We start from the raw sequence: 66579 nt of genomic DNA, 5'->3' as shown, positions 1-66579 counted from the left end.
TGGGATGCAAGGTGTGTTGTCAGAACCTGCTGCGGACTGAGTGTGCAGTTGGAAGTGTGCCCAGCAGGTGCAGGACAACAGCCGTGGGCCTGCTGAAATGCTGTGGTGAGACGAGGAGGAAGACAGTGAAGGAAAGGAAAGTCCCGTGCTTCAGAGAGCAGTGGCTCACTCGGCTGGGTTTGACCTTGCTTCATGAACCCCTAGCAGGGACAGAAGCTGCACGCAGACCCCATGGGGCTGGGTGGGCCTGGAACACAGGGCTGGTCCCTGACGCACCTGCTGCTTGTCTCCACAGCCTACTGGCGGTTTTGGCTCTGTGTCAGTGTGGTCTACGAGCTGTTCCTCATCTTCATCCTCTTCCAGGTAAGTGTCTGTTCTTGTCGGCTAGACTATGGGGACAGAGGACAGAGGAGGCTTTGCACCCTTTGCCACCCCAGAGAACTTGCAGGCAGGTAGGTGACCCAACAGAAGTGGGTGCAGGCTGCAGGGGACCTCCAGAGGGACCCAGGTGTGGGCACAGGCCTCAGATTCGGGGGAAGACAGCACATCTGGTTCTGAGTTTGGGGACAGTGGCCGTGCCTGTGCTCCAGGCTCCTCCGCCACCTTCTGCTATTGGTGCCGTCTTCCCTCCATGGAGCACTCTCCTGCTGGCAAGGCCAGGACTCCATCCATGTGTGGCCAGGGTGTCCGTCTGGAGCAGGCCTGTGGCGCGTGTCACAGGTGGTACACCTCAGGACAGGAGACAGTCCCATGTCCCCCAAGCCTAGGCCCCTTGCCAGTCTCTCCACCCTGCCCTGTCTATACCTGTGAGGTCCACCTGGTGCTGGCAGCACCACCCCATTCATGGCCGAGGCATGCCACTGTGTGGGTGAGCACAGCCTGTCCACCAGTGCAGGCAAAGGGGCTCAGGATCGAGCTGCTTCAAGACACGCGTCCCGGCTTTGTGGAGATACAGGTTCCCATATCTCTGGCAGACATGCAGGGGTGCTCACTGGTTGCAGGCTGGCCGTGGTGTGCATTCGGCATTTCGAGACGTGCCAGCTGCCCTCCAGTGTCATCTTGCATGCTGTGCAGATGGATCTGTGGGAATGTATGGCCACCTAGCTGGCATGCAGTGGTATCTCAGTGACGTGAATCTGAGCCAGACCCCATCCAGCTGCCCCAGGCCTTGCTCGGACCCCACAGCACACAATTGGCAACCCCGTAGGCACCCAGACTTTCCCTGCCTTTCAGGATCTGGGGGCTCTGAGAGGGCAGGCGAGTGTCAGCAGCACAGGGCGTGGGGATGGGCTGCGTCCCTCCCTTCTAGGGTCATCTGAGTAGCGGCCTCTTGCTTCCAAGTGAATGCGAGGACCGCCTTTCCAGTTCTGTAGCGAGCAGACAAGGAGATGAACCCGGAGCCTCACACATGCCAGGCAGGTGCTGAGTCACTCCCTGCCGGGCAGGTGAGGCATTGCTAGGGACTGCATCAAAGCCATACGGCAGTTTTAGAATATTATCATCTTAAGGTTATTAATCTTTTGATCCACCAACATGGGTTGTCTTTCCAGTTATTTGGGTCATTTTTAATGTCTTCAACCATGTTTGTAATTTTCAGAATACAAGTTTTGTACTCTTTGTTAAATGTATTCTTAGGCCAAGTGCAGTGGCTGTAATCCCAGCAACTTGGGAGGCCGAGGCAGGAGGATCACAAATTCAAAGCAAGGCTCAGCATATTAGTGATACCCTAAGCAACTCAGCAAAATGCTGTTTCAAAATAAAATATCTAAAAGCTTTGGGGATGTGACTCAGTGGCTAAGTGCCCCTGGGTTCAATCCCTGATGCCAGTGGGGGAAAAAATTGTAGGATTTGAGTTGTAACTTAGTGGTAGAGTGCTTGCATAGTATGTGTGAGTTCCTGGTTCAATCCCCAGGACCACAAACAATAATAATTCATTTTTTTAAAAATAGAAATTTAAAAAAATGAATTCCCGGGTATTTTGTTAACTTCGATGACATTGAGTGGAAGCATTTCCTCGGCTCCACGTCGGGCTGCTCACGACTGGTGTCCAAGCTCACCTTGCCTTTGCACTGTGCCCACTGAGCACGTTTGTTAGCTCTGCATCCTGGGGTCCTGTCTTCTGGCTCCTGTCGCCTGCACACAGATGGGCGCACTCTTCCTTCAGTTGGGTGCCTTAGACGCCCGCTTCTTGCTAACTGCCCTGGATGGAGCTCCTGCGGCAGGTGCCAGCAGGAGCCAAGAGCATGGACCTTTGCCTGTTCCTGACCCGAGAGCCCTGTCCTCCTAGCCACGTGTGGCCTGCACTCCAACTCCCCTGCCCAGGCACTCATCCATGAATGCTGTAGCTGCATTGGGTGTGTTTTTGGTGAAGTGAGCTGTTGGTCTGGGGCTTTCCCTTTACCGATAGGAGCATTATATCAAGTGGTCTTCTTTCAAACCAGCCTTGTGTTCTGGGCACAGACCCCACCTGCCCGTGGTGTGTGGCCTTGTCTCTGTGTCCTGGACTCGGTCTCCCAGTGTTCTGTCAAGGTTTTGCACCCATATTTGCAGGAGGTGCTGGGCTGCACATCCCTGGAGCATCTTCTGAGCTCACATCTGGGCTCCTCAGGTGTCTGATGGTTCCCTCAGGGTGGTTGCCCCTGGCCACCAGGAGGCAGTATCACAGTGTCCGGCTGGGCAGCCGCTTTCCTCCCCTCCCCTCTCTCTTCCGCTCCGTCTGAAGTGAAGTGGGGATCCGGCTCCTCTCAGGTAGAGGAGTCCTGTGTGGGGAGACTTGTCCCTCCTCCACGCTGTGCCGACTGTGCAGTCTCTTATTCATGTCGGCATGAGCTAAAGGGTGCTCACTTGGATTCTGGGCACATCTAATGCTACTGCGTTTTGTTGTGCAAACTCTAGGCCACTAGCAGCTCCCTTGTTCCTCCATTGCTCCACACACCCATCTAAGGATTCCTTGTTTCTGGCTTTGCTTTCTGGAGCACTTCCCAGGGCTGTTACCGCGGGAACTTCAGGTGCATCCTGGGCACCCCAGAGTTGCCACTTCCTCAGGGGAGGATGGTCCTGGAGACGGGTCAGGGCTCCGAGTTGGCCCCTCACAGGGCCAGGCCTGCTGCAGAGCACAGGGGTGTGTGCGGCTGTGTCTACACATAGACCTGTGACTACAGCTGAGCTTCTGGCCCGCCAGCCTCCCCGCCTGCCTCACCCTGCCTCTGAGGGAGGGCCATGGAGTCAGGGGGTCTCTGGCTTCCACGGGAGCACAGTGGCCTTGACCTTGCCCATGGCCTGGCACCCCATCAGTCTAGACTGAGCTGGGCTTGGAACTGTCTTCCTCAAGACACACCTGAGGCCCTGGCCCAGCTGGACAGTCACTGGAGCTGGTCTTCGGAGCCCTGCCTTGGCATGTCTGGCCTCCTGGTCCCACTGGTTCCCAAGGCATGTGACTGAACAGCATGGCTGCTGCACAGTGTCTCCTGGGACAGCACAGGGACACGTGGCCCTGACTAGGGGTCAGGGGTCCACACTGCTGGACAAAGCCAACAGCAGCTGCGCCCAGCACCATTGCCCTCTGTCACAGAAGGCTGCCACAGTGCTGGACAGCCTCCTCCTGTGTGCCTCCTGTCCTAGGCACAGCCAGGTCCTGTGGCCAGGCACCTGTGTGTTCCTGCTTCGCCACCCTTCTTGGGTTTCTGTTTTATCATTTGGTCTTAGGCCTTCAGCCACCTCTTTGTCCTTGGCCAGTGGCCTGCTCCAGGGCCTGCTCTGTTGGGGCTTGGTCCCCAAAGAGCACTTTGTTTCAAGGCTAACAGTTTCTGGCTAACGTTGGCATCTGTGTCTGGGAATGCTGTTGTCCTGATGCTGTGTGAAGAAAAAATGTCCCCAGCCAGGGTGGCTTCTGCGGTCACTGGCCCTGGACAGGGTAGGGAGGAGCAGCAGAGTGCACCTTGTCAGAGCAGACCCGGGAGCTCAGGTGCCGAGGTGGGGCCACCTGTGCTCTGCCAGCCCACTGGAGCTGAGGCTCCCCTGATCTCGAGCCACCGCTGGGGCAGGAGGGCCACTGGCACAGGCCACGCTTCTCCTAGCATGCTGTCGGAGTCGTGGGTCACATGTCAGACAGTCCCCTTTGGCCTTACAGACAGTCCAGGACGGCAGGCAGTTTCTGAAGTATGTTGACCCCAGGTTGGGAGTCCCGCTGCCAGAGAGGGACTACGGGGGGAACTGCCTCATCTACGACACAGACAACAAGACCGACCCCTTCCACAACATCTGGGTAAGGCGTCCCCGTCCAGGGCTGGGCTCCGCCAGCAGGGGCTGTGTGGTCCACAGGCAGCCACAATAGCATGTGTGGCAGACCTGGTCTCGTGCTCTGGAGCTGGCAGGCGCTGCTTAGTAGAGTCAGCTACTGGGGCTGGGTGGGGGCTGGCCCCAGGCCATGACCTGCTGCTGGTGAGGTCTGTGCTGATGACTGCCCATGTTGCCCACAGGACAAGCTGGATGGCTTCGTTCCTGCCCACTTTATTGGCTGGTACCTGAAGGTAAGTGATCTCCTGTGGCACCCACACCCTGGCTCTCAGACCTGAGCTGTGTTCTGGCAGCTCAGGGTGGAACATCCGAGTGTGCGGGTGGGCAAGTCCTGGCTACAGAGTATTTCAGAGAGGTCTGCAAACCCCTGGGACCCCTAGCCTTGCCACCTGGGTCTGCGCTGTGGCCAGCATTGTTGGGGGAGGCGGGGGCAGCTAGGGAAGGCCAGAGGCCCCAGCCCAGGCTGGCTGCAGTGCACTGCTTGCAGCTAAAGTGTCCCAGCTGCACCTGCCTTGGGAGCGCAGTGCTGGAGTGTGCACCTCCATGTTGGCTGGAAATCCGAGACTGAGGCTGCGGAGGGACCCGCCCATCAGGCCCACCTGGGGCTGAGGGCATCCCTCCAGCGGGCAAGCTCCTGTGCCGAGGGACATGGAATGACCGGTGCAGGCTGCCTCCCACAGACTCTCATGATCCGCGACTGGTGGATGTGCATGATCATCAGCGTGATGTTTGAGTTCCTGGAGTACAGCCTGGAGCACCAGCTGCCCAACTTCAGCGAGTGCTGGTGGGACCACGTAGGTGCGGGGATGGCGGGGTGGACAGTGTGGGTAGGGCGGGCAGGCGGGGTGGACTGGTGGACCACGTGGGAGGGGCAGGGAAGGGGGGCACTGATGGACCATGAGGGTGCAAGGGTCCCGGTGTGGGCTGGGGGACCTCACGGGTGTGGGGCCTGGGTGCTGGGCCTGGGCTGGGGTGGGGCCAGGTTGCCCTGGCCTCCTCTGGATGAGCCCAGGCACACAGCATCACCTCTCCTGGTTCCTGCCCAGTGGATCATGGATGTGCTTGTCTGTAATGGGCTGGGCATCTACTGCGGCATGAAGACCCTTGAGTGGCTGTCCCTGAAGACCTACAAGTGGCAGGGCCTCTGGAACATTCCAACCTATAAGTACATCTCAGGAGCCAGGGAGGGGGCGGGGGATTGTGGGCCTGAGGCCCAGGCCTGACTGCATGCAGCTCAGGAGAGGTGGGGGGTGGTGTCTGCCTCCTGGACCTACTGCCATCCTCAGGAAGCAGTTGCTGTGTTCTGTCATTTTTTACTTTTGAGATTTTCAAAAGAATCAAAGCAGGCATGGTGGTGCACCTGAAGTCCCCCGCCTCGGGAGGCCAGGGCAGGAGGACCACCTGAGCCAGTTCACGCCAGCCTGGGCAACACAGCGAGACCCTGACTCCAAAAAAGAAAAAGGAAACCAAAGACTTGGGGAACAGCGGGAGTAGAGGCTCCCCTGCAGCCTGAGTGCCTGGAGCAGGGGACAGCCCCTCTGAGCAGTGGGGCTGGGCAGAGGGTGTGGAGCAGTTCTGGGTGCAGAGGCAGCGCCTGGGCCGGCAGCGGCCTGGGCCGTATCCTTAGGCTGGCCACTCTGGTCCCCAGGGGCAAGATGAAGAGGATTGCCTTCCAGTTCACGCCCTACAGCTGGGTCCGCTTCGAGTGGAAGCCTGCCTCCAGTCTGCGCCGCTGGCTGGCCGTGTGTGGCATCATCCTGGTGGTAAGGCTGGGCTGCCTGAGGGTGTGCATGGCCAGTGTCCTGCGCAGGCTGAGCCTCCCTGTCCCCCAGTTCCTGCTGGCAGAGCTGAACACCTTCTACTTGAAGTTCGTGCTGTGGATGCCCCCCGAGCACTACCTGGTTCTGCTACGACTGGTCTTCTTCGTGAACGTGGGTGGCGTGGCCATGCGTGAGATCTACGATTTCATGGATGACCTGTGAGGGCCGCCTGCCAGGCCGAGGCCGGGAGGCATCCCTGGGGTGGGGGAGGCCTGATGCCTGGGCAGGCCTGGCCAGCTGCCACCTTCTCCACAGGAAGCCCCATAAGAAGCTGGGCCAGCAGGCTTGGCTGGCAGCAGCCATCACAGCCACAGAGCTGCTTATTGTGGTGAAGTACGACCCACACACGCTGACCCTGTCACTGCCCTTCTACATCTCCCAGTGCTGGACGCTCGGCTCCGTCCTGGTGCTCACCTGGACCGTCTGGCGCTTCTTCCTGCGGTGAGCAGCGGCATGGGCTGTCTGCCTGGCTGCAGGGCCGCGGGGTTGGCTATGGGTGGTGTCTGTCACCTCTTGCTTTGCTGAGGTGGCCAGGGTCTGTGCCTGCCCATTCCTCAAGTCATCTGGGGAAGATGGCTCTGGGGCAAACCCCATGGCCCCCCATCACTGTAGATCCAGCCGCATGTGGTAGGTCTGGCTCCTGAGGATCCAGGTGGCCTGGCCTGCCGTGCCATGGCCCCCACCCAGCCCCTCCAAGAGTTGTGTCCCATGTGGCTTCCTCCTAGTGAAGGCTGCCTAGGGGTCTGTGAGGCCTGCACTGGGTGTTGGTGTGTGAGCAGTGGTGACCTGGCCTCTGCTGTCCCCCAGGGACATCACCTTAAGGTACAAGGAGACCCGGCGGCAGAAGCAGCAGAGTGACCAGGGCAGGGCTGTTGGCAACGGGGACGGGCACCCAGGGACAGACGATGACCTGCCTGGATCAGGAGCTGCCCAGGAAGGGGCCTCTGAGCAGAGGGTGCTGGCTGGGAAGGACGGGCCCTCCACCACCTCCTGAGTGCCTGCCTGCCTGCCCGCCCAGGGCCTCGCCCTCCAGGGGAGAAGGACTGAGGCCCACTCATTCCACTCTGCACTGGGATCCTGGGCTCCTCCAGGGCTTGCTCCGGGCAGGGGGTCCCGCCCTTCCCCTGCTGCCTGGTCTTCCAGGGCTCTGGCTTGACACACTTGTGCCTGGCAGCACAGCCCAGCACAGGCCACTTGGGGACCTGTGTCCACTCACTGAGTATGGGCAGGGCTGCCCATCCTCCTGGTGACCCAGGGGAGAGAGGGCTCCACCAACGCAGGATGACCAAGTAGTGGACGGACAGCAGCATCGAGTGTTTCCTCCGAGGCTTCGCCCAATCCCAACTCTCAGCAGGACATGACAGGGTCAGAGGTCGTGGGACTGGCCCCTCCGACATGCCAGTCGGAGGCCCTGGGGCCCCAGGACTTTTTTTGGGGGGGTGTTGTCTCTGCGAGCAAACAGAACAAATAAAGTGACCGTGGAGGTGGCAGCCCGTGCCTCCTCCCTGCTAACCCAGAGGGTACAGGGCCTGCGCACAGCCCTCCTGGGGATCTGGAGAGTCCGGCAGCTGTGTGTGTGTCATAGGGGCAGGGCTGGTGACTACTGGGGAGTGTCTGCAGAAGACAGAGCCAGCTATCCTCTCAGGCTGGTATCTAAAAAATTTGAAGCCATTTCTTGCTGTGCTGGGGACGGAACCCAGAACCTCATACCCCCTACACCAAATGCGCTGCCACTGAGCTGTGCCCGGCCTGCCCCGTCTCCACAGGACACCGAGACCCCCACCCAGCCTCTTCTGAGGTGGGCACTGGAAGGTGCCTGGCAGGCTGCACAGCAGGACCTGCCTCCAGGAGGCAGGGACTGTGGTCAAGGATCAGCTAAGTGTGCACCATCCAGTGCCCTGGCTTCCAAGGCCTTTTGAGTCTTTTTGCTCACCATTTTTTGGAAAATTTCAATCCTCCAGAAGCTGTGCAGGCAGAATAGCGTGCACACAGGCCTCACCCTAGACACTAGAGGACAGGCCTTCTAGAGTGGCCCAGCGGGTGCCACTGGACCTCATGTTGTCTCAGGCCTGCACAGCGACCTCCCAGGGACACTGCCACCTTCTGCTCAAGCATGTCGCTTGAGGTTCCTGAGAGCTGTGTTTCCACTGCAAGGACCCCCCACACACACTGGGTCCCTGGTGATCCCTGTGCACTGATGCTCCTTCCCACCCGGACCTGTGATAAACCTCCGTCCCCCAATGCTCCCTGCACCAGTGTTGACCGCTGCCCTGGACAGCCCCCCCAGCTCTGCACCTCTTCACTGTTGGGGCTGCAGGAGGCTCCGGCCACATCTCTCCAGGAGCCCTGATGTCTGGGGGAAGTCACAGATCCCGGGCACCTTAAAGGGTTTTATAGTAGCAATCCCAAAATGCTTCCCAGTCAGGTGTCCCACAGACCACATGAGCAGTCTCCCTGTCTCAACATGGTCAGGGTGGGTCACCTCTGGCCAGCTGGAATTGAGGGCCCACTGTCCTACCCAGGAGGCAGCAGTGAGAGCTGACAATCTGGGCACCGGGTCAAGTGGGGTCAGGCTCAGTGGGAATATCAGGGCCAGCAGTTCCAAGGCCTAAAGCTGCAGGAGTGGCCTAGCCCGGGGGGGGGGGGGCGCAGGGGGTGCAGCTTCTTTACAGAAACCCTGCAAGGGTTCCCAGCCCACACATGGCTTGTCAGACAGCAGAGCCAAGCAGACCACCGGCATCTGAGAGCAGGCTCCTGAGGTATTAAATCCCAGAAGATTAAACTAAGTGCAGTGGCACACACTGGAATCCCAGAAGCCTGGGGCGGGAAGATCACAAGTTCAAAGCCATCCTCAGGAAAAGTGAGGTGCTAAGCAACTCAATGAAGCCCTGTTTCTAAAGAAAATACAAAATGGGGGGTGTAGTTTGGTGAGAGTATGCAACTGTGCACCACCCTCTCCCCCCCAAGAAAAAATCTTAAGCCTTTTTTCCTTCTTCAGTACCAGGGACTTAACCCAGGTATACTCCACCACTGAGCTACATCTCCATCACGTTTTATTTTCATTTTAAGACAGGACTAAGTTGCTGAGGCTGGCCTCCAATTTGAGAGTCTCCTGTCTCCCAAGTCGCTGGGATTACAGGCATGCATCACTGCACCTGGCCTATGTTTACATTTTAAAGGGGATTTTTTTTTTTTTGGTACTGGAACTTGAACCTAGGGTCTTGCACATGTGAGGTGAATGCTCCTACCACTGAAGTATGTTGCAGCCCTTTTTAAAAAGTCATGTAAGAGGCAGGTTCTTGGTAAGTTGCTGAGGCTGGCCTCAAATTTGCCATCTTCCTGCCTCAGCCTCCTCTTAGCCAAATCATTCACAAACCATAGTGGAAATCCGCTGTACATGCAGTTGCCCGAAGAGCCTAGATATCTTCCAGAAATGCAGATGTTCAGAAAGAACTCTTTGCTTTTATTTTGGCAACACACAATGCTTACACAGTATTGTGGAAGTGTGTCTGCATGGAGTCAAAATTAGGGAAATACAGTCTGTACCTACATATTGAAGTGATGTGAAGACAAGCCACCACACCAAGTTGTGGACAATGCTGACCTTTGAAAACTAAAAATGGAGTACATGAAAAGGTGCATTGCAGGAATGGCTGAGGGTGCCAGGAGCTGGTCTGTGCAGCCAGCAGCCACACTTGAAGCCTTGTGAGGCAAGAGGCTTTGTCCTGTTTGGCTCCTTGGAGACACATCCACTCCTGTTTTCTGTATGGTGTTGCTCTTGGGAGTTGCACCATCTGATGGACACCAGCATGGGCGCTGCCTCAAGCTGCCCAAGCTGGAGATTCCCCCCACACTCACATGGCCACAGACCAGGCAGAAGTGATGCTGGAGGCAGAGCTGCTCTGCTCTGCCACCTCTGGCCTGCACACGCCTGTTTCCAGCCAGCCGGCTGTTTCTCGGCTTCCCCAGGTAATGCGACTTTAATTCACTGAGAAAGCTCCTAGGATTTCTTCAGCTGGGAGGGTGAATTTCTTTTGGTACAGGAATGTGCTACCACTGAGCTGCATCCCCAGGCCTTTTTGGGGAGAGGGTCTTGGTAAGTTGCCAAGGCTGGCCTCAAGGGCTGTGCCACTGTGCTTGGCATCTTGAGGGACTTCTTTCTCTTGGGACTTACTTCCTTCTTTCTTCTGTAACATTAGAGATCAAACCCAAGGTCTGACCCCTGCCAGGCTTTGCTCTTCCACTGAGCACACCTAGCCCCCCTGGGATCTCAACAGTGCCCGTGCCAGATCCCCTCGATGTGGGCAGGACTCGGGCTTCTTGGTGACAACAAACATGGTGAAGCAAGGGCGACATTCCTGGGCCGGGCCTGGCTACCTAGTCTGTGGGGCCTTTGGCAGCCTGTGCCCTGCTCAGGGCACTGTGTGTGAACAGGGCATTCTCAGCAGCTGCGAGCCACACAGGACCCACAAGGAAGGACAAGGATCCTCCTGCCAACAAGTGCTTTAATAACTATGCAGGGTCTCAAGCTCTCTTGCTGAAGTAGTGGGTTAGGGCATTTCTTCCCAGTCAAAGCCAGGACACCAGGAGTAAGAGCCCCAGGATGGACTGAGGATGCGGTGTCCAGGTAGATTTCATAAACTGCAAGCAGGAACTCAGGAGATGACCCTCAGGGAGGGCTTGTGTTCCTCCAGGGTCCGCAGCTGCTCTTCCATCTCCTCAGTCCAGTAGATGTCATACAGGCTGCACGTGGGCAGAAAGGAGGGAGTGAACCAGAGCACCCACCGCCCGGCCTTCCCCCGCTGCTCCTGAGCCCCAGTCCCCCTAGCACTTGGCCACTTACACCAGCTGTTCCAAGACACAGCCAGGCTGCCGGAGACTCTCCACCAGCCGCTGTATGCCAGGATCCCCCACGCAGTTGTTGCTCAGGTCCAGCTCCCGCAGGCTGCGGTTGACCAGCAGAGCCGTAGCCAGGGTGTCACAGCCACTGTCGGTCACGTTGCACTCGCCTAGCCTGAGCAGGGGCACAGGCAGCGTTCAGGACAGGCATGCCCAGTGTGCCCTGGCCCACAGACCAGGACTCTGGGTGGAGCTGTTCCCAAGTCCCAGCCTTGAGCAGGTCCTGGGCAGATGCCCCAAAAAAGGATGGAGAGATGCACATTGGCACCTTGGCACCAGAGCCCACTAGGTCAGAGGAGTCAGTACCAAGGCCAGGGGGCTGCACAGGAGAACTGGGACAAGGTGATGGGTGGACAGAGGCTTGTAGGTTCAAAGAAATGGGATGCAGTGGGACAGACCTAGCACCCACCCCAGAAACACGGATGCCCCAAGGGAGGCTGGTGAAGGCACAGCCCTGACAAACCTCATCAAATCAAGGAACCAGCCAGGCTTGCCTCCCCAGGCAGCAGATGGGACCCCACTTGCCAACAGCCAAGGCAGGCCCACGTCTCCCAGCACAAGACCAAGCTCCTCTCCACCTGGCTCCAGGATGGCATCCCCTGGGCGGGAGACTGAAGGACTGCTGTTCAGGCTGCCCATCCCACCCTCCAGCCAGTGCCTGGTCCAGGATGACCAGCACCCAAGGAGAGCTGCCCACGGGAAGCACAAACAGAAAATCAGCAACAAACAGAAACCTAAAAGCAGAAACCCAAGTCTTTGTAGAGCCACATGCAGTGGCACATGCCCACAATCCCAGCCACTCTGGAGGCTGAGGCAGGACGATGGCATGTCCGAGGCCAGACTCCACAACTTAGCAGCTAATACAGAGGGCTGGGGTGTAGCTTAGTTTGTAGAGCACCAGGTCCAATCCCTCAGCTAGAAAAGGAGAAAACTCCCAAAATAAGAAAACTAGAAAGAAGATATTACAGGGAATGGGAACATGAGCCCAAGAGACCTAAGGGATGACTGCCAGGCGCTCCAAAGAGAAGGAATTAGAGGAGAGAGCACCAACATACAGCGCCCTTCCAGGACCAAGGACACCCAACTCCAGAACAGACACTGATCTCTCAAAGCTTGCCGTGAAGACAAGGCAGATCTGCAGGGAAAGCAGGACAGCAGTGCCTGTCCTGAAAGCCAGAGTGACAGAGAAACATGTTGCCTAGAACCTAAGCAGAGTGACCAGAGCAGGACACATGGCCTCCTCAGGCTGCTTCCACAGGACCCTTTCTTGGGAAGCTGCTGAAATGTGCTCAACCAAATGGAGGGAGCCTGGGAAGATGACCCCCAGGGGGTCCTGCAGAGGGTGGACAATGCTTCCACCATTACCAGATGGCTGGGCCAGAGCCTAGGCAGCCATGGGACTCAGAGCTCTGACGGTCAGGATTAGGGGGAGAACCAAGCCAGCCAGAGATGCACCCACAGCCCGGTACACGCACTGGCACTCACCAGAGTACCCGCAGCACGGCGCCCGGCTGGCTCAGGCCCTGGCAGAGCTCCTGCACACCTGCATCGCCCAGCTGGTTGCTGCTGATCTGCAGCTCCAGGAGGAACTTGCTCTGGGCCAGGACCGAGCGGAAGTAGGGGCAGCAGGCAGCTGTGAGGCCGCAGGTCTTGACCCTGTGGAAATGGAAGGGACAAGGCCTGGCTGGCTGGGGCTGGCCCAAGGCCACTCTCCAGAGCCCCTTCCTGTAATCCCTCCCATGTGCACTCCAGCAGAGATGTCCCCCAAAACACCACCCATTTTCTGGGCAGCTCACCCCCACTCTCCTGCCTGGTCCTCCCAGATGTGTATCCACACCTCGGTCCCAGCACTGTCCCATTCATGTCACCCCACTCCCTGGAGCCACAGGCCTCTCCCCACGCCTTGCTCAGCTCAGGCCCCTGCTGTCCCGGCCCAGGGTGCGTTCCTGCTCACCACAGCGACTCCAGTTGGCAGCCAGGCTCCAGCAGGCTCTCGCACAGCAGCCGGGCACCCTCGTCCCCCAGCTGGTTTTCAGCCAGGCTGAGCTCCTTGAGGCTCTGCTTGGCCTTGAGGACACGGCAGAGGTCCTTGCAGCCCTCTGCGGTGATGTCACACTCCCAGAGCCTAGAGGGGCATCCATGCCATGAAGGACGGATCTCGCCCACCACACAGCTTATGGCCCCAGTGAGCGCCCCAACTGCCCCTCAGGGGGAGACGGGGCAGCCTGCTCACCAGAGGGTCCTAAGCCTGCTGCTGGCACGCAGCAGCGCTGGGCACAGTTCTGCGATGCCCTCGTCACCCAGCTTGTTGCAGCCCAGGTCCAGCTCCTGCAGCGAAGCCTTGGAAGCCACAACGGCACTCAGAGCCTTACAGTTGGCCGCTGTGACACCGCAGTTCTCCAACCTGGGGACAGGGTACATGCCTGAGGGGAGCCCTGGAGTCCGGCCCCACCCAGCCCAACCAGGCAGAGCCCAGCGCCTTGCATACTTGAGCATCTCCAGCTGGCAGGCAGAATCCTTCAGGCCTTGGCAGAGCATCTGGATGCCAGCCTCCTGCAGGTCATTGTTGCTCACTGTGAGCTCCTTGAAGTCAGGCTTGGCCCTGAGCACCCTGGCCAGAGGTTCACAGCTGGCGGCCGTGAGGTTGCAGTACTCCAGCCTGTACACACGCAGGGTCTCAGTCCACCCTCCACAGAGCCACAGCCGGCCCAGGGGCAGTGTGTTAGCGAGGCACAAGGGTGCAGGTGTCTTGTCCCCCCATCCCCCCCTCAGCCTTCCCCCTTGGCATCGGGCTGGGGTGCTGAGAACTTGTCTCTAGCTGCTGTTCGGGAACAGTGGGTTCCCAGTGCCTCTAGCCTGTGTGCATACCACACTCCTTTGGGAAAAATCCTCATGACCAAGTGCCCCACTTCAAACTCAGGGATCTCCCAGGCTCCAGGAAGAAACCATCCCCAATAGGCAGGGCTACCTGCTTGGCCATGGTCACACTTAAGAGCACCTCATCCCCAGACTTGGCAGGAATCTGCCAGCCCCTTTCAAAGAAGAGCCGACATCCGAGAAGAGGGGCACCGCAAGCCCCTGGAGCCCAAGTCCTGCCTTGAAGCCTCCTGAGGCCACCACACAGGCGGGTCTCAGCAAGGACAGGCTGCCAGGGCTTGGGACACGCCTGGCTGGGGGTGCAGGGCCAGGCAGGGCACAGACTCACTGCAGCTTCTCAAGATGGCACTGGGGGTCCAGGAGCCCTTCACAGAGCAGCCGCAGGCCTGCGTCCCCCAGAGGGTTGTCGTTGAGATGCAGTTCTCGCAGGGTGGACAGGGAGCGCAGCACGCCAGGCAGGACCCCACAGCCAGCCTCCGTCAGGCAGCAGTTCTGGAGGCTGGAACACACCACTGTCAGCGGCCCCCATGAACCCTCAGCCCCCATGCCTGCCAAGTCCCAGCAGCACCTTGAGGGAGGCAGGGCACAGAAGTGCTGCAGGGGGCCCCCGATACAGGTGTGCCAGACCCTCACGCAGGACCTGGGCCTGGCATGAGCCCAGGGCAACCTGTCCCAGCACCAGGCAGCCATCTCTCGTGTGCCTCTGGCTAGAGCTGGGAGTGTTGCTGGGGCCTCTGGTGGCTCTCCATACCCCACCACCTGGATGCCCACTCCAGGCCCCACCCTACGTGGGCTGGGCTGTGCCCTGGCCTCACCTCAGCTTCTGGATCTTGCAGATGGGGCTCTGCAGGCCCTGGAGAACTAGATGCACCCCGGCGTCACCCAGCTCATTGGTACGCAGGCTGAGCTCTGTCAGGGAAGGGTTGACCCGAAGTGCAGAGCTGATGTCCTGGCACCGCACCTCAGTGAGGCCACAGTCATCCAGCCTGTGAATGGGATCCCTGGGTCACACGGGGTGGAGCCAGCCTCAGGCCCAAAGACCATCTCATGCCACAGGCTGAGAGCCATCAGTGGCCAAGAAGTCAAAAAGTAGTCAAGGCCGGGCGCGGTGGCGCATGCCTGTAATCCCAGTGCTCAGGTGACCGAGGCAAGAGGATCACAAGTTCGAAGCCAGCCTCAGCAACAGCAAAGGCACTAGGCAACTCAAATAAATACAAAATAGGGCTGGGGATGTGGCTCAGTGGTCGAGTGCTCCTGAGTTCAATCCCCAGCACACACACACACAAAAAAAAGTCACGGCCAGGATGTTTAAACATGAAACAGCCAGGCATGGTGGCACACACTGTCACCAGAGCCACTCAGAAGGCTAGGTTGGCAGAAGCAAGTTGGAGACTAACCTCAGCAACTTAGCAAGACCTTCGGAAGATAAAATGCAAAGGGGCAGGTAGGAATGTTCACTTAATGCCAGAACACCTCAGGGAACCCAAAATAGGAGTGGGCGGGTATGGCTGCACGTGCCGGGACCCCAACAACTCGGAGGCTGAGGCAGACAGCAATCAGGCAACTGAGTGAGATACTGTCTTCAATAACAAGTAAAAAAAAGGGCCCGACACAACCAGGCAACTGAGTGAGATACTGTCTTCAATAACAAGTAAAAAAAGGGCCCGACACCGATGCACATGCCTGTATCCCAGCGGCTCAGGAGGCAGGAGGATCTCCAGTTCAAAGCATCCTCAGCAAAAGCAAGGCACTAAGCAACTCAGTGAGACTCTGTCTCGAAATAAACTACAACACAGAGCTGGGGATGTGGCTCAGTGGTTGAGTGCTCGAGTTCAATCCCCTGAACCAAAAAAATAAAACAAAAATAAAAAGGGCTGGGGGTGTAGATCAATGATGGGAGTACCACTGGGCCCACTCCACAGCACGAAAAGGAACTAAAAATAGGAATGGTCATAGATACTGGGCATGCTGTGCCCCCCACACCTTCTGCAGGGACCAACCCTGGAATCCCCCACGCAGAGCTGGCACGGGAGGCCAGAGGGACAGCAAGGTCAACTGAGGGGCTGAGCAAAGCCCATGGCATGGGCACGATGCCAAGACCACCCCAATTTCTTCCCCGAAATAACAGCTGGCAGATATAAGGGCTGCAGCAAGGCAACAGGGCCACCTGTGGACCCGAGAGAAGTGGGTCTGGGCAGAACTCTGCTCTGCGCAACCAGAGGTGACACAATAAGCAGCAGGGCCCACAGCTTTCCTGTGTCTTGCCAATGTGTGACCACCATGAGAAGCTGGTCCACCACGAGAAGCCCACAGACAAGCCAGAGGGTGCCTTGGGGCTCACAAGGCAGATCACCAGCACAAAGGGAGGGTAGGGCCTGGCGGGGGCGGGGGTCAGGAGACAAAGGCGTGTGGGATCCTGGGCAACCCAGAGGGAAAAGGATGCGGGTACAAAGCTGGTGCCTGGGCTTGTCCTTGGTGGGACATGCTGGGCAGTGTGACAGTTTCCATGAGACGAGGTCATCAGGGGAAGCAGGAAGAAGGCTATCTAAAACCGTCTCTGATAACAGCTACAAACAGACCAAGCGGGTGCCTGCCTCAACTGTGAGCCTGAGGCACCTGGGTGAGTGGAAGCTGAGGACAGAGCGTGGCAGGGGCAGCACAGCCACCAAGCCTCACTGCACCTTGCCTGAGGACGGAGAGGGGCCTAGAGCCCAGGTTCCGGGCCACCTAGTGCATCAGCCACTGCCCCCAACGCACACCACACCTGCCATCCACTCAAGCCTGTGAGGGTTCGTGTAGAAAAACTTTTTCTTCTTTTTCTTTGTTTGTGGTGCTGGGTCGGAACCCACGTGCTCGGCAAGTGCTGTACCACTGAGCTGACGCCCAGGGCTGGGAAACCCACAGGACAGCCTTTCACGCCTCCCAGAACTATCAAGCACCTTCACCCCCACGAACAGCAGCCTCCCAAGCACAGCATGCCCAAGTGCACCGCCAGCAAGCAGGCGGCTGCCCTACCTGACCACTTGGTACTGCTGGATCAGGGGGAGCAGCTCTGTCCACCTGGCATCACTCAGCTGCTCACAGTGGATGTCAAGACTCATGGTGGGCTGCAGTGTCGTCTGGGCAAAAGAAAGAGGAGAGAGAACCCTCGCAGATTCCCAAGGCCTGGCCGACCAGAGACCCTGTTAGCAGGAAGAGTCCACACAGAACCCTGGAGGCGGACGTTTCCAGAAGGGCTCCAGCCTCTCCAGCAGGTGCTTTCTCTGCCTTCTTCCCTCAAAATTTCCACCTGCTCATTCTCCAGGAGCAGATGTGTATCTATTGGCAAAGGCCACCCCAAGCAGCAGAGCTTGGGGACGCGGCTGTGGGATGCAGATGTGTTTCACCTCTCAGCCTACAGCCACAGTTGGCACCTCCTGCTCAGGAGAAGCAGGACAGCAAGTGTGGGCTGGGAAGCCCCTGCCTCTTATTCACCTGAGCAAGGATGGTGGGAGGGGGTGGAAACCCCAGAAGGGGGCTCAGCTGGCTTCCTGTTCTCTCGGAACAGGCAGGACTGCCAAGCTGTCCACAAAGCCAGAGCCCTCCAAGATGCAGGGTCCAGGGTGGAAGCTGCCCAAACACAGCAGTGGGTGAAGCCTCCCCCAGCAGCCCTAGGACAACAGCTTCCATGACTCCAGGACAGGCCAGGGCACCTCCTCTGCCCCTCCCAGGCCCTGCTCAGGCTGGAACAGAGGCAGGTCACAGCCTGAAAACACAAGGGTATCACTGACTGAAGGGTGCTCCTGAAGCCTAGAGGACCTGGCACCTACAGCACCCCTACGTCTGGGGAAGAAGGGGAAGGGGGAGTCACCCGTGGACCACACATTCCCTGAGCTCTGCCAAGCAGGCCAGCTGGAGCAGCAGGGACACCAGAGGGCTCCTGGAAGACGCGGCTCATGCTGGGCTTCCAGTGCAGGGAAGGGTGGGGCCAGGGTTCTCGAGGGGCTCTCTCCCCAAGAGGCAGAGCCCAGCGCCCTTCCCAAAGGCTGTGACTACAGGATGATGTGGTCTGTGAGGTCCCGAGGGTCTTCCCCTCTGCCGCCAGTGTCGGGCACAAGTGGCCTTGTCCTGCCCCTTCCCTGGGGCTGGGTCAGGCCAGAGCAGGGTGGAGCACCTGGGAGCCAACTTGGGGGTTGCCATGGGTCGTGGCACACAGGCCTGCAGCAGGGGAGACTGAGCAAGGGCAGGGGACACCCTGGTCACACAGCATCTCAATGAGGAGCCCTGACTGAACCCCGCTTGCTGCTCAGAGCACATGAGCAAAACCGGTCCTGCCTGGGTCCCCTAGGAAGCCCCGGGTATGTCACCAAACCTCCTGGTAGAGTGCTACCATTCAAAGGTCCTGGGTTCCAGCCTCAGCATGGGAAAGGGCTGGGATGCAAACACAGACCCAACCTAAGTCTCTTGGAGGAAAACGGCTGAATGATTTTGTAACATACTCCCAACTCTTGCCAGTCACAACAATGCTGACTGGCCTGGGGAGAGCCACAAGGGCACACTGGCTTGGCTTTTACTCTCTGGAGGGTACTGGATATTGAACCAGGGGCCCTTTACCACTCACCTACATTCCCAGTTCTTTTTATTTTAAGAGAGCATCTTGCTAAATTGCTGAGGACCTCAGCCTCCTGAGTTGCTGGGATTACAGGCATGTACCACAGTGCCCAGCGAGGTACAGTTTTTTTAACATGCAAAACACTTGTGATGTTTGAAAAAACTCATGTGGGCATGAACCGCTTAGGGAAGTGAACTGCTAGGGAAACAGGCCATCTCCTCAGAGATGGCTGCACACTGTTAGAAGGCACAGGCATTCATCCATCCAACTCTTCACTGCGCACCGACAGTGGAGGGCACTATTCCAGGTCTCTCAGTCCTCAAGGAGTTTAATAAGGCAGTCTGGTACCACAAAAAGGCCAGGCAAGGCTTCCGGGCCAGCCCAGGCAGGTCTGAAAGAAGGAGCGAGCTGACAAGGGAGCGGCTGGAGAAGTCATCAGGCTCCATGCTCACTGCAGACCTCAACTAACTTCAGGGTTCCAGGGTAGCACAGAGTCCCAGGAATCAGGAGCCAGGAACTGACCAGAGGACTGGGAGGGTCAGTTCTTTGGGGTTATAAGGTGAAAAGCTACTCAACTGGGGGGAAAATTTTTTGGCTAGGCCAGCCAACACGTGTTGCTATAGTTCTCTGGGTGTCCATAGCCAAGGCCCACCTACTGGGTTCCAGGCAAAGCAGGAGGCTGGACAGAGAGCACACACACCCTTCCAGTATCCCCCCAGAGAGCAGGCCCACGGTGTGTCCAGCACCTGCCTGGTGCTCAGGGCCATCAGTGAAGACAGGGAGCACCTCTCCCCCGGTTGATGCAGGAAAGCAAGGTACTGCTGGCTCCTAGCAGAGGCTTCTGCAGCCTGAGAGTGAGAGCTGAGGAAACGGGTGAGTGAAGGACTCAGTGAGCCTCTGGGCGCCCGGTGTCCAACCAACTTCTGTTTTTTGTGTGTGGGACAGGACTGGGGACTGAACCACTAGCCACATGAAGCCCTTTTTATTTTGAGAGAGGCTCTTGCTAAACTGTCCAGGCTGGCCCTGAACTTGTGATCCTCCTGCCTCAGTATCCAGAGATGCTGGGGCTAAAGAGGTGCAGCAATTTTAAGGCTGATGTTGAGAGGGGAATATCGCCCTGATTTATCTGAGTGGGCCCAGAGTGATCACAAGGGCACTACAAACTGGGGTTTAAAACTGGAGGGAGGCAGAGTCTTAAGACACTGATTAAGGCCAACAAACTGATTCTCCTTTGAAGCTTACACAAGGAATCAGAACATCCCCCTGCATACACACACACCTTGATTGTAAGCCCCTAGTACATTTTGAACTTCTGACCTCCAGAACTATAAAATAACAAATACGTGGCAACTTTATCAGAGCAGCTAGGAAATTAACACTTGTTGCAACTTCTACAATAAATCTCTACTCAGAAGTGGTGACCACAGACCTGTAATCCCAGGGGCTCGGGAGGCTAAGGCAGGAGGATAGTTAATTCAAAGCCAGCCTCAGCAACTCAAGGACATCCTGTCTCTAAATAAAATACAAAAACGGGCTGTGGGTTGTGGCTCAGTGGTAAGCACCCCTGGGCTCCATCCTGGGTACAAAAAAAAAAAAAAAACTGAAAAACATGTATACTGCCCAGCATTGTGATGCATGCCTATAATCCCAGCGACTTGGGAGGCTGAGGCAGGAGGATTACAAGATCGAGGCCAACCTCAGCAACTGTCTGAAAATAAAAAATAAAAAGGGTTGGGGATGGAGCTCAGATGTAAGCGCTCCTGGGTTAAATTTACAGCACCAAAAAATAAAAAGTACGTATACGATGTTACTTCCAATGGCCGCATTATTGTGCAATCAGTCCGTTTGTATTCAACTGATTCAACCGAACTGTACAGGTGGCCAAGTTATCTTGAGGTTCCAAGCTTTCTTCTACCCGAGAGAGGGGCCTCCTGAAATGCTGCCACACCCCACCAGCGGTCGCGGCCCAGGCGCCGACACCTGGCGGGTACAAAGTGCCTGGAGCCTCAGCTTCTGTCAGGCTACAGCCCTCCCCGCGGCCCCAAGAGGGCGGTCTCGGTTACCTGCCTCTCCTCCGCACCTGAGCTGCCCCCCGAGTCCCCACCGTGCGAGGCGGCGCCACCCGAGCCCCTCACGACCCTGCCGTTCTCGGAGAGCCGAGAAACCAGAAATGCCGCTTCTTTCGAGAGAATAAAATCAAGGGTCGCTTGACTGAGGGGAGGCAGACAGGCTGCGCCAGGCCTGCTGGCGTAGCTCGGAGACACCAACCGTCACGAGGTCCCCACCCGCGAAGAGGCGGACCACGCAGGCGCGCCCGCCAGCCCCTCCCGGGCTCCCAGCGTGCCCCGCGGTACGCACCGGCGCGACGAGGTCCTGGGGCGCGCCGGAAACCGCCGGAAACCGCCTCTCCCGGCCCCTCCTCCCCGCCGCTCCGCCCGGGGAGTGCGAGTCGCGCCGGGTCGCTAGGACCGCAGTGGCGCCCGGCGCGCATCCACAGGACGCCCGGCTGAGGCCGGCGCGGGGCAGGGCCGCCTGAGCTAGCCGGGCGTCACACTGGCCACGGGGTGACGCAGCGCGTGGGGACTGACCTGGAGACGACCGCGGGCTGCCGGGGCTGAGAGCGACACTGCCGACTCTGACAGGAGCAGGCGGAACGGCCGACTGGGGCGAGGTCTCCCGAGGACCGCGCAGCCGGCTGGCGGGGCGGAGCCGAGCCTCGGGGGCAGGGCCGAGCCGCTCAGGGCGGCGGCCGGCCTCGCTGTAGCAGTGGGCCAGGCCTAGGGGGCGGGGCCAGACCAAGGGGCGGGGTCACGGCGGGGGAGGCGGGGTCTCGGCGCCCCGCCCGGCTCCCGGCGGCCGGCGGTTCCCGCGTTCCGGGTGGCCTCGGGGCGCTGCACCCAAGGAAGTGCTGAGGAGGCCCGGGGGGAGTGGAGCCGAGGGAGCTGTGGCCGGCGCTGTTTGGCTGTGTCGTGTTGGGGATCTCCGCACTCACCGTGGACCCCCGACGGATGCCGCAGGCGCGACTGCTGGGCCCGCCTCCACCAGAATTAGTGGGCGGAAAACTGCCCCAAGGTCCTGGTTCCCCCGGCTCGGTGGCGTGGAGGCGCTGCCTGTAGTCACGTCGGCTGGGGGAGGGCCACCTCCGCCACGCAGCGAGATCCCGCCCGTCCCAGAAAAAAGTCAGGGCTGGGGCCGGGCGCGGTGGCCACGCCTGTAATCCCAGCAGCTTGGGAGGCTGAGACCGGAGGATGTACGTTCAAAGCCAGCCTCAGCAATGGTGGGCACTAAGCAACTGAGTGAGGCCCTGTTTCTAAATAAAATGCAAAAATAGGGCTGGGGATGTGGCTCAGAGGTCGAGTGCTCCTGAGTTCAATCCCTGGTACCAAAAAAAAAAAAAAAAGTCAGGACTTGGGATGAAGCTCTGTGGTACAGCACCCCGAGATTCAGCCCTCAGTCCCCAAAGTTAGTGAATACAGCCCTAGGTTATGTCAGAGAGTCTCGGGTTTGTTTGTTGGTATTCTCATAATGTGAAGAAGTCATTTCAAATATCGCCCAGAAGCTGTCTAGCTTCTTTTGGTGACACCCATGGGGACAGGAAGGACCTGCTGAGAAGTCCAGCAGTAGGGAGAGTCGCTAAAGCCACAGGACCCCAAGTTCAGGGGCCACTTGGGGTTCCTCACAAGTTTGCTCTTCAATCTTAGCTGACCCATTCATCCACGTGGACTTTGGAAGACAGAAGCAGTTCCACCTCCCCCTCTTCATCCCCCAGAGGGAACCACTCTTGCCCTTCTGGTGGGTCCTGGCCCAGCCAAGCAGACTTGGTCTTCCTGATCCAGCCTTGACAGCGGGGCAGTCTCGATTCCTCATCTCCCCCTCTTCCCATCCAGCCCCTCTCTCATGCCCGCTGTTGGGACCTTTTACCTCCCTCGGAACCGCGGCCATTATTGGGTGTTGACTGAGGCAGCCCTCATGGGTTAGCATTTCCCTATATGTGACCTGGCTGGATTGGCGTTCGCGGGCTTTTGACCTTAGTCCCACCTAAAGGTTTAATCTGAAATCTGCCTAGGTCCCTTAGTGACAGTAACGTAACTGCTCCTTATTGGTTTTTGCTAATGTCTCTTACTCCTCTCACTATATAACCTTGTCCCTGACACAATAAAGTTGAGATTGTTGCACCTTCATGGTTGACTCATCTCCTGACTCGGTGTGATTATGGGCCAGGTTGGGTGGCAGGCCGCGTCGCAATACTTACCCTCTCACTCAGCCCAGGAGACACTAGCTGGTCTAGTGCGCTTCACTACCTCTGTCAGAGGGCGGTTCCCACAGCTGGTGTCTCAGAGACACAGGCTGGTCTCCTGTGTACCCTTGTCGAGGGGGGTGACACCCCCAGCCCCTCAAGATACATGTTTCTTGAAATAGAGAGCTTTGGGATGGTTTTGCTATGGCATCCCTTCATTTTATTGGAAGGGGACAAATAGATGAGGATGGTGGACACACAAAGTTAAGAGAATAATTCTATAAAATTAGTCCATATACTGAACCCCACATGCTTTCTTTGCCAAAAAACAATCATCCTGCAGCCAGCCTGTCCTGAGTAGACAGGATATGTCACATTCCTTAGCAAGCTGAGGCAGGGGTAAAGGTCGGGCAGTCTACATAGATGATGAATGAGGGGGGACAGAGAGGATGAGACTGGTTATCAACTGCTAACCTCAATTGCACCTGGCTATTAACTCCATCCTCCCAGTTCCCAGGCACAGAGTCGGAGAAGAAAGAGAAGGCAATGACTAAAAGAGGGGTTCTGGGGTCTATGAAAAAGCAAGACCCACCCCCTCCTGTGGACTCCCAGCTCTGGGGCCCTTCTTTTCACAGAAGTCTGTCTCCATCACTTTCTTAAATAAACCATACTTGCTAGCTTGCCTTGCGTTCCTCAGGTGTTTATCTTCAACACCAAGAACAAGGACCTGTTCCTTAGCTCCGGGACCAGTATGATTATGGTGTCTGCCTAGGGGAGCTCTTGGTAACAGGGAATAGAGTTAGGGCTAAGGGCAGAAACCCCCATAAGTGTTCATGAGACACCACAGGAGGTGAGGCTCCAGGCAGAGTGGGCCAGAGGCTGCTGAGTGTGGGGGTCCTTTTCCTGTCCTACTTTTGTCATTGCTGCTTTAAAAATACCTGTGAGTCGAAGGGAAGGTGCATACAGAAGGGTGCACAAAGCTGGGGATTTTGCAGGTAGGAGTGGAGCTACAGTTCCCAGTGGCCGGCTGGGCTAGGAGACAGGAAATGCCCCAGGGAAAAAGAAATTTTGACAGACTGAAAATCGCCACTGACTGCAACAGCTTGTGGAGCTGGAAAGACTGTGCTGTCAAGGTTTTGTTTGCTTTTTAATTTATGGCATCAACTAAGCCAGAGGAAAGTGAGGAGAGGTTCTGGAGGTTCCGTTGTGAGGTCTAGTAATGAGCAGTGGAATGCAAGCCAGTAACGTGGCAGAGTCACAGGATTCTTTAAATTACTTTTAAGGCAAATGAGAAATCAAATAACTTGTAGAAAAATAACACATGTACTAACCCTGAGAATAGGCAAGTGGAAATAAAGGGAGTCAATTAAGAAATATGCCATGGAAAAAAGATAAGTAAAGCTAATTCCTGGCAGGGTCTACTGAGGTCATTGTACAGTTAGGACTTACGGCCTCAGGTTGGTTGGTTGGTTGGTTTGGTTTGGTACCAGGGATTGAACCAAGGGGCGTTTACCACTGAGCCACTTCCAGCCCTTTTTATTTTTTGAGATAGTGTCTCACTAAGTTCCTTGGGATGTCACTAAATTGCTGAGGCTGGCCTCAACTTGTGATCCTTCTGCCTCAGTCTTCCGAGTGTCTGGTATTACAGGTGTATGCCACCACAACCAGCAGCCATAGAAATTTCTTTTGTAGTGCAGGTGCACTAAGTGTGCCCAGACATTGGCCCCAGAGCCCAGATTAACACAAGATTGACTTGTAGATGAACCCCCCCCCCCGAATAGAATGGCTGCCATGACAGTTCCAGACAAAATAAGGTCAGAAACTCCCCACCTGAAGGAGCAGATAAGCATCTGCTTGGTAAAGACGACTCCAGTTCTCCTGGCAAAGGTCGAACAGCTTCAGTCTGGAAGCCGCACTTCTCCTTGGTTGTCCTCTGATGGGCCCCTCCCACCCCCCCAGGGTGCTCTGCTTGAGCCTTGCTGCTCTGCACTTAGGCAGAGTCCTCCTGCTTGGCTTCTCCCATGGGAGCCCAAGAACTGGGGCTGGGAGCTTCAGTTCCCTGCTCCCATGTTACATGGTGGCCTGAACCTCCTCGCACTCTGTCCCAGTGCAGCAAAACTCAGGCCAGTGACACCCAAATAGCTCACTTTCAAGAAGGGTGGGCGTGGGCTGGGGTTGTGGCTCAGCGGTAGAGTGCATGACTAGCAGGCACAAGGCCGTGGGTTCGGTCTTCAGCACCACATAAAAATAAATAAAATAAACGTGTTATTTTTCTACAACTACTTCTAAAAAAAAAGTTAAAAAAGAAGGCTGGAAGTAGTTTCCTTTAACATTTTCATTCTATTTTACAAGTATTACAAATTCAAACTAGAACAATTGAAAATACGGGAAAGCAAAACAGTAATATCAAAACAAGCTGTGATTCTACACCCTATGGGGAAACCTCACTGGCATCTTGCTGTTGCTAACATTCTCTCCAGCCAGGGCTGTCCAGTAGAAATGCAGTGTGGGCCGAGTATGTGATGTGATGAAGTTTTTAAAAGAAAAAAATGAAATTAATTTCAATGGTATATTTTAAGCCAGTATGTCCAAAATATTATTTGAACATACAATCAGCATTTCTTGGATTATTAACAAGACGTTTCTCATGTCTATTTTTATTCTAAGTCCTCAGTGGGTGTTCAGACCAGCTGTTTCCAGCGCTCAAAGTCCCACGGGCTGCCCTGTGGGAACCTGCAGCTGTGGGCTTTTCCTGGTATGTGTGTACACATTGGAAATCATTATTTTAACTTAGTGAATCTATTCTCATGATTTGGGGAAAATATGCATTCGTGAGCAGAGATGAAGGTAGGCTCCAGGAGTAAAATTGAACAGGCCTCTGCTGCAGGGATGAGAGAGCCTGGACCAGGATGGCCTGGGGCAGGCCTCTCTGGCGCTCTCTGCTGGACATGGGCCGCACGGAGGGGGACGCTTTCCGAACCGGAGGAGAGCAGTCCTGGGCACAGAGGGGCGGTCCCTCCCTGCGCAGCTCCAAGACAGATAATACGTCCCTCTCACTATAACTCTTTTACAGCATTTTGCCACAGAAGAATGACACACTCTAGAAGAAGTGTCAGAAAACACTAGTACAAGAAACAAGACGGCACCCTAACCCTATTACAGTTCACGTTCCTAAGATTTTGGTATATGGGCAGATGCACGTGAGTTTCATTACTGAACAAACATACAAGAATTAAAAAAAAAAAAAAACCAGCGCCATGACTAATCCCCTACCTTAAAAGCATGTCCAAAGCCCCGGCAGGCCCTCTCCCCCACCGGGTAGTCCGCCCCCAGAGGTGGGCACTGAGCTGTATCAATGGCCCTCACTCTTATACATCCTGTAAGACTCTATGGTGTGTATGAGCATTCCCCAATCAGACACACCAGTCCCACCAGTGGCCATTCTACACTGACCCTCACCCCCAGCCCTTTTTTTTTTTTTAAATTTTTTTTTTTAATATTTTAATTACATTTTTAGTTTTCGGCAGACACAACATCTTTGTTTGTATGTGGTGCTGAGGACCGAACCCGGGTCGCACACATGCCAGGTGAGCGCGCTACTGCTTGAGCCACATCCTCAGCCCCACCCCCAGCCCTTTTTATTTTTTGAGACAGGGTCTCATAATTTGCTGAGGCTGGCCTGGAACGGACAATCTTCCGGCTTCAGCCTCTGGGATCCCGGCCTGGTCACCACACAGGCCGCACAGTTTTAAGTGGTGAACTGTGTGTGTCCTCCTGCTGGTTGTTTCTTCTGGTCAACAAAGTCCAGGGCAAGTTTTGTCCACATGGATAAAATGTTATTTATTCATTTTAACAGAGTGCTCAATCCTGTGAATAGCCAGCACTGATTTATGCTCCCCATGTGTCTGATTTTTTTTTTTTTTTTTTCCTACTTACTGCAAATAGCACTGCTGCAGATACACTGTTTCTCTGTACCTGGACAGAAGGGAAAGGCCTTGCTGGGTCATGGCATGAGCACTTTCATCCAATCACTTCCAAATGGTGTGAGGATTTGCCCTCCCAACAGCAGGTCAGGAGAGTCGCCATCGCTACAGCTCTCTGCCTTAGTCTTAGGAACATAGTAATGTCTCATTGTGGTACAAGTTGGCATTTTGCCCAGTGCTAGTGAGTAGTCTATTTCCACACGTGGGTTAACCATATTTTTTTGAGGTGCCTGTTCATATTCTTTGATCATTTTCATTGGCTTCTTTAGGAAATCCCTCCTTACTGGTTTTTTAAATGTGATTTGTAGTCTGGTTTTTAACTCACGTAGACTTGAGGTTTTTTTTTTTTTGTTTTGTTGTTATTGAACTATTGAGATTGAACAGGGGTGCTCTACCACTAAGCCTCACCTCTAGCCCTTTTTATTTTTTGGTACCAGGGATTAAATATAGGGACCCTTAACCACTGAGCTATATCCCAAGCCCATTTGGTGTTTTATTAGAGACAAAGTCTCACTGAGTTGCTTAGAGCCTTGCTAAATTGCTGAGGCTGGGTTTGAACTCACAATCCTTCTGCCTCAGCCTCCTGAGCCACTAGGATTACAGGCATGCACCACGGCACCTGGACCTTTTTATTTTTTATTTTAAGACAGAATCTCAGGCTGGGGTTGTGGCTTAATGGTAGAGCACTTGCCTAGCACATGTGAGGCAAGGGTTCAATCCTCAGCACCACATAAAACAAAGGTATTGTGTGCATCTACAACTAAAAAAAAATTAAATTGAACAACAACAACAAGAACAACAAAAAGACAGGATCTTTCTCTCTCTCTCAGTTGCCCAGGATGGCCTCTAACTTGCAAGCCTCCTGCCTTGGCCTCCCAAGTCACTAAAAGTACAAGTGTGTGCCACCTCACCTGCTGATTGGCATTTGTCAACCCTTCACCTGGCACAGTGGAATACACACTCTTTTAGTGCATGAAACATTCACCAGGATAGACCACATCTCAGGTCATAAGTCTAACCTTGACAGATGGGAAGGAAATATTAAGTACATCATATGACATAATAATATTAAGCCAGAAATCACTAACAGAAAAATAACATAAATTTCCCTAAACGTAGCCAGGTGCAGTGGCCCACGCCTGTAATTCCAGCCACTCAGAAGACTGAGGCAGGCAGCAGGAGAATCACAAGTTTGGGAGAAACTTAAGGAGATGCCCCTGTCTCAAAAAAAAGAAAGAAAAAGGAAAAGGTCTGGGAATGCAGCTCAGTAATAGAGTGCTTCTGGGTTCAATCCCTAGTGACCCACCCCCCAAAAATCCCTAAGCATTTGGAAGTCACCAAGCTCATCTTTAGCTGGCCCCAGAGTCAGAGGGGGAGAGTGCACCTGCAGGGCCCAGTGGCATGTCTCTAACGGGGCTGCTCCAGAGGCTGAGGAAGGAGGAATACAAGTTAGAGGCCAACCTTACAATTTAGGGAAACCCCATCTCAAAAAAAAAAATTTATTTATTTTATTTTTATTTTTTTAAAGAGAGAGAATTTTGGGGCTGGGGCTGTACAGCTTAGTGGTAGAGAGCCTGCCTCACATGTATGAGGCACTGGGTTCGATCCTCAGCACCACATAAAAATAAATATTAAAAAAAAAAAAAAAAAAAAAAAAAGAGAGAGAGAATTTTTTAATATTTATTTTTTAGTTTCCGATGGACACAACATCTTTATTTTTATTTGTATGTGGTGCTGAGGATCGAACCCAGCGCCCCACGCATGCCGGGCGAGCGCACTACCGTTTGAGCCACATCCCCAGACCCTCAAAATAAAAATTTAAAATCTCAAGTACAAAAAAAAAAAAGTAAAAACAAAACCTAGAGCAAAGCTAGGAGCTGTGAGACGGTGAAATCCAGGGGAGGTCCCGGTGAGCACCACCGCCTCCTGTGGCCTGGCACTGACTACTCCCGCAGGTCACAGCCCAGCCCTCAGGTCCTGCCGCCCCTCACTGGGAAAGGCGCTAGGCCAGGGCTGGGGCCACCTGGGGTCGGGTGGGGATGCCTCCTGGCTGCTGAGGGGAGCACAGAGACTGTGTCCACTGTACTTGGGGGACGAGGCTCAGTTCTGGGTGGACCCAACCTCTCCTGAGGATCCAAGGGCTATGATCTTCCAAGGCCTCATGTTCCAGTTAAGGCTGGCCTCTAACTTGTATTCCTCCTCAGTCACCCTGGGCCCGTTTCAGGAAAGATCATTCTCTCCATAGATATCTCCCTGAGTCTACCAGGAGCCTGTCACAGGTGTGGTCAGATAGAGTCCCTCTGGCTGGACACCTAGAATGTGAAGGCTGAGAATCAGGGGAAATGCCCCCCACAGCCCTGCACCTCCTCGGGTTAGGACCCCATGTGTCTGTGCCTTTAACGGGCAGGGGGCAAGCGTCAGTGGGATGGGCCTGAGGTGGGGCCTGCGGGACCCTGCTACCTGAGCTCAGTCCATCCAGGGTGGAAGGCCACCACCACCCAGGCGCCTTGGAAGGCCATCAGGTAGTTTCTTGGAACACCAAACATGTGCCTACCACGTGATGGGAAGGACGCGTCATTAGTTCGAGTCCATGAACGTCCATCCCAGAGACTGACACCTCACGTGTGCAAACCAAAAAACCTCAACCCATCCACCTGCACACCTGAAAAGGCTGCATTGTACCCCCAAATGTGGAAGAAACCCAAGTGTCCTGAGGAGCTGGGCACTTACTGTCACCACCTAGCCCTGACTGGGTTTCACCGTCAGGGTCTGTCAAAGGCCATCTGAGCTCAGACGGCACCTCCCTGCTCCAAGGTGGCAGCCGGGGCGACCCCGCAGCACTGCCTTGCACCTGGAGGCCACACTGCATGATCACAGCTGCTGGTGTGCTGCTGGGTGCCACTGCTTCTTCAATGGTCAGCATTCATGACCAACCAGGACAACCCAGCTGGGACTCCAGCTCACTGCTGCTACAGAAGACTAGCCAGGAGCCAGCTGCAATCTAGGGCCGGGATAAAAAAGGGCAGAGGTCTCAGCCCCTGGTCTCACCAGGACCTGACAGCTCCCTGCGGGGGCGGCTCCAGAGCCCCACAGCTGGGTCTGCTGCAGGACGCTTGCCATCCTGGAGTGTTCAGGCTGCCGAGGTGCCTGACAGCTGTCCTAAGGCCAGTCTGGGTCCCAGAGGTGCATGTCTGTACTCAGAAGCTTACAGGGAAAGAAGTGCCCATGTGTCAAGACCCTGGAGAACAGCAGGAGACTGGGGGGCAGCTCCCAGGCCGACTGCTCCCCCTGCATGTTCAGGGAATCCCTTCTAGCAAGGTCTCAGGCAGCCCGTAGGCCATCCAGGACCCCAGCCAGTCCGTCCGTAGGCCCATCCAGGACCCCCAGTCCCAGATCCTGTGGAAGAAACCCAAGTGTCCTGGGACCACAGCCTGGAACCACAGCCAGTCCCAGAAGCCTGGACACGAGCTGTCTTTCCAGGAGCTCCTTAAGCACCCAGAGGCCCACTGGCCACACGGCCCTGGAAGTGCCAGAGAAGGGAGCCGAGGTTGCACTCCCAGTCCCCAGGGTTTCTGGCCCTTCTCTGGAGGGCCTCAGCCCCCTTAGGCAACTTCCTGGAATATGACTGGCTGCTGCAAGTGGGAGTCAGTGCCTGGGCATAAGCCAGGTGGCCACTGCCTACAGATGGTCCTTGATGAAGAAGATGCCTTTGGGCACTGGTCCAGCCGTGGACCAGTGAGTAGCATGCCTTGCATGGTGAATGGACAGCTGCCCACAGGGCCTCGCACAAGAGGCCAGGTGTCAGTCAGAGTGGCTGACACAGTGGCTGGTGAAGCCACAGTCCCTTCCCTCCAGACTCACTCTGCACCTCAGGACTGTCCCTTGCAGGGGGCTCCACAGGACCCCAGGGCTGGCCGAAGACCCCCACGCCTCAGACACCTATGTCCACATCAGGAGGGGCCCTTGGGGCTCATCCTCAGGGGCAGTCCTCACCTCCTGCTGGTTCTCCCAGATGACAGCATGGCCTCATGAATCACCCTTTACCTGACCCTGAGCCCAGGAAACCATTGTGTACCCCATCACCATGCTGACCCCCACTAGCCACACAGGTCCCAGATTAGCTCCTCAAAGTCCTCCCGTGGCCCTGGCCTAGAAGACAGCCCTGCCCTTCTGGAACCTGGCCCAGGACTCAGCTGGGCAGTGAGTCCAGCCAGGGCCTGGCTGGGAACCCCTCATCTCCCCAAAAGCTAAGGTGCACAGTGGGTGCCAGGTGGGGCAGGGGAAGCCCTGGGCCCCTGGGCACACCTGCCTTGCAACCCTCCAGCAGCACACTCCAGCCCTGGGAGCAGGCTGCGTGCTGGGGTCTGGGGGCTTTCAGGGTTCCACCTTCAGGGCTCCCGCCCCTGCTGAGGCGTCATCAGCACGTGGAAGGAGAGGGCTCCCAAAGCTGAAGCAGCACAGGAGTGAACGGGCCCCTCACCTCCCAAGGCCCTGGGCCCCGTGGGGCGGGGGAGAGGGAGGCCAGGCCTCCCTGGGGCTGAGGAGGAGCCAGTCCCAGCCAGGCCTCTCCTGGGGCATCAGTCTGTGGGGACACAGGAGTTTGGTTTCCCTCCCCCACACCTGGAAGGGCCCGAGGCGTGGGGACCAGGGCCACGACCCTGTGGGGAGGCGTCTACAGAGGGCCCCAAATGGGGGGTTTTCAGGCCAACCCAGGGGGCTGTCAGGACAATGAGGGATGCCCACTGCCAAGGGGGTCCTTCCATGCTTCAGCAACTGGGTAAGGATGGGCAGGGACCCAGGCTGGGGACCCTACCCCAGGAGCTGCGGGGGTCTGTGCTGGGCAGTGGGCCAGGCCTGGGAGAGCCAGGGAAGCCCAGCCCGGTGGAGCTGCTGCTTCAGGGAGTCATGTCACCACTGAGAGGGGTCCACCCATGAGGAGCTGCTGTAGGAGACCCTGAAGGCTGAGCTCTGGGGCTGCACTCAGGCCACTGGCCCCAGCCTGGACAGGCAGTCCTCCAATGCCTGCTATCCCTGCAGACCCTCAGGCCACTGGCTTGCTGAAGAGCCAGGGTGAGGCCGCAGCCACGCACATGGTCCTGGAGGTGCAGATGAATCAGCCTGCAGGACTACAGGGCCCAGGGGCATTCAGGACAGACCCTAGCCAGCCTGCGGGCAGCAGTCACACCAACCCCATGGCCTACCACTCCAGCCTGATGAGCCAGTCATGGAAGGAGGGCCAGGCCAGAGGAGGTGGGCTGGGAAGGCCACTGGGGACTGTCCCACTACTGGCCCCACTTCACACACCACATAGGAAAAAGGCCCATATGAGAGTGCTTCCTTGGCCAGGGCTCCTGTCCCTGGCCTGTACACAACTGGACCCCAGGGATGAACGTGGCAGGACCCACCAGCCACCCAATAGGAGGGGCCTGGGTCATGAACAGGTTATGGGCCCTGACCCCTCCCAGAGACCCTCCAGCCCAATGTCCATCCCTACACCTTAAAGGCCTCCTGAAGCCACCCCTGGACAGCTTGCAAAGCTTCTGCAGGACACAGCAGTGTGGGACTGGACCCTGTGCCCAGCAGCACAGCTAGGAAGAACAAAGGGGACTATGAACTGCCCCCCTGGGTGGGCTCCTGCCCCAGGTTCCCTGCCAGATGTGGAGTACCAGGTCCATGGCCTTGCCCTGGCCCACTTCTCCTCTGCTCCAGGAAGTCTGCAGAAATCAGGTGGACTGGGCCTGGTGGCAGGGCCTGACCGTGGGGGCAGGAGAGGTGTCATCTCAGAGGCCTGATAGGCACAGGAGCCACGGACCCCCAGGGAGCAGCACTGGCCCCACCTGCTCCAAAGCACCCTCTAAGGGGGTCAGCAAGCCCAGCACATGGACACCATCCCAAGCTCAGACAAGATGTGGGCAGGGGGCAGAGACAGCATCCCCAGGCCCAGAGGCAGAGCCAGAGCTCAGACAGACAGACTCTGGGCAGGGAGCAGATGGCCCTGTAGGGCAGAGGGGCTCAGAGCCCATGTTAGGAGGCAGGTGGTCAGGGCAATCCTGAAGAGTTCTGAATCAGGGCAGAAGCCCAGCCAACAGTTCTGTGGTGAAGGTGGGAAGCAGGGAGCCCTGCACCAACCCGAATCCCGCGGCAAGCCCAGAGCAGCGTGAGCCACCCAAGGGTCCCAGGTCCCGACTGCTCCCACCTCCGTACTCAGATATCCTGTGTCTGACCAGCACAGGTATCCAGGGACCACAGGACTCCAGGACCCAGATCCATAGGGCCTGGCCCTGCAAGGGTCAGAGGAGCTCAGTGGAGAAGCAGATCTGGGCCAGCAGTCAGTGTCCCTGACTCCAGGGCGACCAGGCCCCTCTGCCGTCCTTAGCATCAAGACCCTCCCCAGCCACCAGCTCAGTGCAGGAAACAATGGGGGCAACCCACGGGTCTTCTCTCAGGCTCCCCCAGGGCAGCTGCACTGAGGACCAGCAGCACAAGGGGCTTTCCACAGAGGCCAAGGCCATGGGCCTCTCTGGTGGCCCAGGCTCGTGTCAGGCATCCCCAGGCAGGACAGGCTACTACTGACTGTCGTCTCTGAGAGCAGCCTCTACCCCAGCTTCCCTCACAGACAGCCACTCTGGACGCCCCCCAGACCTCAGCTTCAGGCTCACGGTTCCCACATCCTTAGTTCCAACCTCTGCCCTGTCCACCCCCAGAACCACCGCATAGGCCCTACCACCCCACTGGGGCCCTGTAAGCAGGCCCTGCCCAGCATACCAAGGACCCAAAGAAGGGGCAAAAGACGTCCCCCAACATGGTGGCTGGCATCCAACCTGGGAGCCCAGTGAAGGAACCAGGCAGCACCTGGCAAGCTGCCCTGAAGCCCCAACACCACCTCAGGCCTCACTCCACGGGACAGGGAGGCGAGAGGGAGGGGAGGCGAGTGTAGGGTCTCACTGCCTCTCCACCAGTGGCAGGCTTGCATCCCACTCCCCTGGGTAGAAACCCTCACACACCCAAACCCCAAGACCCCCAAGGGCCCAACCAGCCTCAACCCAGGCGCTGGGGGGGACACCAGGGCCACTCTGGGCCCCCAGCAGCAGCCAGAATGGGGACACAGAGGACAGAACTCCCATGACTATGACCATTGCTGGGACCCAGTCCAAGGAAGGGCAAGTCCTCCTGGAGCAGCGTGTGGCTACCTCGATCTTCAGGTGTCCCTCAAGGCCACACTGGTGACCATAAGTGGCTCGAGGATAACTGTCCACTTCAGAGCGAGGGCAAGAGCCCAAGATGGGGCAGCTCCCAAAGGAGGCAGAGGCCTGAGGCTGTGCAGACAGCACTAGAACACGGTTTTCAGAATCTGAGAACCATGTCCCAAGTCACAGGACTGCAGGATGCCGTGCAGGCATGGGCCATGGTGCCAGGTCCCTTAATCCACAGCTGTCCTCAGGAGCTATGTTTCAAGGACCCAGAAACTTGGGAAAACTTACTTAGAGTAAGTTCCCAAGTAAGTCCAGACTCAGAGTTCCCTACAAAGGCCTCCATTCTGGGCATGGAGATGCCCCACTGACCTCAAGGACCCCTGTTAGTTAAAGGGCCACAGGGGCCTTTAGCGAAGATCCCCAGGTCCCATGGTGCCCAGAGTTCTCTGCAGACACAGTGGGCAGGCAGAGGAGAGAGAGCAAGTCCCAGCTGCTGGTAGCCTCCACCAGCTTCCCTCACAGACTATCACAGACGACAGCAAGGTGAACTGGACAGAACCAAGTGCCCACATCCTTACATGAGGTCAAGCACAGCAGCCTCCTGCCCTCAGCCAGACACCAGAGTCAAGACCACCAAATAATTTACTGTGATCGACCTGTGCCCAGCGGGGCCTGGAGAGACTAGGAGGGGACTTGGACACTGGGGTACCGGTGGCATTCAGGACAGTCCACGACAGTCTGCAAAATGTCCATGGAAGGGTCTTCGGTCACCTCTGTCCACCATCCCTGGGCTGGCTGGGTGCCAGCAGCACTTCCTTCCTTCCTTCCTTCCTCCTTCCGTCTGCACCTCCTCCCCGCATCCGGCACCTCCTCATCCTGAGCTTGGGCCGGGCGGGGCACACAGGACGCCCTAGGCAGGGGGACTGGCAGGATCGGGGAGCCCGGGGCCATCATAGTGGATGCGGGCAGCACCCCAGGAGCTCGCCTGGCCCTGCCTCACCTGGCCTCAGGACAGCACACACTTGCAGCTCATACAGCCAGGGCCACTCTCATCGGGTGGGTTCAGCTTCCGCAGTTTGTGCTGCCGGATCTCCCGCACCAGCGTGTAGAAGGCATCCTCCACACCCTGGGGATAGAGGGACTAGATCAGGGCCAGGGGGCCTGGCCAGGAGGAGACCTGAGACCCTGGAAACAGAGGGACTGGGGGAGGGTCTGCCTGGGGACCTGGCTGGAAGGAGAACCAGAGACGCCTGCTGAGGTAAGGGACTTCCTGCCTTGACCTCAACAGCATCCCAGTCCAAGATTCACTGTCCGCTTCCTCAGTCCTCCAAGCCATACAGAGTCAGGTAGGCCTGCTCACCTAGAAGCCACAAGGCTTCACTTTTAAGTAGTCCCCAAAGCTCAGAGTGTCCCAGGACCCTCCTACATGACCAGTCTGGCTCGAGGCTTCAACACCCTAACCCCAATTCTTATCTAAGCTATGGCCAATGTCCCCAGTAGCCTCACTCAGGACTCAGGACTAACAGGCGACCATTGGGTGCTCTTGGGACAGAAGGAACTGGGCCCCAGGGTCACCGCTCTGGCCTGGCTCAGGGCAGCTCTCTCCATGGACCTCCACCTCCCCTGAAGCTGTGTCAGCCCAGGACTGCAGGGCATGAGCCCAGACCCTATCCCTCTCCTCCCTCACTGCCCTGCCGTCTGGGGAGACTTACAGCGTGGGGGCCGCTGGGTCACATGGGTCCCGGGGGTCCCAGAGGGTCCCGGAGCTGGAGCCAAAGCCAGAGCGGCTGCCCTGTGTTGAGGGAGAGGGGCATAAGCACTGTTCCCTGGCTGGGCCGAGCGGGGCAAGTCCCTGGCTAGCTACCAGGTGGGGAGCTGCTCACCTGCCGGGTCTTGGCTGATGTCTCAATGTAGGGAATGCCATAGCTTCGGGCAAGATCCTGGGCCTGCCGAGACTCCACGGTACGCGCGGCCAGGTCACATTTGTTCCCCACCAGCACCATGGGCACATCATCCGAGTCCTTCACCCGCTTAATCTGCTCCCTGAGAGGGGTTAGGTGTGAGCCAGTGGGTGGGACATGAACGTGGCTGCATCCAGGACATACAGAGGGCAGGAGACCCTGTCTGGATACAGAGAGCCTCCCTGCCCACCCATGCCATGGGCTCCTGGGCTGGCCACAGGTGGCTCACCTATACTGATGGATGTCCTCAAAGGACTTGGTGTTGTTGATGGCAAACACACAGAGGAAGCCCTCCCCAGTGCGCATGTACTGGTCCCGCATGGCACTGTATTCTTCCTGGCCCGCTGTGTCCAAGATGTCCAGCAGGCATGTCTCTCCATCAATGACCACTTGCTTTCGGTAGGAGTCCTGCGGGAGGATGAGGCTCAGGGACCTGCACTCCTGCTGGCCTGGAGTTTGCAGGGTCAGTCCCTCCTTTGCACCTCTCGTGCCCCTGGTACCAAGGCTGCAGCAGCTGGGAGACAGGCCCATGCCACCTGCAGGGCTGGGGCCTAGAGCCGGCCCAGTCCTGGCTGTGTCCAAACTTAGCTGCCCAGGGCCTGTCCTGGGTTTGCCCATGGCTGCTGCCAGGCCCAGCTGAGTGATCCGGGCTCACCTCTATGGTGGGGTCGTACTCGTCCACAAAGTGGTTCTGGATCAGCTGGATGGTCAGCGCACTTTTCCCCACGCCTCCAGCGCCCACCACCACAAGCTTATACTCCGTCATTGCTCCTCAGGGGCTGCCACTCCAGGCACTGCAGGAGCTCCTGCCCCACCTGCCAAGGAGGACCATGCTCAGCCAGGCCCAGGCTACATGAAGCTGTTGGGAGGGGCATCTGAAGGGATAGGACCCCCGGTACCCAGCAGGCAGGGGCAGCCAGGTCAAGGGCCCAACCCCTCAAGTGTGGCACCGCCAACAGGGATCAAAGAGCTCCTGCCTCTCCCCCAAAACCCTAAATGGCCGAGTGAGGAAGCCGGGAGCAGGTCCCCAAGGCAGGGCTGACAGCTGAGAGCTTCTCCCAACCACGCACCCAAATTAGAAGTTGCTGGGTAGGCAGAAAGCTAAACTGGAGGCGCCTGAGGGCTGAGGCCACCCCCTAGAACAGGTCCTGCCACGGCTGGCTGCAGCGTGCCCAGGCAGGTCAGTGCCAGCCGACAACGGGCTCCTCCGGCCCGCGGCATGTTGGTGCATCCGACAAGTATTTACTGAGCGCCTACTGCATGCCAGATGCTGCCCAGCGGCAGGGGAAGGGCCCATCAGGATTGGGCGCAATCCTACAACAAGAACAGGGGTCCTTCCGCCAGGAGGGTCCCAAGAAAAAGGGCAGGGGTTCTGAGAAGCAAGCGATTGGGGGAATAGACCCAAGGGAAGCACCAGGACAGTGGGACAGCGGGTCTGGGGACAAGGCCCGGGGGATGTCCCTTCGGCCCCGGGGCCCGCTCGAAATGGCTACAGGCGCGGCGTTCCCGTGGGCCGGGCGGCGCCTGGCGCAGCGCGCAGCCCCAGGGCGGCCTGGACCGAGCAAGGGCCGCGGACCCTAGGCGCCCGCCGTCCGCACCCACCACCCGCGCCCACCTGAGCCCACGCCGCACTCACCGCTCACTGGCGCAACTGCCCCGGGGGTCGGGGCTGGGGCCGGGGCGGGGCGGGGGCGCGGGCGGGCGCCAGCTGGGCCCGCGCATGGGCTCCGTCCGCGGCGGGTGCGGCTTAGGCTGCGGGCGCCGGGCGCGGGCGGCGGGACTGAGACAGGCCTGCGCTCGCCCCGCCCTCCCCACCGCCCTGGTCCGTCCGTCAGCCTAGCGCGGCTGACCATTGGTTGCTCTCGGTCGCGCCCCGCCCCAGGGCCGCCCCGCCCCGCCCTGCTGCGGTTGGCTGAGCCTCCCGTCTGTCAGGAACCGCGGGCGGCGGGGCTTCCGGGAGAGTCTGGGAGGGCGGTGTCCCATAGGGGCCCTGGGGCCGAGCTCCTGGAGGCGTGGGCCTGAGTTCCGGGCGCCGAAGAGAACTGGGGCACCGGTGCAACGCGGGACTATTCCGGGGACAGGCGGCAGTTGCTGGGAAGACCTTGCCTGGGAGCCTCCACGACACAGGAGTGTTTGCCACCCCGAGGCCTCGGCGCCCGAAGGCGGAAGGATAGTCCGGGAGTCGGGGAGAGGTGGTGCTGAGCCTCAGGAAGGGCCAGCACCGCGGACGCCCCGGGCTTGGATTCGAGGAAGGCTGGGTTTGCCCGGTGCCCCCAGGTGGCCGCGGGTCTGCTCTCCTACCCCTCCCTGTGATGCTGAGGCCCTCACCCGCAACTTGAGCAGAGCACCCCGCGCCCCAGGTTCCACCCTGCAGCATCTCGGTGTGGCCCATTTGACGAACTGACCCGCCAGTCCAACTCTAAAGTCGCCGTGAGGAGGCGAAATGAGGTCTGCCCCCCAAACGCAGACACAGAAGAGCACTTGTCGAGATGCAGAAGACGTTTTTTGTTGGTGGGTGTGTGTGTTTCGTACCGGGGATTGAACTCGGGAGCACTCATTGACCACTGAGCCACATCCCTAGCCCTATTTTGTATTTTACTTAGAGTCAGGATCTCACTGAGTTGCTTAGTGCCTCGCCTGACCCTTGCTGAGGCTGGCTTTGAACTCGAGATTCTCCTGTCTCTGCCTTCCGAACCGCTAAGATTGCAGGCGTGCACCACCGCGTCCGGTGCAAAAGACGTTTAATATATATATATTAATTTCCAAAAAGTGCATAAGCACATGTTATCCATAGGAAAACCGAGAGGGTGGACTCAGAGGCCTACGCCGGGGGTCCAAACCCCGCTCACGTGGAGGCGGCTGGGAGGCGGCTGACAGTGGGCCGGGCGTCCCTAGCCGGCAGGCTCGCTGACCCTCTCCCGCCGCCGCGGCTCAGCCGCACTTCCCGGGATCAGTGCCTGGCGGCCTCAAGGTATCCCACCCTGCAAGAGAGCGAGAATCTCGGCGCCAGCCCGCGTAGGCAACGCGGGGTCCGGGTCGCGTACCCGGCAACGGTTGCTAGGGGGCGGGGCTCAGCCGCCGAACCGGCTCGTGAATATTTGGGTATTAAGATGAGGCCCCGCCCCGTTGCCATGGCTCCCGGGCCCGCAACCCCGCGGCGGAAAGAACACCCGGGAGTCAAGAGAGCGCTGCGGCAGAGGGGCCCAGGGCCGCGCCCCCAGGGCCGGGCACCCTGCCCACCCTTAAGGTGAGAGCTGGTTGCAACCTTGCCATGTTCCTCATGCCAGGGGGAACCTGGGCCAGGTGGCGGAAGATGACCCAGTTACTGAGCCAGTGGGGGATCCAGCCACTGCCCCAGATATCAAATATGGCCTCCTGGCCACATCGCCCACCACCCCTGGCCCTGCTAGGACAGAGGACCCCTGGTCAGGGACAAGAAGGGCCACAATCCCTGCCCCTAGACAGAAATTTTGCAGGGGCCGGGACCTACTCTGCTCTGGTGGGACCTACTCTACTCTGCCATTAGATCCGCCCCCCCCAAGATGGAGGGGTGAAGGGGCCTCAGAGCTGATGAGTCAGGATCTGGCACTTGGCTGGGATGTGAAGACTGAGAAGCCCCAGGTTTCTAACTTGCAGGGCATAGAGTTTCAGAGCGACAGGGCAGGCTGGGCACAGGCAGGACCAATATGGCAGGTTCAGGTCAGTGCATTGACTCTGGAGACAGTGACTGGGCTGGGAGTATAATATGGGTTTTGGTGCCACAACCTTCAACCACCAGGCCTTGGATTCCAAGGCGCTGATACTCAGCCCTCCTGGGCTAGCTGCTCTCAGGCCTAGAGGCTGCGCCTACAGCTGGCCGGCCCAGGGTGCAGGCCACAACACCTTAGGGGGCGAAGTGGGGCTCCTCCTGCAGGCTGGGGCTTGCTCAGGCTAGAGATAGGTAACAGGGGAGATTCTTTAATTTTTTAATTTCCAAAAAGTGCATAAGCACATGTTATGACTGCAAAGTCCATAACACTGTTTTGTGGGTATATGAGTCACTGCAGACTGGGCCACTGATGCCCACAGAGCCCAGATGTCTTGTCCCAGAGGCTAACACTGCCTTCCATTACTGCTATCAAAGCCCAGCTGACCACTACTCCCCTGGTTCGGGGTATACTTGCAGACACAAAGGAGAGCATGAATCTTGAATGTCCATAGAAAGTTAATAGATAAAAGCTGTGGTCAGAATGTTTTAAGCCTTGTTTACTGATTCCTTCCACAGAAATTTTAATGCCCTCTTCTGTGCCCTGTGGACACAGCAGGAGAGTGTCCAGCCTACGTGGGGTCCACGTCTTATGGGCGAGGCATGCACTCACCTGAACAAACATTAAATTAGGAGGGCCATGGAAGGGTCATCAGAGAAATAAATTTAGGAAGGGCAGGCAGGGTGTGTAGGAGTGAGGGGTCAGTCAAGCCTGGATGGCAGGACAAAAAGGTGACCAGGGAGAAGGACACTGAACATTCTGGGTGGGGTCCTGGCTTCACCCAAGAGATCTGAGTCCAGAGTCTAGGGCCAGGCATAGTCTTCTGTATGTTTAAGGAGAACACCTGGTGAGCCTGGCAAGGGGCCTAAGGGCCAGGCCGAATTGATGGCCCATATCACCTTTGACTCTGCTTATTTCTGGGTGCTCTGTCTTTGGCCCAGTCCAGATGGGCACAGTGGCTTGGACAAGAGCCAACCTAACTGTTTCACAGGTGTTACCTAGGGACACATGCCACTCCCCTGCCCAGGTGTTTGGCCCACAGCAGAAAGCAACTGCCTGTCAGGGGGGTCAGCCAGCGCAAGGGTAATGGGGGATGCCTGAGACCCTGGTCCTGGGCCAGGCTCAGAGACCATCAGATGAAGAAGGACCCACAGCCCAGGGCCTGGGGCAGCCTGAGGAGCCTGTGAGCAACAGCTTGCTGCTGGCCAGCAGGTCCAGTACCTCTAGGCTCACAGCCCTCATGGGGCCAACACTCATTTCATGGACCCTGAGAGCACTGGCTTGGGCAAGAGGCCTAAGTCAAAGCTAAGGGAAGGACTGTGAGGCTACCAGGTGGGGTAAAGCTAGGCCGAGCCCCTTAGGCAAGGCCAGGCTGGGACCCTGGTTATGCAGGCGTCTCACTAGGCCTCAGGTAGGAGCAGGAACAGAAGGTTGGAGGCCCTGCCCTCTGCCTCTCCCAGCAGGTTGGATGTGGATGGATCCAGCCTGGGATGGATCCCAGGGTCCTCGGCCACATACAGCCAGTGTCCATGTACGTGAGCTGAGTTGGCAGGGCCTGCACAACCCCTGCCCACAGAGCAGGTCCCTGGGCAGCCATGGGGACAGCTGCAGGGAGCAACTGTTGGAGCATCTGTCCCCTGCTCGACTGGTAAGTGTCAGAGGCCAGGAGCTCTGGCCACAGGGGCCTGCATAAGGTGACATCCTGAGCCCCTTTTCTGCTGATACCCAGCCTGCCCTCAGCCCAGCCGTCATAGCTAGGGGCCCTCTACCTTTCTAATCTTGGGACCTTCCAGCCCCCAAAGCACCACCAGCCCTAGATGGCAGATGTTCCCAGGTCCTGACAGGCCAGGATTCTGTAAGTGCTTGTTGAGACCACTGTCCTGGAACCAGAGGAGGCTCCTCACTCAACCAGTGGGTGCTCTGGTGGCAAGACAGACAGGCCATCAGAGTGAGCTCACAGAAGAGCAAGGTGCAGAGAATCAGGCTTGGAAGGGGGCTGTGCCTGCAGGCAGCTGACTGGACATGAGTGCCCCCACTGGAGTGCCTCCGTTGGGCAGTCTGGAGATGGTCTGTGGCCTGCTTTCCCAGGGCCAGGGCCCTCATGCCCCTTCCCAACCCATCAGACCTTTAGGACGAGGTGGGGGCCATGCAAGTGCACTGACTGTGCCTGGGCATCAGATGGAGTCTTCTCCCAAAACCTTGTTTGAGGACTCCCTGTTGCACCCGAACCCTGAGTTCTAGAAGATCTGCAGAGTCCTCTTGGGAAACACTGTGTCCCCCTATACAGGACCTCCTATGCATCATTGGCTACCTTGGGGGAGAGGACTCCCTCAGGTGTAAGCCTCACCCGTCACCCAGGCCATCCTTCAAGATGACCTACAGGTCTACCTCGTCCCTGAGGTTCCCACTAACCCCACAGCAGGTGGGGGCCCAGGATCTTGCAGGCAACACTTGTATTGCATACACAGGAGATACCTTGTCAAGGAGACCCAGCACAGAGTGACCAGTAGGGGCCCAGGATGTGGCTCAGAGCATGCCAGCTTGCCCACAGGTTGTAGCCAGCGTGCTTGGCAGAGCTAGCTCCTGGTGCCTGTGCTGTGGGTCTGTTCGCAAGGTCTCCTTTACAGCCTCACCCCAAGAGCAGGCCCTTCTCTGGCAGTGGCCTCCAACCAAGCCCAGTCACAACCACTACTCAGGTCACATCTACTTGCACTCTGCCAGCCAGGCCATTGTTGGCCCAGGTTAATGTGGTGATTCAGGACATGTCACCTGCTCCTGTGGGCCTCACAGAGCCCCACTGCCAAAGGTGTGACGGAAACCAGAAGGAAGTGACGCCCCTGTTGGTCTCTGCAGCGGGTCCTGGCCCAGGAGGACAACCTCCAGCTGGTGCGGGTGCTGGAAATGTGTGTGGACACCCGTGAGAGCAGCCTGGGAAACTTCGGTAAGCACTGCCTGTCCAGGGCCTGCCCAGGGCCTGCCCTGCCCCGCCTGGTCGAGGCCAGCCCCTCTGTGAAACGTCTTTCTGGCTGTGAAGGTGATGTTGGCAGACACCTTGACGGCTTGCACATTTCCTCAAGATCAGTCCCAGGACCCAGATCTGAGCCAGGCAGAGGCAGAGGTTTAGGCTGTGGTTCATGTTTCCACACTGCCCTCAGAAGGACCCTGCTCCCACACCCATGCCAGCATCGCCAAGTAGTGAAGGTTAAAACGTGCCCACCAGATGCCACACCTTGGTGGCAGGTGCTCCCAAAACTTATTTTGAAATAATTCCAGATTTATGCTGGGTGAGGTGGAGCACGCCCGTAATCCCAGCAGCTCAGGGAGCTGAGGCAGGAGGGTCGCAAGTTCAAAGCCAGGCTCTAAGCGACTTAGTGAGGCATCTGCTTTATTCCGGCTAGGCTGTGTGGGATTGTGGCCCCTCAGTGGTTGGGGAACAGAGTGCTCGACCACCTGAAGCAGGCCCCACAGAATAGGGCCCACTGACAGCTAGAGGAGCCACCCTGCCTGCCCATCCATGATGCAGGGAGACAGCTGGTCAACAGTACCACCCCACAGTGTGGGGAGATGCTCTGCCCAGAGGCTGGTCCTACAGCATTGGGGAGCAACGGGGCTGAGGGGTGCTGTGTCTGGGGAGGAGGCGTGAGTGAGGGTGGGCAGGGTGAGGGCCAGGCCCAGCGCTCCTCCTGTGACACACAGGAGTCCACCTGCCCAGCCTGGACCAGCTGAAGTTGAACGGCAGCCGTCTGAGCTCCCTTAGGTGAGTGAAGGGCCTGAACCAGGGTCCTTCCAAGGCAGTGGGTGGGTGGTGATTTAAGGGCTGGGGCAGTGGTCTGTGGGGCTGGGCTGGGACGGGGACAAGTGGCCCAGAGCTGAGCTTCAAGCTGCTGGCTGCCCAGGGAGACAGGCTCCTGCTGCTAACTCCCTGTGGCACAGGAAGGGTGATGGGACATTCTTTTGGGTGTGGGCTCCCTCCAAGGTGGGGGTGTCTCCCTAGGGGCAGGGTCTTTACTGAGGGGTCCCTGTTGAGAAGATGAGTCTGAACCCTGGCCAGCCCAGTCCCCCAGGTGCCGTGCCCCCTGGGGTCCTGTGGCCTCTGGCTCTTGGCCCTAAGGCCTCAGCCCAGTGGGTCCAGGCTGGCATACATGACTCTTCTCACCCCCATCTGTGGGAGGTACCTGCTCCGTGGGGATGTGGAGCACACCCAGAGCCTCCAGGCCTGGGTCAGGGCAAGGGTACTGGTCCTTTAGCTGACTAGCCCAAAGGTGCTCACCAACCCTGAAAAGAGACCTTGACCTGTGAGGGGCTTCTGGCAGACACCTCAAAGCACAAGACTCGAGGGAGCCTGGGACCCTTACCCCTCGCTACAGCCCTGGGGTCAGCTGCACTGTGAGGGCTGGAGCAGGGCAGGCAGCTGGTGAACCTGGCAGGGAGAGCAGGTGGGCACTGCCTGCAGCCACCCTCCCTGAGGGCCAGACCCAGACCACACAGAGTGCGCCACTCCTGAGGAGGGCCCGGCACACACCAGAGCTCCAGAACAGTTGGCTCAAAGGATGGCATTCAGATGGAGACAAGCTTTCAGTTTTTTATCTCATTGAACTGCAAAGAACAGACCAAAGAAATATCTGGCATTGTTTTGGGGTTTGAGCAAAGGAGTTTTTGTGAAAATGCTGCCTGTCTTGTGTGCCTGAGCCCAGCAACTTAAGGCAGGGGAGTTTCAGCCAAAATTCTGGAAAGTTCTCCAGGTCTCTGAATTGGCTCCACGTGCCATATCCAGTTATTTCCAGTTGAGATGATAAAGATATTTACTATGCAACCTCACTGTTGCTTTTTAATTTTTTAATTTTATTTATTTATACTGCTGTTTAGCAAATAGACATCAAGTAGAATTTAACAAAACATGCAAATATCTGAAACAGGGAAAGAATCAGAAGCTGTTGCCCTAGCCATGGCCCATAGAGCCAGCACCAGCACCACTGAACAGGAGAGACACAGGCAACCCTCCCCAAGCACACCTCGGAAACGGAAAACCAATGAAGACGGAAACTAGGAAAGACAGCGCAAGGGACTTAAAACTAAGGAATCTGTGATACCACAGGAACAAACGGGACAATCCAAGGGGTTCCAGACCTTCGATTCTATGACAGTGCGTTCTGTTCTTTGATAACTGTAGAGAAAAGTGTAGTGGCCAGGTCCAGGCACAGTGGCCGTGCTTATCATCCCAGCCACTCGGGAGCCAGACCAGGAGGGTCACAAGTTCAGGGCCCTCCTGGGCCACTCCGGAAGACCCGGTCCCAAATAAAAGGTCTGGAGTGCAGCTCAGTGGTAGAGCAGCCCTGAATTCAATTGCCAGTCCTGAAAAAGAGAAAGAAAAGAGGGAAGGGGAAAAAATGTAGCGACCCTTTATCAGATCTTGAAACTTGGCCAAATGGTGCTTACCAACTTCTACAGGTTGAAGATGAACAGGAATTTCTCAAACAAAACTGAGTAAATAGGACCACCCTCCTGGGCATGGTGGAGATGAAACATAAGCGTATAACTTAGCTATTGTAGCTCAGCCAACTGCAGCTATTGTAAACACCCCATGTCAGTATTATAAGGGCTGGAAAACAGGCCGTTTTTTTTGTTTTTCCAGAGCTAGGGACAAAACCCAGGGCCCATGCAGGCTAGGCTACCATGGAGCCATACCCCAGCACTTTTCATTTTCTATTTTGGGACATGGTCTCACTAAGTTGCCAGGCTCGGCCTCAATCTGGATCCTCCTGCCTCCTCAGTCTTCTGAGTTGCTGCGATGACAGGCGTGGACACTGCGCCTGGCAGTGGGAGATGATTGTAGTGTAGTAGTTGTCAGTTCCTCAGAAGTTGAGAGAATTCAGCCCCAGGAACATGACAGGCATGAAGACAAGGGTCCTCCACCCGTGGGCTGCCGTTACCCAGCCTCTGGCTCAGCAGAGAGAACAGAGTGTTGGCAGGGCTCGGGCACACAGCTGCCACTGTGCACTCCCAGGTGCGAAGCCAAGACCATGCTCAGGAGCTCCACAGGTGACCTGGGCAAGTTCCCTGCACCCCCACGGCTCTCGCATCTCTCCTCGCTGGGGAAGTCAGGCCTCCCTTCACTTACCCTGCGCTCGCTTTTTTGGGTGAATTCTGTCCTTCCTTATTGATTTATGGGAGTTCTTTGTGTATTCTGGGTGCACTTTAGACTTTGTAAGACTTTTCCCTCAGCCCTTCATTTTGATTTGTCCCAATCTGTCAATTCTGGCCAGAGCTCTGGTCATGCACACCCCAGGCTGCAGAAATTCTGCTTTTTCTTCTGTCTGCTGTGTGGTCTCACTCTGCCTTTCAGGCCTTTAACCCAGTGACTGCAAAGTTACCACTGACGGTGGCAGGAGGTAGGGACCAGCTTGCTTTCACTGTGTGGTGGGTCCATCTGCCAGGCCACCTGTCATTCCCTAACTAAAGTCCTGTCTGGTGCTGGTCAGGCCATGTGTGTATGCAAACACCTGCATGAGTTCCACTCCAGTTGCCACTCCACTCCCAATGCCACACTGTCCTCCGGATACGTGCCAAACTGCCCTTCTAGTCCTGAATACTTATTCTTGCACTAGAATTTACAGTCAGGCCCTTGAGCTTACATACACACACACACACCCATGCACACACTAATCTCTCTAGAATTTTAATTGAAATTTAAGAAGATCTACATGCTAATATGGGGGTTATACATCCAACACACGGACGCTTCTCCACTCATGTGCTTTTCCTGTATTTTGGAAAGCATGTGAAGCCTCTGCTGGGAAGCCTGTGGGTCAGGGTGCTCTCTACCTGTGCACAGCAGCCTGCTTGGGGAGGCAAGGCGTCTGGGCTCTACAGTGAGGGGGTGCCACAAGTCACAGTTCAGCCCAGCCAGAGGTTTGGCTCCCCTCCACAGGAGGTGTGGCCTGTCACCGTGCTTGTCCCCTCATGGGGAAGAGGCTTCTTAACCCTGGTGGACCAGTGTTGCTGTGAGAAAGGACCACAAGCCAGAGAAGGACACAGTGGGCTGGAGGCCGGACGCTGAGCTCTGGGCGCAGAGCTGAAGGTGTGGGGCACTGGCTCCACCCGGGCTGCGAGGGCTGTCTCTGCTTCTCTGCTTTGCTGGGACCCTTCTTCCTTGTGCAGTGGGAACGTAGCCCAACCTCTGGCTCCATTGTCACGTCGTCACGTGATGTGCGCCCTGCGTGTGTCTGTGAGCAGACTTCCCCTTTTCACAAGGACACCTGTCATGCTGGAGAGGGGCCTTCCCTATGACCTCACCTTCTCTGTTTCCTCTGCAACCAGCCTGTTTCCAAGTGAGGCCACCCTCTGAGGTGCTGGGGTCAGGGCTTCAGCACAGGGCTTTGGTTTTGTTGTTGTTGTCGTTTGTTTTTAAGAGAGAGATGATTTTTTAATATTTATTCTTTAGTTTTTGGTGGACACAACATCTTTATTGTATGTCTATGTGGTACTGAGGATGGAACCCAGAGCCCTACGCATGCCAGGCGAGCTTGCTACCGCTTGAGCCACATCCCCAGCCCCAGGGCTTTGTTCTTTCTATATTTTTGATCAGCGCAGTACAGTTGTAAGGAGGGGTGCATTTGCTGTTGCATCTTGGTACATGCACACAATCTGTCAATACGATTTAGCCAACGTCCCTCCCCAGCATGTCCTCCCTCCCTCTCGACCTCTCTCCCCTGGCCCTTCCTCTGCTGTACTAACCTTCCTTTGGTTTTCATGAGATCTGCCCCCCTCTTCCTTTTCATTTTTCCTCTCTAGCTTCCACATATGAGAGAAACACTCGGGCCTTGACCTTCTGAGTTTGGCTTATTTCACTTAACACAATACTTTCAAGTTCCATCCATTTCCATGCAAAAGGCATGATTTCATTTATGACTAAAACTCCATTGTGTATATACACCTCTTTTCTTTATCCCCCGTCCACCGAGGGACACCTAGGCTGGCTCCGTCGTCTGGCGGCTGTGAATGGTGTGCGTGTGTCACTGTAGTGAGATGGCTCTGACTCCTCAGGGTCAATACCGAGGAGTGGGACAGCTGGGTCACACGGAGCCTCCCTACTGATTTCCACGGGGTCGTGCTGATGCACAGTCCCCCCACAGTGTAAAGGGTTCCTCTCCCCACATCCTCCAGCATCTGTTGTTCACACCCCTGAGGCTGCCCTCCCGACTGGTGTGGGCCACAGCTCAGTGAGGTTCTGAGCTGCATTTCCCTAATTGTCAATGATGTTGAACATTTTCCATCATTTGTTGCCCATTTGAACTACGTCTTTTGAGAAGTGTCTGTTTAGCTCATTTGCCGATTTATTAATTGGTCATGTGGTGTCGATTTTTTGAGTTCTTTTTAATGTTCTAGATATCAGTATGTCAGAAGAGCAGCTGGCAAAGGCCTCCTCCCATTCTGTGGGCTCTCTCCACGGTCCTGATGGTCTCCTTTGCTGTGCTGGAGCTATTTAATTTGGTGCCGTCCCCTTAATCGACTCCTGAGTTTTAGGGGTCCTGTTGAGAACGTTGTTGTCTGTGCTTAAAGGCTAGAGTGTTGATCCTGTTTTCTTCTAGGAGTTGCATAGTTTCTGGTCTAATTTGGAGGTCTTTTGATCCACTTTGGGTTGATTTTTGTGCAGGGGGATAATCGGTCTTCCCAGCGCCCTTTATTGAAAAGGCTGTCTCTTCTCCAATGTATGCTTTGGGTACCTTTGTAGAAAATCAGATGGCTGCAGTAGTATGGATTTGTCTGTCTTCTATTCTGTTCCGTTGGTCTATGCCAGCACAGGACTTTGTGGGACATTCACTCAGAGCAGAGAATGTGCCCCTGTCTCCTGAGAAGAATAGGCAGAACAAATCCCAGCATTCTTCTTCACGCCCTGTGCCAAGAGCCACAGCACACACAGTGTCCACTCCAACCATTGGCAAGGGAGTAGGCCTGTGACTGCAACAACCAGAACCCCCACACTGGGACAGAGTTGGGGGGCCCAGTTCCTCTAAAGCAGCGTCTCCAGAAAGCCAGGACTGAATGCGTCTTCACAGCACAGTACGAATGGCATCTTGAATAGAGTCTTGTTTCTGTTGTATTTTTGTTTACTGCAAATATAGAGAAATGCTATTTTGACTTAGAATCACTTTCAAAAATCAAAAGAAACAGCCAAGCATGGTGCACACGCCTATAATTCCCTGCCCCTCCCCCCCAAAAAATCGATAGAAGCACTTTGTCTGTCTTGATTGTGCTGTATTTGACAGTCTTGCTGAGCTCCTGTCCTCGTTTCCACATCTGACCAATCCATCTGGGGCTCCTGTGTGACTGTCGTAGCAGCCGCAAATTCTGTAGCTCTGGCTCTCCATTCCAGTCCCAGGCTCTGGCTGCTCATCTCCAGCCAGGCCATCAGAACCGTGTTGACAGTGGCACAGTAGGTCCTGGCTGGCTCAGGGTTGTCAGCACAAGAAGACTGGGCAACCTTCACAGAGCAGCCAAGAACCTTGATTCAGGAATGGAGTCGTGGTTCTAATGGACCCACTCTCCTGGTGGAGAATGAGCCTCTGAACAAAGGGGGGACTGGGCTCATACAGGTCACGGGTGATTTATTCAGCGGGTCAGTCTAGGCACTCGGGAATTTGGGTTTGGGGTTGGGGGGTCAGCACCTGGAGAGGAGTTATCTTGGAAGAGATGAGTGTTTCCAGAGACTGTCACTCTGGGTTTGAAGGAACACTTCTCCCGGATTGCTCTCAGAAGAGACAAAAGTTATCAACGTATGCCTTTCTTTTTCACTTCCTTCTCCCAGGCCTCACTGTTTGGGGTTTTTTCATTTTCCATATCTGATAAGTGTGGCAGGGGGCACATGACCCCAGGTGAAACTGCCCCCCAGGCCACGGGTACCTGGAGTTCTCTCAGTAGATGTAGTGGTGGTGATCCATCCTAGCGCCCACATGGACACTACTGGACTGTGCTGGGTTGTTTTAAATTAACTGTGATGTTAAAAGGACACTGACTGAGAAGTTTCCCGTCTGTTTCCATGAGTACTGGTTCTGTTATTTCTTACTACTGTACTTTTCTGGTTCTGGAATCAAGAATTGACTCATGAAGTGTCTCTTCCGTTTTTTTGGTTCTTATTAAAGTTGCTCTACTATATTTTATTACTGGATTAAACCCAGGGCCTCATGCATACTAAGCAAGTGCTCTACCACTAAGCTACATTCCCAGTCCCCCTTTCGTTTGAGGCAGGGTCTCGCTAAGTTGTTGAGGCTGGCCTCAAACTTGTGATCCTCCTGCCTCAGCCTTCTGAGTCCCTGGGATTATAGGTGTGCACCATCACACCCAGCCAATTCCTCTATTTTTTGAAACTTCTTGAATGAAAAATTATCTTAAAATATGGAAATTATCTATTCCAGGATGCTTTTAATATATTTTTTTTAAAAAAATATCCAGCAAGCCAGTTTTATTAGTGTTTTTTTTTTTTTTGAGAGAGAGAGAGAGAGAGAATTTTTTAATATTTATTTTTAGTTTTCAGCAGACACAACATCTTTGTATGTGGTGCTGAGGATCAAACTGGGGCCGCACGCATGCCAGGCGAGCGCGCTACCGCTTGAGCCACATCCCCAGCCCTTTTAATATACTTTTAAAATTGGTTCAGAGCTAGAGATTCCTAAATGACCATTGGTCTAACCCGTTCTCTGTCACTGCTGCTTTTCTAGTGCTCAGAGCTGCTGGACAGGCCTTTTCACGTGGTCTCTGCTGTCTCACATTCCGGCTGGGGCTCTCATCGCGCTTCTTTTTAAGCTGTCTGGATTTATTTTTTCTTATTGTTGGTCATTTGTGGAGGTCTGTCAGGAGAACCTTCTTTGGGCTGCCCGTTGTCCCTTGTCCCTGTGTCTCTGGGGCTCCTGGGGCTGGGGCTGGTCCAGCCTCACTCCATCAGACCTTCCTTCCTGGATCCTTCTGTCTCTAGTGCCCTGAGCGAAGGCTTGGCTCAATTGCTCTAACCCTCCTGGCTTTTTGATAGATTCATTCAAAGACCTGGATTTCTCTTCACTTGCTACCTTGGGCAGGACCCACAAATGGCCTATGTTTTACTTCTTGTCATTAGTTCGAAGTATCTCATAATTTTCCTGTTATTTGATCCAAGTTGTTCCCTGATACTCATTCCTTTATGACAACAGAAGTCATGTGACCACCAGAAAAAAACAAGGTCACCCACAGCCACCCACCAGAATGCTCTGAACCATAGGTCACTGCAGGCTCAGAAGGGGTGGACCCAAGCAATAGAGCTCCCAGGGATCCGGACAACCAGCCACGCCTCAGGAAAGGCAGTGTAACCTGGAAGATACGGGTGGGAATGCAGTTCATGTTGATGAATGGAGTTCAGAAGGATCGAGAAAGGGAGATAGAGAAGATTCATGCACAGGTGAATTTCTGCAGAGATGAACTGAAACAAGAAAACAGAAAAAATCATGTCAGGAATTCAGGACACTTGTCAGAAGTCAAAGCAGTCTTTCATCTGCAGTTGGAGAGGAGGGACATGTCCAGCACTGGCTCTGAGAAGCATCCTAAATGAAATTACTGGACTTCCAGGCAAAGGCAGGAATTTGGGCAGATAAGAAAAACAGAGATCAAGTTGCGTGTAAAGACAAAAGTGAGTCTTTCCTCAGATTTCCCCATGGAAACCCCTGAAGCCAAAGAGGGTGAGAGGAGACCCCTCCCATAGGCCCAGGCAGGGCAGGCTGCAGCCTCGGAGGGAACCTGCCAGGAGTCAGAGCTGTGGAGTCTGAGCCTCCTAAAGGAGGTAGCTGGCACAAATGCCAGCAAGGGAAGAGGTGATGGAAAAGCCATTTAAAGCAAAAGACAGGACCAACGATAAATTTACAACTGAAAGAGAACAGAGCAAGTGTGGATATCAGGAAATATAACACTGCAGGAAAAGTAAAAAGCCCTGACAGGTCACCAGGACACAGGGTGGGCGTGACCTCACGAAGGGGAGCCAGGAGCTGGAGGGAGAGGCACGCAGCTGCCTAGGTGCGGAAGAGTCTCGCTGGTTCACAGAGAGCGCTACACTGAGGAGGCTTTGCGTGGAGAGGAAGGGAGCAGACCAGCACTGCAGACCTGCAGGAAGAGCGTCCCCTTGGGCAGAGCGGCAAGTGGGCCCCTGTGATGTGCTGCAGGGACGCAGGGAGGCCCTGGGGCTGCAGCAGACGCTGGACAGGAAGGGACTGCAGCAGGCACAGGTAGGGCTGGGTCAAGCTGTCCAGGGTGGAGGCAACTCCCTTGGGCCAGGCCCAGACCCTCCAGTGGTCAGAGCAGGTGGGGGACATTCTGACCATGCCAGAGACCAGAAGGGGCAGACAGGGAGGGGGACTCTGGAGCCCCTTCCTCAGTCACAACTGTTCCTGTGCTTAGGGGGAGCCAAACTGGGGGTTGGGCTGGGCAAAGGCCTTCTCTGGCCAAAGACAGGGCCCTCCAGTCCAGGACAGACTGACCGTCCTGCCTTGCCTTCTGCAGGGACCTCGGCACCTCTTTGAGACACCTGCAGGTGCTGTGGCTGGCTCGCTGTGGCCTGACAGACCTGGATGGCATTGGCTCCTTCCCCGTGCTAAAGGTGGGTCTGCAGCATCTGGGGTGGGGTTGGGCCCGGGTCAGACCCAGCTGAAGTCCCCACGCCAACCCAGGAACTCTACGTCTCCTACAATGACGTCTCGGACCTGAGCCCGCTGTGTCTGCTGGAGCAGCTGGAGGTGCTGGACCTGGAAGGCAACAGCGTGGAGGACCTGGGGCAGGTGTGCAGCCTGCGGCTGTGCCCGCAGCTCACCACACTCACCCTGGAGGGCAACCCGGTGTGCCTGCAGCCAGCCCCTGGACACTCCAACAAGGTGTGCGTGCTGGGAGGGGCCCACGGGCCAAGGGCCTCTGTGTCCACTGCATCCCAGGGCTTCTTTACCATGAGCTCCACCTTTTCTATCACTGGAGGCCTGAGTGCGGCCAGGCTACCTCCTGAGCCATTCCACCAGACCCTACGAGGATCACACGTGCATGTGCCGTGCCACCCAACCCATGCCCACAGCCTGTGGGGTACGTACACAGGTCACCAGGAGCCACCCAGACCACTGCCCCCACAGGCCCACCACACCAGAAAGGCGTGCACTCACACAATGGGCCTGTGTGTGCTCTGCGTGAGACTGCCACATACACACCACAGGCCTGGGGAGCACTGGACCCTCAGGCCCTGACCCCACCCTGCCCATCCCAACAACTGCCACTTGGTGGTGCTACTTGCTGGACCAGAGTCCAGCCAGTGCACAGTGGCTGCTCAACTGAATCAGAAACCTGAGCCCAGGACCGCTTGGTGGGCCAGAAGGCATTGCTGGACTCTGGCATGGGTCTGGAGAGTGAAGGCATATCCTGGATAGGCGAGAACTCAGTCCCTGTTGTCCCTAGGGTCCAGCAGGGTCACCCTGACCCCTCTGTCCTGCCCCACAGGGATCTGGGGCTCTAGGACACAAGTGGCCTAAAGGGCCCTGGGACCCACGCCTGAGGTCCCCTCCCTCTGTACTGTAGGCACCCCAGGATTACAACTACAGGGTGGAGGTGAGGAAGCTCATCCCCCAGCTACAAGTGCTAGATGAGGTGTCCACCATGCACACTGACCTGCCTGCCACCCAGGAGCTGAGCCAGGACTGGCTCATAGTGAAGGAGGCCATCAAGGAAGGCCGAGTGCTGGACAGTTTCCTCCCCCGACGAGGTAGAGCAGATACCCCCTGGAAACCTTGCCCTGTGCCGCAGTACCCCACTCCAGGAGAGGTCTCCCCTGGACCCCAGGCCTCTCAGAGGTGGAGAGCTACACCTTGTGCCCTCCCCCAGTCTTAACCCCTGGCCCCCAGAACATGCACATTGGCCTCCAGGCCGGGATGCTGTCCCTTGGTCAACACCAGTAGGCCTCTCTATTTATCACAGAGGGAGGAGGGTTTGAGTTTGAAGGAAGGGACCATCAGAGGCCAGCCTTAGGGCTCACAGATTCTTAGGGGTGAGAGCTGTGTTCTGTGGGCTGGGGCTGGCCAGCTGGCATGGGCCCTAGTGACCTCTGTTTCTGACCTTGGGCAGATGTTTCCCATGGAGCCATGATCCGGAGACTTGATCCAGCATTCTCCCTACCTGAGACCCAGCCCTGGGCCCTGTCCCTGCTGGTTCCTGGGGGCGTCCTGCCTGAACGCCTGCTTCCCAAGGACATGGCCCCAGAAGACCACACCAGCAACCTCACTCATGGTAACTGACCCACCTTGGCCTGACCCCACCTCCCCCTGACCCCAAAGCAGACCCATCACATGCCCTGTCCTCCAGGTGCTGGCCAGGTCCTCTGCGGGAACCCCACCAAAGGCCTGTGGGAACGTAGGCGTCAGAACCAGGTACACCTTCCACCCTTCAAAGTGGGTGGGGACCGTCCCACCATGTACCAGCATCCAGAGTCCCTCCCCCACACAATGGACCATCACACAGAGCCCCTCCTGCACCAGGCACCAGGGTCCAGGGCTCCTGGTGTGTTATACCCCTGGCCACTGCCAGTCCAAGGCCAGGGTTCCCAAACCAGCTCTTTTCTTCCTCAGGACTGGGCACCCTCGGAACAGCTACCTCCATACAAGTCACATCTGGCCACCAGCCCCTCCACCCCAGGGCCTGGCCCTGCAGACACCTGTGACCTCCTAACCATGGTGGGGCTTCAGGCCTGGAGGAAGCTTGGCCTGGGGTAGGTGCTCCTCCCCTGCCCACTCCTCTCAACTGTGCACCCTTTCTGTTGTGGGGGCTGGGGCTGGGGCTGGGGCTGGATGCTTGACTGTGCAGTCACTGGACCCCAGATGATCTGAGTTGGTCACAGAACCCTGAGGCTGGTGGACCATCTCACTCCCACACCATCTGGAATTGGGCCCAAGAGGGGCTGTAGCTTCCCTCTCTCCCTCCCTCAGTCCCCAGCCCCACAGGCAGATGGAGTCCCAGCAGGAAGGGGCTGCAGCCCCCCAGGACCCATGGAGGGCCCCTGAAGAGCAAGAGGACCAGATTGGACCCAAGACTGTCCCTAGTCCCATGAGTCTGGCCTCAGGTACTTTCCCCACAGGTGGGTGATCCACTTGTCAGGTGCTGCCCACCTGGGGACAGGAGCCCCAAACCTCAAGATCAGCCTGTGTAGGTGTGGCCCATTCCTCAGCTGGGCTCTGGGAGGCCACTGGACCTCAAGGCTGCCTGGGCTGGAGGAGAGAAAGTCCTTCCATAAGGGGTATGACCAAGTCCAAAGGAGTCTGCACCAAAGAACGAGGCATACTAGGTGGGGACACAGAGGAGCCAGGGCCATCTATAAGCAGATGTACCACTGGACATGCCCAGTTCTCATGGGCGTGAACAAAAGGCCAGGAGTGGGAGAGAGGCCCCCAGGCCCTCTGGGAGACCAAGGCAGGGAAGGACCCCCCACCTCACCCCAGACAGGACCCATGCTGGGCTGAGGACATGCCGAGTCAAGCCAGGCAGGGCTCTGGCAGAGGGACCCTGGATTCAGAGTGCCCAAGACCAAGGCAGAAAGGCCCTAAACCCAGATCAGCAGGCAGACCTAAGGAGGGACAGGCAGGGGCAACAGGAGCAGAGACTTAAAGGTCAGCAGAGCAACTCTCAGGGTAGGGGACAGGCTGCCCTCCATGGGCTGGGGTTGATACCCAGGCAGGGTGCGCGAGATAGCCAGGAGGGAACCACAGCTGAACAAGGACTGCAGGGCTTTAAGGAAGGCAAGCGGGGTGGCCAGAAGGAAGGGTAGCTGGAGTATGAAGTAGGGGCAATATGGGACAGTGCCAGGTCCAGGTGGGCACTGGGTGACCCTTGACACCTGCCTCACGCTACAACAGAAGATTAGGAACTGGCCTGAGGTCATTAGCCTGTGAGCTGAGCCTCAGGAATTAGAACCAGATGACCCAAAGCAGAGTCCAGGCTTTGTGGCCTCTTTGCCTGCCTTAGAGGGCTGGTCTAAGCAAGATGGCTGGGGGACATAGCTTCCCTGAGGAGCACAGGAAATAGGGCAGAAGGGGTGGCATGGGAGGAGGGGTGCTGCCACCTATGGGGGCCATGGTGGGCACTGCAGCCTGTGGTGCCACCTCCTACCTACCTCTAGACTGCAGGACCACAGACATGTCAGCCTACTTGTCTGACAGGGCCTCGCTGACGTGCTGCCTTGTTTCTTGCTTCCTAGAGCATTCCAGAACCGTGGGCTTTCACCTGATCCCTTCTGCTCCCAAGTGCCCAATGCCACCTGACTCTGGAAGCAGCTCCCCCAGGGGGTCTGCAGTCCTGTCTTTCAGAGGGCGAAGGCTCAGAGCACTGGACAGCCTGGGTGGGAGCCCTGGAGGTAACCTCAGGCCTCAGTGCTTGAGCCCAGGGGTACCCAGACCCAAAGCCAACAGGAGACCCAGCAGCCAGACATCCAGGCCTCTGCTACCTGCTCCACCTGAACCCTACCACCCCCACCCACTCCCTCCCTTAGTGTAAGCCCCCACCAACTGCCAGGTTCACCTGGACTGGGGCCAAGGGGTGCCAGTGAGGTCCTGGGAGCCCCAGGAGGGCTCTGTCTTCACAGACCCTGGAGCATCTAGGCAGGTGTGGGTGGAGAGTGGGTCTGGAGCATCTAGGCAGGTGTGGGTGGAGAGTGGGTCTGGAGCATCTAGGCAGGTGTGGGTGGAGAGTGGGTCTGGAGCATCTAGGCAGGTGTGGGTGGAGAGTGGGTCTGGAGCATCTAGGCAGGTGTGGGTGGAGAGTGGGTCTGGAGCATCTAGGCAGGTGAGGGGTGGAGAGTGGGTCTGGAGCATCTAGGCAGGTGTGGGTGGAGAGTGGGTCTGGCCCTGAAGAGGCGCCTTTTGGTGCAGAGGAACCTGAAGTTGGGACCAGTCAGTAGGTATCAGAGGCCAGAAGAGACGTTAGGTCCAGGTAGGGAGAGCCCAAGCTCCCCATCACTGCTCAGCTGCCCACCCTTCCATGGGGCCTAGCCTTCCCAGGAGAAATGGTCAAAGGGGCAGGCCTGGTAAGGGGCAGGCTGGGCTCTCCAGGAGCCTCAGGGCTGTGAACCACTCTCTCCACTGATGCAGCCCAGGGTCCTACCTGCTTGCCCTAGGCTGCCATGGGCAAAGCCAGGCCTCCCATCCCTGGTGGATTTGTGGGGTTTCCCTTGAGAAGCTGGGAGGTGCAGGTCCCTCCTCTTGGGGCAGGATGCCCCAAAAAACAAGAGAATCATTTTCGGCTTTCAGGTTTACAGAAATGCAGTTTACTTTGTAGGCAACATTGGTTCAATAAATTATGCAGCTGGCACTGCTGCCTGGCCCTACCGCCTTACACCCGTCGGCATGTGTCCACAGTGATGGGGGGACAGCTGAGGAAACGGAAGCCATATCTACTCTCAGCTGTGCTCTGCACTGAGAGGGTCACCATGGGGCAGCTTCGGTCCACATTTTTCCGGCACACCTGGGGAGCATCAGGGCCTGAAAGCTGTGGGTGTACGTGTGGGTGGGGAGGGATAGCCGGCATGCCAGTGGGAACCAGTGTCTGCCAGGGACAGCAGGGCACACACTCACCCGGACCTTGCACTCCTTCCTGGTGGGGCAGTCCTGGGGACACAGCCCAGCCTCTGTTTGGGACAATGGCTATGGGGTCAGCCCAGCCCACTCGCTGCCCACTCACCCCTCCCTCTGGGCTTGCTCACCAGGGATGACGGGAGGCAGGAGCTCCAGAGTCTTAGACTGGTTGTCCTCTGGCCTCGCCGGCACCTCCGGCAGGTGGAAAGGCCGACAGGTGCTTAGGAGTGGCAAGATATCCCGCATCCTGGGAGGCAAGGGGGTGTGAGGCCACAGCCTGCCAGGAAGAGGCTCATTAAAGGGATTCCAAACCTGGGGAGGTACAGGGGCTTGCAGGGGTGTGCAGGGGTCCTGGTAACTCCTGGGTGGGGGCTGGTGAGGTAGGTGTTGATAATGGAGAGTACTAGCCCAGGAAGTGGTTCTAGTGGAGGCAAGGCCTAGAAGGCAGAAGGTGGGGTGGGGGTCTCCTGAAGGGGGTCACGATGGGTTTTGCTGGGACAGGATGGAGGGACTCGCGGTGCCCACCCAGGCCTCCGCCGACGGGCGCCGGTCTCCCGCACCCGGCTTTTCCCCGGGGGTCGGGGCCGGCTCTGGGGTCCGCTTGTGTCGGTGCAAGGCCGGGCCTTCGAGAGTGGGAAGCGGTCAATGGACCAGTCAGTGTTGTCAGTGAAGATCCTTGAGCTTGAAGTCACACGGTGTGGAGTCTGGTGCTCACTGAGGACCTACGGGGCCAGCAGGGGCAGCTCTGTTACCCTCACCCGCCAGGGCCCACCCAAGCGCCTCCTGGGCCCGAGCCGGCACTAACCTGGCCCTCGGGATTCAGGAGGAGCGTCAAGCAGCCCAGGCTGGGGTGGAACAGGCCAGCGTCCTGGCCCAAGGACAAGGGCGGCTGCTTCTTGGTGCTGCTGGTCCCCTGGCCCCACACCTGGGAATGGCAGAGGGCACTGGTTGAGGGGCGCCGCCGGCAATAACAGGGTCATGTGGGCTCACGGACAGAAGGGCCCACCGTGATGTGGTGCTGCGGCGCCAGCAGTGTGCCGGGCGGGAAGCGGTACAGGCACACCGGGAAGCCGCGCTCAAGCTGCTGTAGCGAGAAGCCCTCCAGGTCGACTGTCTGTCCCAGCGACTCATTAAGGATGCGGACGAACTTGTCCCGTCGGCTGACTGCCACGATCTTCAGGCAGCAGCCAGTGGGGCTGGGCGGGGAGGGGGTGCAGGGCAGGGCCTGATGGACGGGCTCCGCCCACGCCCACCTGGACAGCTGCCGGAAGTCCTGTCTGGGCGTCCCCCTCACCTCAGCTGGTGACTGACACGCCGGTGGTCGGGGGCTGTGCAGGGATCCTCGCGAGTCTTGCTGAGCGGTTGTGAGTGGGTTTTCAGGAGATCTAGGGAAAGGAGCCCTTTGGGGAGGGAAGCCCTTATAGGGATGGTCCAATGGGGATGTGAGGCCAGACCAGGCCTACAGCAGGTGGGGTCCAAGAGGGAAGGGAGCAGCGCCAGAGGTCAGGGGAGGTGGCTGGACCCTAGGGACTAAAGGACCTGGTTTAGGGATCTGGAGGAAGATGGGAGAGGGATAGGAGGATGAGAAAGAGATGCACCCCACTCCACCTTCCGAATCTCCGCCAAAGCTCCAAGCCATTGTGGGGATCTGCTCTGAGGATGCCAAATCTTCTGTCTGGGGCGGGTACCCTGATGCCTTCTGCACTCCAGAATGCACGACCGGCTGGCAGCTGCTGGAGTCAGAGCCAGCACCTCCGGAGCTGCTGGTGGCCATGCAGGGCAGGGAGCTCCACTCCAGGGTCTTGGGATGCTTCTCCATGTGCTCGACAGAGGAATCGGAGCCCCCTTTTTCCAGTGATGGGGACTGCTGGGGCTGCCTGAGGCCACGCTCTGGTCAGTGGATGCTCTGGCTCCCAGGCACCGGCTCTACCCTTTTCCCGCCTCCCAAAGCAGCAGGCCATTCAGCTTGTGCTCGGGGTGCCCAGGACCCAGATCCAGCTCATGACAGGCAGTGATGACCCAGGAGCCCTTTCCCTTCATCCCTAGTTAACGCTAAGATCAGAGCTGAGGCTTGGAGGGATTACATGATTTGTCTGGGGACACCAAAGGACAGGACAGGTACTTGGTCCATTTCTGCCAAGACCACCCCCCATTTCCCCTGACCCCTGGGGAGTTGGGCCCAGTGCAGTTACTTCTGCTTTGTGCTGGAATCACTGAAGAGATTGGGGTACTGGAGGGCGATGCTGTTCCAGTCCATATCCTCCAACCGGAAACCCTGGTCAGAAAGTAAAAGCTTGAGTCTCTACCCTCCTGCTGGGCTCCAGAATCCTGGTCAGGCATGTGGAGTCTTCACATGGGGGGTCTTGCTCACCTCTCCAGCAGTGGGAGCCTCATTCTCAGAGAAGTCACTGGAATCCCTTAAAGTCTCTGCAGTAACCACCTGCAGGAAGGGACCACAGAGACTGAGGATTAGCTAAGTGGTAAAGCACTTGCCTAGAATGCACCAAGATCTGGATTCAATTCCCAGCACCCACCCCCCAAATGAAATGAGGAGCTGGGGGAAATCACCCCTTCCAGATAGTACTCCTCCCTCTCTGACCTCACCAGGGCAGGTTTGGTGGGAAAAACTGCAAGCCACATGATTCTTCCCTGCAGAAGTAGCCTGAAAGGGGCAGGCTTTCAAGGCAAGCCAGAAGCACCAGCAGAGGCACCTGCCTGAAAGAGCCATACTGGCCACCCTAGGAAGTTCCAGGGACAGCTTGCGGGCCTTGGGCACTGGCTCACCTCCACACTGCCAGTTTGGGACCGGAGTACACGACCCACCCAGGAGGAGCAGGCCAACTGCAGGAGGCAGGACTTCTGGAAGGCCTGCAGCTGGGCTTCTAGTTGCTGCAGCATGCTGACAGTCTGCATCAGCTGCTCCTCTAAGTGCTCCTTCTCCTGCTCAGGAGCCACCAGGTTAGGGGCCTCTTGCAGCCCCGCCCCCCCAGACCATGCCCTGCCTACTTCCTGACCCCACCCCCTCACCAGCTGGGCCTGTTCCTTCTGTGCTTTCAGCTCCAGGGTCAGCTTCTCCACCTGTTCCTGTAGAAACTTGTCTGGACTGTGGAAGCTCCTGGAGGAGGGGCAACTTCAGTAGCCCCACCTCTGGGTCAGCTGGGGTGAGGTCAGATGAGCAGCAAATTAGGGGTCCCACTGCCATCATACCGAGGGCACACAGTGCAGCCAGCCAGAGCAGGGTAGGTAAGTCCTGACCCATCTGGACAGGGGTCAATGGCTCAAGATTAGGGTTGTTAAGTTTATAGGACAGTAACATTCAGGGTTTGGGTGGAGCATCAGCTAGGTAAGGACTAGGGACAGAGGCAAAGGTCCAGGTAAGAGTCGAAGTAGTGGTTGGAATTGGTGTAGGACAGAAACCAGGAATTAGGATGGGACAGAAGTTGGGCTGGGCTGGTGGCTTTGCTGCTGACCTCTCAGTTGGAAGTCCTGACACCTCCTGTAGGATGTGACAGTGCCGGGCATGTGGCCCATTTCGGATGGCCCACCTAAGCGCTTGGATCTCTAGTTCTCGCTGCTCCCACAGCAGCCGCAAGGTGCGGGGGTCCAGTGCTTCGGGGGCTAACCTGTAGTGCCAGTACCCCTGTTGATCAGGCCTGGCCCTCTTGTTGTTCCTGCCCAGAAAACTGGCCATCCCTCCCTTCCTCCTTACTGCAGGTGGACAGAGGCCAACCGTGTGGAGTGGGTCTTGGTGTTCTGGGGGCATGGGGGAACCACTGTGTCTGTAGGTGTGCCAGTTGGAAGCCCCAAATCACCGCTGACTGGCTCTCCATCTGCTGGGGTTCGTGGCTCCTGCTTTTCTTCAGATTGCTGGCCAGACTCCGGGGCCATTCTTGATGTTTCTCAGGAGCTGGGAGAGGTAATAGGGCTGAATGTGGCTTGTGTCCAGGTGTGCACCCTATAGGGCTCTCCAGCACTGCTGGTTCACAGATGTTCACACTCTGAGGAGGCTATGTGTGTCTACCCCACAGAATGAGGAACTGCTAGTCGTGTAATATGTGTTTCAGGCCAGGGAGCAGGTCACTCCCCAGACAACATGTTTCCCCATTCCCTGTTCCTCCTGTTTCCCTTGCCTAGCGCAAGAGTCAAAGGTTCTGGTCCTTTGCCTGTGACCCTCAGTTGTGTCCCCAACCATGAGCCTCGTGCCCAGCACTCACCTGAGGCCTGGGCTCCTAACAGGCCTGGGGAGAGAGGATTCTCTACTGTTGCCATGGATACTGGCACTCAGAAGGGAGGGGCTGTTACCAGGAACCTCCAGGGAGAACCAGGTCTAAGGCCTCCATTGAGTTCTGGACTGGTCAACCTGGGGAACGTGAGAAGCTAAGCTGGGCAGGCCTGGGGGACCACATAGGGCCCCCGCAGCCCCTCCCTAGCTGGTGGTGACTAGTGAGTAGTGGGGACTCTGGTGCCCTGGAGGGAGACCAGTCTGGGTGTGATATATCCCGAGATGTGGAAAAAAACGGGAGCGCTGACTTGGAGGTGAAGGAGTTGAGGATGGGGGATGAAAAGCCAGAGGAGGGGCTGTGACAGAACTCTAGCCTGCAGAGGTACACCCTCCCTCCAGCCTCAGTGGCTGTCGCTTCCCGAACTCCTAAGCTGGAAGCCTCAGCTTCACGAGCATCTACACACACACCGGACCGCAGGACGAGTCAGGCCCAGAGGTGGGGCACCTACCACTAGCACCTTCAACCTTCCCTCCGGTGGGGCCTCCCCTGCTGAGCAAGGAAGGGAAAGGTAAAGCCCCCTCGCAGCGACTGTCCACGAGGTTGAGTGGCCCTGGCCAACACCTGGCATGGGTTCACCCAGCGGGACCGCAAGGGAGACATGGAAGAGCGGCTTCGAGCCTGCTTAACTGGGGGGGGAAGGCCTGGGCGCCCACAGCTCAGGAGGGCAGTGGGCCTCACAGCGGCCGGAAAGGAGCCTCAAACAAAGAGACCCAAGCCTTTGTCCCAGGCGGCCTCAGGGCGGCCTCCTCCCGCACCAGAGCTAAAAAGCCCACCAGTCTGTCTTGCCCTCAGGTCTCCACCTCGTTCCCGCGCGGCTCACACTCCCGTAACTCCAAATCCCAGGAGCTACCGGCTCCAGGGAGCACGGTCGGAGTGGCCCAACCCCTTGAGGAGAGTCACGGGAGGAAGGAGCGGCTCCGGCCCTTCTGCCCCGGGGCGCATTCCAAAGCTGTGGGATCCCAGGCCGGCGCCTCTCCCTGGAAGAGAACCTGCTACACCAGGAGGCCGAGGAGGAAGTCGGTCCGGGAGCTGGGCCTCACACCTGCCCCGGCGGACCGCCCACGGACCCCGGCTGCAGACGCGCTTCCGCGTGGTTTGCGGGGCAGGGTGCGGTAGCGCCCGGGTACCACCTCTCGCCCCGCCCACACCTGGGCGCCGCTGGGGCCGTGAGCCAATAGGGCGGGACGGGCGGAGGCAGCCAATAGGAGTGGGCGCGGGGCGGGAGGCACGCGCCGCGGAGCTAATGGGGGCACGGCGGGGCGGGGCGTTCGGGCTGCGAGCCAATGAAGCGGTGGGGCCGGGGCGCGCCGCGGCGCTGGGGCTGCAGGTTGCGGCGGCGCCGAACTGCCCAGATCCCCGAGGCCGGCGAGCGCCCAGGTGAGCTCGCTGGGTTCCCGAGCCTCCCCATTGCCCCGGGCCGGCCGAGGCGTCGGCTCTGGCTGGGGAGTTTTCCGCGGGCTTGGGGAGAGGACTTGTGAGAGCTGCGACGCACCTGCACCCACCCGCTTCGGAGCGGGGAGGACTGGGTCCAGCGCGGCCGGCGTTCGCAGCAGGGGCGGGGCCTCCGGGGGAGCGAGCGGGCTAGGCCAGAGGGGCTGCTGGGGGAGTCCTGGGGGGCGGTGGGACCGAGGCCGGGTCTGGGTCTCGGTTCTCAGCCTCTCTGGGCCCCGGGACGGCCCCTTCCGTGGGGAGGCGTTCCCATGGTAGCTGATGGCGTTATGTTTGCGTGGGGGCGCTCTTGGGTGCCTGGGGACAACCGCGGGAGGGAAGGGGCAGTGTCCTCTGAGCCAGGTGACAGGGGACAGGAAATCCTGGACCTGGTTAATGATTCGCCTCGTTCCGGGAGTGGGGGCGGGGCACGAGGATACTTGTGAAGTGAGGATGTATTGAAGTGCTCACTAGAGCTAAACTAGTTCCCCCAGCCACCCTAGGAAGGCGAGGCCTGAGGGTGGGGCTGGGTACAGAAGAGCACGGCCCTACACCAAGGGGCCACAGCTCTGAGCCAGTTATAGTGAAAGGCCAGGAGGAGGAGAAGAGGCGGTCCAGGCTGTGGTCAGGCAGGACCTGATCCTGAGTTCTTCCTACAGGACAGGGATGTTCTTCGGGCTAGCAGCCATGGAACTGAAGGTGTGGGTGGATGGCATCCAGAGGGTGGTCTGTGGGGTCTCAGAACAGACCACCTGCCAGGAAGTGGTCATCGCACTAGCCCAAGCAATTGGTGAGTCTTCTGGGGGCAAACAGCTCAAAAGGTGGGACTGGGCTGGAGCCTGGTGGTCCAGCCCCATTTCTCCCTGAAGAAGGGTAGGGTTGGCTCTTGTTCTCTCTTGTTGTGCCCCAGTTTCTCAAGCCAGGTTGACAGAGACTAGGGAGACAGACTGACCCTCCCCTTTCCCCCCAGGCCAGACAGGCCGCTTTGTGCTTGTGCAGCGGCTTAGGGAGAAGGAACGGCAACTGCTGCCACAGGAGTGTCCAGTGGGTGCCCAGGCCACCTGTGGACAATTTGCCAGCGATGTCCAGTTTGTTCTGAGGAGGACAGGGCCCAGCCTGGCTGAGAGGCCCTCCTCGGACAGCTGTCCACCCCCAGAGCGATGCCCAGTTCGTGCCAGCCTCCCCCCAAAGCCACGGACAACACCAGGTCGTGAACCCCACAAAGCACTAACCTTTGGCCCGGGGTGTCCCAGACTGGCCCCTCGTCCTTCATCCCCTGAGCCTGCAGTCCCTGTAGCACCCACATCAGGCTGCTTCACAGACCTTCAGGGCCTGGAGCTCAGGGTGCAGAGGAATGCTGAAGAGCTGGGCCATGAAGCCTTCTGGGAGCAGGAGCTGCGGAGGGAACAAGCCCGGGAACGAGAGGGCCAGGCTCGCCTTCAGGCACTGAGTGCAGCCACTGCTGAGCATGCTGCCCAGCTACAGGCTCTGGATGCTCAGGCCCGTGCCCTGGAGGTTGAGCTGCGGTTGGCTGCAGAGGCCCCTGGGCCCCCATTGGCCACAGCATCTGCAACTGAACGCCTGCGCCAGGACCTGGCCATTCAGGAACGGCAGAGTGTGGAGGTGCAGGGCAGCCTGGCCCTGGTGAGCCGCGCTTTGGAGGCTGCGGAGCATGCTCTGCAGGTGAGCCTAGGAGTCCCTGGCCCCTGTCATTTCCCCACCCCCAAATGTGTGGACTTGAGGGTCTGGCATCAGTCAGACTAGAAAGGGTAGTCTATGTGGGGGCACCAGAGTTATGCCCCCTGAGGATCCTTGTCCCCCCAGGCCCAGGCCCAGGAGCTGGAGGAGCTGAACCGGGAGCTCCGGCAGTGTAACCTGCAGCAGTTCATCCAGCAGACGGGGGCTGCACTGCCACTACCCCCAGATAGAGGTCCCTCTGGCACACAGGTCAGAGCAGTTCTAAAAGAGGCTGGGCAGTGGGGCCCACCCCACCTCCCAACTGACCTGATCTCTCCACAGAATCTTCTGTGTCCAGCCAGAGAGAAGCACCTCCAGGGAGCAACCCAGGGCCCTGTCCTAGTGCCCAGCCTGAGTCCTGAGGGTATGTCTATTCCCCACTCTGGCAGGATGGGCCCTGCCCTGGTCTCAGCCTCCTCAGCCATTATCCTCCCACAGTTGTCCCCATGAGACAGAGTTCCTGGAGGTAACAGCCCCTGTCCCAGAGTGGTGCCTGCTGAGGACAAGCCAGATCAGCCAGCACAAGCCATTGGACAACAGGAGTCTGTGGTCACAGAAGATTCCTTCCCCATGGAGTGGGAAGCCCCAGTGTCCCAGGGTTTCTACTATGAGGGATGGAAGTGCTAGGGAGGGGTTGCCCTTGTCTTTGCCAAGTCTGCCAGGCCCCCTGGAGAAACTGGCAAGAAGTGGCCAGGCCCCAGAGTCCATTACTACTTGTTGAGGTTGGGAGATGTGTGTGGATAACGTGTTCGGCTTGTAGATGTGTGCTGCCAAAGGCAGTGTCCTTCACAATGGGTGTGCACTGCCTCCCCACCCTGACGCTTAGACCTCAATAAACTGCCCAAAGTGGCCTGATTTTGTCCCAAAGCTCTGTTGGACCACGTCTGTGAGGTCTAGAACTTGAGGTGCAGACAGGAGCCATTGCAGAGATGCCACGCTACCCGGATAAAGTGCTTCAGGACCAAAGCTCAGTAGGTTTCAAGGCTGGGGCTCCTGGGGCTCCTGGGGCCCACATTCTGACTGCTTTGCCCTGCCTGCCCCCGAGCACTTTTGTGATTCCATGCCTGATGGAGCTTGCTGGCTCAGCCCTGGCCTGGGTTTCTGTCTGGATCCCTCTTCCACCTGGCTGCCACCAGTAGTAGGAACCCATGATGGCAGGATGTGTTAGACCTGCCTGTCAAGTCTACTGCCTCCTGGAGAACCCGGGGAGGAAGGTCCGAGGAATCCTGGATTGGCCAGAGGAACTTAGCCAGCCCCGGGAGGGTGTGGGCACTGCATGGACAAGGCTTGTCCCGCTCCCAGGGTGGGCTTGAAGCTTCTGTTGTGAGTCTGTGGCTGTAAAATTAGGGAAGGGCAGATTCTATAACCCAGCTGCGGCCTAGGTCCTCGGGAGTGTGGGACACTCCCAGTTCCAAGGGCTGTGTTGGGGTTGGAGATATTTGTGATAAGCAGAACTTGAGGGTGTCATGCAGGAAGCCTTGGGTAGTACTGGGGAATGGGATGGGGATACTGGATGACAGGAGTCTTTTGCTGGATCTGATGGGAGGACATGTTTGGATAGACTCAGCTTTCTCCTGGGGTGGCTTCTGAGCTGGGTCCAGTGCTCCCCACTTCCTCTAAGGCAGACTGCAGGGGACATGGAAGTCTTGAGCTGGAGTAACAAATAAGCCACTCAGGGCCTTACAGAGGTCAGGGCCACCAGACGCCCACTGATGTGGGGAGCAAGTGGGACTGGGTATTACCTGCCAGAGGCAGGGAGCAGGGAATTGGAAGGTTGGGCAGCAGAGGAAGGCTCCCAACCTGGTGTCAGCAGGCCAGAATCCCCAGCCTACTGCTCCTGTCTGCTCTCCCACCTGAGCCTGCTGCTGCCTGACCTGTGGGACCAAACACAGGGTCACAGGGGGTGATGCCCAGAGTGCAAA

General features: G+C 57.4%; 6 protein-coding genes across 12 annotated transcripts in view; 3 read left to right on the top strand and 3 right to left on the bottom strand.

Moving 5' to 3' along the window:
- Positions 1 to 7606, top strand: part of Ptdss2 (phosphatidylserine synthase 2) — a 21909-nt gene extending 14303 nt beyond the window's left edge. Inside the window, exons 4-12 of the mRNA XM_076847852.2 lie at positions 296 to 363; positions 4130 to 4264; positions 4479 to 4529; positions 4977 to 5090; positions 5343 to 5461; positions 5945 to 6059; positions 6129 to 6274; positions 6372 to 6557; positions 6924 to 7606. Of these exons, the coding sequence (XP_076703967.1) occupies positions 296 to 363; positions 4130 to 4264; positions 4479 to 4529; positions 4977 to 5090; positions 5343 to 5461; positions 5945 to 6059; positions 6129 to 6274; positions 6372 to 6557; positions 6924 to 7110 (1121 nt within the window). The 3' untranslated portion in view covers positions 7111 to 7606. The remainder of the gene's footprint in view (positions 1 to 295; positions 364 to 4129; positions 4265 to 4478; positions 4530 to 4976; positions 5091 to 5342; positions 5462 to 5944; positions 6060 to 6128; positions 6275 to 6371; positions 6558 to 6923) is intronic.
- Positions 7607 to 10603: 2997 nt separating this feature from the next.
- On the bottom strand, positions 10604 to 21498 carry Rnh1 (ribonuclease/angiogenin inhibitor 1). 4 transcript variants are annotated; one of them, XM_076847849.2, is made up of 10 exons: positions 21476 to 21498; positions 16908 to 17011; positions 14708 to 14878; positions 14221 to 14391; positions 13504 to 13674; positions 13249 to 13419; positions 12970 to 13140; positions 12501 to 12671; positions 10960 to 11130; positions 10604 to 10859 (listed from the first exon to the last, which is right to left on the bottom strand). In XM_076847849.2, the coding sequence occupies exons 2-10, from the start codon at positions 16991 to 16993 to the stop codon at positions 10772 to 10774; spliced, it is 1371 nt and encodes a 456-aa protein (XP_076703964.1). In that variant the 5' UTR covers positions 16994 to 17011; positions 21476 to 21498; the 3' UTR covers positions 10604 to 10771. The 4 variants fall into 4 exon arrangements, with proteins under 4 accessions (XP_076703964.1, XP_076703962.1, XP_076703965.1 ...); XM_076847847.2 differs by lacking the exon at positions 21476 to 21498 and adding an exon at positions 21072 to 21249; XM_076847850.2 differs by lacking the exon at positions 21476 to 21498 and adding an exon at positions 20842 to 21024.
- Positions 21499 to 34520: 13022 nt separating this feature from the next.
- Positions 34521 to 37580, bottom strand: Hras (HRas proto-oncogene, GTPase). 2 transcript variants are annotated; one of them, XM_076844912.2, is made up of 6 exons: positions 37494 to 37580; positions 36513 to 36672; positions 36087 to 36265; positions 35780 to 35939; positions 35609 to 35688; positions 34521 to 35022 (listed from the first exon to the last, which is right to left on the bottom strand). In XM_076844912.2, exons 2-6 carry the CDS (start codon positions 36621 to 36623, stop codon positions 34959 to 34961), a joined length of 594 nt encoding a protein of 197 aa, XP_076701027.1. In that variant the 5' UTR covers positions 36624 to 36672; positions 37494 to 37580; the 3' UTR covers positions 34521 to 34958. The 2 variants fall into 2 exon arrangements, with proteins under 2 accessions (XP_076701027.1, XP_076701028.1); XM_076844913.2 differs by lacking the exon at positions 35609 to 35688.
- A 3497-nt stretch (positions 37581 to 41077) lies between these two features.
- Lrrc56 (leucine rich repeat containing 56) lies at positions 41078 to 56128 on the top strand. The gene is given in 12 exon segments (XM_076842971.1): positions 41078 to 41251; positions 42457 to 42544; positions 43300 to 43360; positions 52120 to 52216; positions 52287 to 52487; positions 53173 to 53356; positions 53716 to 53877; positions 53953 to 54017; positions 54216 to 54355; positions 54573 to 54706; positions 55838 to 55979; positions 55981 to 56128. Coding segments are annotated over 12 exon segments (1596 nt in total).
- Positions 56129 to 56967: 839 nt separating this feature from the next.
- Lmntd2 (lamin tail domain containing 2) lies at positions 56968 to 62323 on the bottom strand. The gene is made up of 16 exons (XM_076842970.2): positions 62293 to 62323; positions 61424 to 61569; positions 60919 to 61116; positions 60680 to 60832; positions 60237 to 60324; positions 59994 to 60149; positions 59581 to 59649; positions 59402 to 59484; positions 58673 to 59086; positions 58504 to 58563; positions 58216 to 58405; positions 58015 to 58134; positions 57735 to 57931; positions 57338 to 57456; positions 57210 to 57262; positions 56968 to 57099 (listed from the first exon to the last, which is right to left on the bottom strand). The coding sequence occupies exons 3-16, from the start codon at positions 61095 to 61097 to the stop codon at positions 56968 to 56970; spliced, it is 2013 nt and encodes a 670-aa protein (XP_076699085.2). The 5' UTR covers positions 61098 to 61116; positions 61424 to 61569; positions 62293 to 62323.
- A 472-nt stretch (positions 62324 to 62795) lies between these two features.
- Rassf7 (Ras association domain family member 7) lies at positions 62796 to 65493 on the top strand. Of its 3 annotated transcripts, XM_076844910.2 has the most exons (6): positions 62796 to 62869; positions 63580 to 63710; positions 63891 to 64603; positions 64745 to 64867; positions 64940 to 65021; positions 65096 to 65493. In XM_076844910.2, the coding sequence occupies exons 2-6, from the start codon at positions 63587 to 63589 to the stop codon at positions 65125 to 65127; spliced, it is 1074 nt and encodes a 357-aa protein (XP_076701025.1). In that variant the 5' UTR covers positions 62796 to 62869; positions 63580 to 63586; the 3' UTR covers positions 65128 to 65493. The 3 variants fall into 3 exon arrangements, with proteins under 3 accessions (XP_076701025.1, XP_076701024.1, XP_076701026.1); XM_076844909.2 differs by having other exon boundaries at positions 64940 to 65493; XM_076844911.2 differs by lacking the exon at positions 64745 to 64867 and having other exon boundaries at positions 64940 to 65493.
- Positions 65494 to 66579: the final 1086 nt, after the last annotated feature.

Source organism: Callospermophilus lateralis, chromosome 2 (genome assembly GCF_048772815.1).
Source record: "Callospermophilus lateralis isolate mCalLat2 chromosome 2, mCalLat2.hap1, whole genome shotgun sequence".
NCBI lineage: Eukaryota > Metazoa > Chordata > Mammalia > Rodentia > Sciuridae > Callospermophilus > Callospermophilus lateralis.
This window is presented reverse-complemented; position numbering and strand designations above follow the sequence as displayed.

Bases quoted from the DNA above. Each gene is read 5' to 3' on its own strand.
- Rnh1 (XM_076847849.2), bottom strand. From the start codon at position 16,993: ATGAGTCTTGACATCCACTGTGAGCAGCTGAGTGATGCCAGGTGGACA. The intron at 14,392-14,707 runs GTGAGGCCAGGG...GGTGTGTTCCAG, and splicing joins TGCAAGATCCAGAAGCTGAG to CCTCCAGAACTGCTGCCTGA. The intron at 10,860-10,959 runs GTAAGTGGCCAA...GCCCACGTGCAG, and splicing joins TGTGTCTTGGAACAGCTGGT to CCTGTATGACATCTACTGGA.
- Hras (XM_076844912.2), bottom strand. From the start codon at position 36,623: ATGACGGAGTATAAGCTTGTGGTGGTGGGCGCTGGAGGCGTGGGGAAA. The intron at 36,266-36,512 runs GTGAGCCCGGAT...ATCCTCCCGCAG, and splicing joins AGTACGACCCCACCATAGAG to GACTCCTACCGAAAGCAAGT. The intron at 35,689-35,779 runs GTGAGCAGCTCC...CCCTCAACACAG, and splicing joins CATCAGCCAAGACCCGGCAG to GGCAGCCGCTCTGGCTTTGG.
- Lmntd2 (XM_076842970.2), bottom strand. From the start codon at position 61,097: ATGGCCCCGGAGTCTGGCCAGCAATCTGAAGAAAAGCAGGAGCCACGA. The intron at 57,932-58,014 runs GTTAGTGCCGGC...CTGGCCCCGTAG, and splicing joins TCCTGAATCCCGAGGGCCAG to GTCCTCAGTGAGCACCAGAC. The intron at 57,263-57,337 runs GTGAGCAAGCCC...TGTCCCAAACAG, and splicing joins CCTGCCTCCCGTCATCCCTG to AGGCTGGGCTGTGTCCCCAG.
- Rassf7 (XM_076844909.2), top strand. From the start codon at position 63,587: ATGTTCTTCGGGCTAGCAGCCATGGAACTGAAGGTGTGGGTGGATGGC. The intron at 63,711-63,890 runs GTGAGTCTTCTG...CTTTCCCCCCAG, and splicing joins CGCACTAGCCCAAGCAATTG to GCCAGACAGGCCGCTTTGTG. The intron at 64,604-64,744 runs GTGAGCCTAGGA...TTGTCCCCCCAG, and splicing joins CTGCGGAGCATGCTCTGCAG to GCCCAGGCCCAGGAGCTGGA.